Raw genomic sequence first — 72,089 nt, forward strand, 5'->3', positions numbered from 1 at the left:
AAAATGAGAATATTAAACTGTCTATAAAATATTTAAAAGTATAAGATGAAATAGAAAGTATTGTTTCATCTGGCACAGAGTAGATTCTTAATAAACTAGAGGCCCAATGCACTAAGATTTGTGCAAGAACGGGCCTCCCTTCCCCTGGATGCTCGTACTGCCTTGGCTTCAGCCCAGAGCCACCTTTCCGCCTTCCCATGCTGCCCAGAGGCCCAGAACATCTGGGATGGTGCAGAATGCCCTCTGCTACTCAGCACTTGCACATGCAAATTAACACACCATATTTGTTGTGTTAATTTGCATATTCACTCCTGATTGGCTGATGAGTGTCACAAATGTATGGCCAATTTGCTTATTTCTCTTTTATTAGTGTAGATGATGGGGGTTTTTTGTTTTTTGTTTTAAATTACAGAATTTTGGATATCATGGAAGCCGAGGTAAGTGCTCTAAACTGGTTGACTCAATTTTTCATCCCAAACTCTTTTAAGAATGGACTACAACACAGCTGGCATGGCTCAGTGGCTGAGCATTTGACCTATGAACCCGGAGGTCACACTTAAATTCCTAGTTAGGACTCGTGCCTGTGTTGTGTGCTCAGTTTCTAGTAGGGGATGTGTAGAAGTCAGTCCATCAATGATTCATCCATGATGTTTCTATCTCTCTTTCATTCTCCCTTCCTCTCTGAAATAAATAAAAATAAAATAAAATAATAAAATAACTGACCAGTACAATAATGACTTATATATGATGAAAAATAAAATTTCTAATTTACCTAAGTCATTGGTTTTTGTTTGTTTGTTTTGAGGTAGGGCTGTTCTGCTGCTTTAGTTAAGCTTTATGATTAGAAAACTTATGCTCAGGGACTAGAATTTATCATGTGGAACTAATTACAGGAGGGAATGGTGAGTTAAATATTAAGAAACAGATATTGCAGAATAGAAGCAATATCTTCTATTCTTGTAGCAGGATAGTAAAATATTTGATATTCGGTCACCTAATGTACCTTTAAAAATAAGCCACCTACCAAGAGGAATTGAAAAAAAACACAAACAAAAATATTTAGGTAGTTGTCTTCTCTAAGTTAATGCCTTCAGTACCACAGGCCCAGACATTCAAATTCTGTGTGTGTGTGTGTGTGTGTGTGTGTGTGTGTGTGTTTAATTTATTGTTCCAAAATTCTGTAATTTAAAAAAATAAACAAAAAACCCCCATCATCTACACTAATAAAAGATGAGGGAGAGAGAAGGACAGAGAGAAAGGGAAACATCAATTTATTGTTTCACTTACTTCATTTATTGGTTGCTTCTTATATGTGTCCTGACCAAGTATCAATTCTACAACCAGGGAATATGCTGACTATGCTTTAACCAACTGAGCTACCCAACCAAGGTCAGAAATTCAAATTCTTATTCTCTTTTTCTATATAGATATCCAATCAACTTGGCACCATCTATAATAATAAAGGCACAAAATGCTAAGTAGACTGAATGGCTGTACGACCTTCCAGATGATCTGGATGAAGTGTCGGCTGCGAGGGCCAAGCCCCTTGCAGGAATTTCGTGCATTGGGCCTAGTTTACTAATAAGATCACCCTTTCCCCATTATATTGTAGTGTCACCTTAAATCAATCAAGGGACTGCATAGATGTGTTGGCTCCGTGTTCTCTTTTCTGTTCCAGTGTCTTCTGTATGCACCTAAATGCTAATGCCAACATCTTAAATATTATATCTTTTTACCCTTATTGATTCCCTCTAGACTGCCCTGCCCCACCCCTCACCCCAGGTCCTTACCACCTCATTATCTGTGGCCATGGGCCATGCATATATGCATACAAGGTTCTTAGTTTATTACTTCCCACCTACCACCCTTGTATCATTATAAGTGTGTGTGTGTGTGTGTGTGTGTGTGTGTGTGTGTGTGTGTTTAAATTAGTGGTGTTTATTCTCCTTTAAGATTGTTACATTATTATTGGGCCTATCCATTTCCACATAAATATTAGATTCACATTGTTAATTTTTATAATTTATTTATTTATTTTGGAGGGGAAATATGTTTAAAATATGTTTTATTTATTTTTATAGAGAGAGAAAGGGAGAGTGGTGGTGAGTTAAAAACATCAAAGATGAGAGAGAATCATTGATTGGCTGTCCTCTACATGCCACAGAGTGGAGACTGAGCATGAAATCCAAGCACATGCCCTGACCAGGAATCGAACCATGATCTCCTCCTGGTTATAGGTTGATGCTCAACCACTGAGCTATTTGGGCTGGGCTCTGGAAAATTTTTGACTGAGATTGCATTGAATCTAGTTTACCTTGAAAGAACTGATATCATTGAAATATTGACTCTTCCAAACTGAAAATAATAAAATTTCCCAAGTATATTGAAACATTTTAAAATATCTCTCAACAATGTTTTCTGTGTATAGGTCTTGCTCATCTTCTATTACATTTATTCCTAAGTACATTTTTCAAAGTTCTTACAGTGATATTTAATTGCATAATTTTTCTAATTTCACTTTCTAATTGCTCCTACCAGATAGAAATATAGCTGCCTTCTCTTTATTGACCTTGTATTGAATTCATCTTCTAATTCTAATAATTTGTCTTTAGATGCTTTTGGATTTTTTTAGTATATAATAATAACTTTATTAAATGACCATATATTTCTTCTTTTACATGCTAATAATGTTACATCTTTCTGTTGCCTTATTGCTGTTTAGTACCTCTGGCAGTGTTGAAAAGTGGATTAATAGTGAAAATTTTTGCCCTAGCTGGTTTTGCTCACAGTTAGAGCATTAGCCCTGCTGACAGAGTTCAGTTCCAGGTCAAAGGCACATACCTTTATCCCTGGCCCTGGTGGGGCAGGTGAAGAAGGCACCCAATGGATGTATCTCTCTCACATAAATGTTTTTCTCTCTCCCCCCATCCTTCTCCCTTCCACTCTCTAAAAATCAATGGAAAAGTATCCTTGGGTGAGGATTTAAAAAAATAGTGGACATTTTTAATCACTTATGATCTTGAGAGGAAATTTTAGTAGAGAAAAAATAATTTTCCCTGTACTCCTCTAGTTTCTCAGTTGAGGCCCCTCTTTAATAAAAAACAGATGTTAATGAAAAAAACATTGAAACCTATAAAGAATTTTTTAAAGAGTTTATTTGAGCCTTACTGTCGACAATTGCCAGGAAGCAGAACCTCAACAGATTGAGATAATGCTCCAAAGAATGGTGGATTATATTTCTCTATTTATACACTGAAATCAAAGGAGGGACATAGGTGGGTTACATGAAATTCATTGGTGATGGAGTAAGGAGGCGGGAGAAAGCAAAGTGGTGGGAAACTCCTGGGATTGGATAAAAAGTAAAATGATGGACGTGTACTCAGGTGAGTGCAGGAACAATTAACATGATAAAGAAGGAATTTGAGGCATCTGTTCTGGTGCCCACCACATTTGGTTGTTCCCCAGGGGCTCCAGAAAAAGGGAAGTTACAAGTTACCCAGACATCTCACAGATATGTTATCTTAGAGGCAAAAAGGCAAATGGGCTCAGTAAAAAGATCAAAGTTGATCTTTGTCTGGGAAAATATCTGGGACATGACTACCTACTATAACCTGTTAGATATTTAATTTTCAAACCATCTTTTGTGGTTATCTTAGTTCTCTGGGTTTGCAAGACTGCCACACAGGCCTTCCCTGAGTTTGTCAGGTTAGCATGTGTCTTTTTTCTTTCACACAGATTAACAGAAGAAAAACAAATAGAAGTTTACTGAAACATTATAAAGGTAAACAAATAGAAGTTTACTGAAACATTATAAAGGTGACAAATAGTCCAGAGCAGTGATTTTTAAATATCTCTCTCTCTCTCTCTCTCTCTCTCTCTCTCTCTCTCTCTCTCTCTCTCTCTCTCTCTCTCCCTTTTTCTTTTTTTTTTTTTTATCTTTGACAGACTTTCCATACCTATAACTCTCTTACCTCTCACTTTAAAAGCTTTTTCTTAAAAATCTCTATCTACAACCCTCAGCCTGCATGTCCTATATTCACATATTTCTTCTCCCCGTATTTTTGGTTTTTGCTTTTTGGAAAGTGACTAAATCTTTTTTGCTAGGGCTGGACAATTTGATCTGGATAACTCTCAATGGATATTAAAATCACAAATAACAGTTGGTACTAATTCAACTCTGATGCATATAAAATATTATACATGTTAACATTTAATTGCTCACCTTCACAAAATTTGAAATCCATGTTTGGTTTTAAAGGGGAGCACAATATGCCACTTCAAAATATTCCTCTTTGACATAAGAATTATCTCAAGCTGATTATTTATAAGAAAAAGCAGACACAGAAATAGCTCTGAAAGCCAAGTGGAAGTTGACATTTTATAAGAGAAATTTACACATATAAGGAAATTCTCCATTTTTAAAGGTGTCTCCTAATTTGTACCAGAAAGAAAATTATTAAATCTCTAGAAACTCTTATCAATGGAGAAGGTAAAGACTTCCTTTTGCATAAAAATTTCATCTTGTTTGCTGTGCCCTGATTACCTGCCATGATTATTCCTTCTCCCACTTCCCCTCCATCTCCAACCCCTATCTTCTGTCTTTAGCTGAAGATGGCATTTAGAGTAGTGGGCTGGGTCATTTTAAAGAGTAATTCAGTTTTCCTGGGTCTTTTCCAGGTATATAGGATATTTTTAGCATTTAATAACTTAGCTATCGCATAGTTTAGATACGATGTTGGTGACTTGAAACAAAGTGTTGGTTGATCCCACTTTTTAAAGGTAACTTCAGTCAGCAAGTGTACTTGTTATTGCTTTTGTTGTCTTAATAAATCCTGAAGATTAAGGTTCTCTCACTTGCTTTCAAACAGACTATTTGGTTCTTTCTTTTATCCTTTAGTTTTGTCCAATTTAATGGCTATTTTGCTGATTACTTCTCTGCAGTTTCTATTACCCCCACTGTTACTGGAGGGAGAGGGACTCATCTTGTCCAGTTACTCATGGAAGTGGGCCTCTTGGGGTACCACTAAAAGAAACATCGCCAGAGGCACCTATAATTAGAGGATGAGGAAAGCTTTATTTCCATGGAATTATACCCCTGGGTGTCCAAAGTCCCATTTCCCTTAGTCCAGTCATAGAAGAAGGGTAGCTAGGGCTTCGGTAGAGCTAAAATCAGAGCCAGTGTCCAGAGTTTCCAGTCTATGTTAGGGCATGGTCCAATCCAGCTCAGGCTACCTTAAATTGTGTGTCCATCTGCAGTCCATTACTCCATTGCATGAGGGGTCTACATAGCCGAGGGACATTGGAGCAAATGCAAGAATGCCAAGCATCACAAGAATCATGAGCCAAGCATACCCAGAGTGGGGAACAACAAGAGAGCCAAGAGTGAGCCCAGAGCACAGGAGAGCCCAGAATCACAAGCTAAGTAGCAGTGTACTAAGAGCAACAAGAGGAAGAATTTCTTTGTTTAGTAAATTATATATCCCCAAGTTTTCACTAGCTTGGAGTGGCCATGCCCATTGTGACCAATGATTTCTGTTCCTAGGCACAACTGGCAGACAAGTACCTTCCTGATATCACTGAACTTTACTAGGCATGCATCTGTCTTCCCTTTGTTGGAGTCCTGCACCCAATGTTTTGCAGGAAATAAGCTGGTGGTTCCCTGGAGAGTGCAAAGTTGCATCTTCCTGATTAAGCCTCCCAAATGACATGTCTATATTGTCTGGTCTCTCCCCTTTGCTCCTTTCCTATTATCAATAACTAGTTAATTACAACCGTATCACCATGTTCTTTTTTACTTAATTATTTGAGTGATTGAACCATTTTCTCTTAAATTCATTTGAAAAGTTCTGTCAATTAGTCTCTCACACTTTTAATGATGTTTACTATAGCAATCAGTAAGGTTTATTTCAAATTTTAGCTTCTCTCTCTCAATCTTTCTTTCTCTCCTGCTAAAAATCTGTGAGAATGAGAACTGAAACAATAATGTGATAAAAATTTTAATTATCTCTTTTGTTGCTACTGATAGGGAAAATGTTTTTCCATCTCATAATATAACTTCTTTCTGATATTATTTTAAGTTGGATATTTTTAAGACAGGAAAGACTTAGAAAAATTCAATGATTTTCCTCCAACCTACCTAAAAGAAAAAAAAAAAAAAATTAAGACTTGTTCCAGGAAGGGAAATACCATCACATATAACCATATTTAAAATGATTTAGTGTGTGATACACAAAAAGAAACCTAGCAAGGAACATTAGATCAAGGTTCTTTCTGTCTCATTGTTAAAGATGGCCCAGCAAACAATTATCTACAAAACATTTGTTTCTCCATCTCTAAGTGAACTCTTCTCCCCTTTGAAGTTCAAACCACTATGTTCAATCACCCCACATTTCTCTTACGCTCAAGGTGGCATATAAGCATCAATTGCCAGACTTGTCCTTGGGCCCCCTATTCTTATGGAACCTGTGTATGTATATACTTAACAAAATGTGGTTATTTTCTCTTGTTAATCTGTTTCCCGTCAATTTGATTTTTAGACCAGCCAATAAAACTGAAAAGGAAAAGTGGGATAATTTTTATTTTTGCTATCATTGTTAACTTTGCTGAACCAAATAACTGAAAATCAACCACAAAAGACATAACTGAGTGAATATATAAAAATATGGATGATGGAGTGAGGTAAAAAAAAAAAAAAAAAAAAAGTATACAAAGTAGAGGCTAGCCATAGCTGGTTTGGCTCAGTGGATAAAGCGTCGGCCTGCAAACTGAAAGGTCCCAGGTTAGATTCTGGTCAAGGACACAAGCCCAGGTTGTGGGCTCGATCCCCAGAAGATAGCCAATCAATGATTCTCTTTTATCGTTGATGTTTCTATCTCTTTCTCTCTCTTCCTTCCTCTATGAAATCAATAAAAATATATTTTTTTAAAAAACACACAAATGTATTATTTTTTTAAAAAGAGGCTAACTTAGAGTGTTCTAAAGCCAAATGGTTGTGTTTTGTTTTTGGGTTTTTTTTGCATCATTTCTAATTTATTTGGCATGTATAACTTATGAGACTCAAACTTGTTATTTTTTCATGAGTGCATAATGCTGAGATTCTTTTTATCAGCTAAAATATATGAAGACCTTTATGAGACAAAACTTATTATGATAATGTATCTGGAAACTCTCATGCTGTTTCTGATTTAGTTTTTTAAAAAGCAACAAGCTATAGGATATGATGTTAGGGAGAATAAGCCTCTGTTTAGCCTATAGATACTATATTTCTACAACTTTGAAAATTGTAGATATTGTACATAGAAATATCATGCCTTATCATTGAAATTCCTGTTGGGGTTATTGAAGTAAGAATATCCAAATCTGTAGAGCATTTTATATTATTTTGTTAGGTGGGCATACTTTGTAAGAACTTTGTGGGCCCCAGCTGTCTCTGTCACTTGTTCTCCTTCTCCTTTGAGACTTTTAAAAATATAAAAACGATGTTTAGCTTGTGAGTCATACAAAAACAGGCTGTGGGAAAGACAGGCCTGTGGGCCCTGGTCAGTCAATCCTATATTAAGCCACTGAAACTTGGAGGTTTTGTAACTGCAGTGAGCACTGGAGCAGAGGTTGGTTGCAAATTTCATCCTCAGTCCTAATCTGGTCTGTATAAATGAAATTTTAGCCACACACAGGCACACCCTCACTTCTATATCCTATGTTTTTGCCCCAGGAAGGCATTACTGAGCAGTTATAACAGAGCCATCCTGCCAGCTTAGACGAAAATACTTACTGTCTGTGCCTTCCTAGGAAAATCTTGCTAACCCCCTTTCTATAACTCTGATAATAGTTTTCCTGTTTCTGCAAGTGCTTCTTCATTAAATGGTGGTCATAACTCTCAAGGCAGCTAATTTTCTAGCTTGATAGAAGTTTCTCCCTCACATTAAGCCAAAATTGCTTTCTATCCATTGATCCTAGTTTTCCCTTGTAACCTCACAGCATACGGTATTTCCCTTCTACAGAGCAGCCTCTCCAACGTTGGGAACTTCTGAGAAAAAAATGAGTTACAGCGAGATATATCATTGGTTACTACAAAAAGGTGCAGTTTTGCTTTCTTTTCCTTATAACAATTCCCCAGAGTCCATGTTAGAACCTAAAAGTGAAATACTGAGTTCAAATTGACCTCTATAAAGTGATTCTTCATGTATAAAAATCAGATTTAAAGGAATAAAATAATGTTCTGTTTTATGTTTCTCTCTGGGTGATATTGGAAACATTCCCTTGTGTTTGATGACATGCAGGATAAGATTATATGATGATGTGTAATGATTACTTTCAGCAGGACTGTGGGGCCAGATGGATCTAAAGTCTGAATGTGACTTTATCAGATAAACTGTCTAACTCTGGGCAAGTGTCTTGGGTCCACTCTGCCCCACATTTCTGGTTTGTAAAATGGGGAAATTATTGCTCAGAAATAAGTCTATCTTGAGGATTAAAAGATGTAATACATGTGTAATGCTCTTTGTTATCCTGAACATATAAGATCATTGAGAGAATGCTATTGATTATGGTGTCAAAGCACACTTTCATTTATTTTGTATGCACTCGAAATAATATCATATTGTCAAAGAGCATGGTGCATGGACTTTTTTTTTAAACCCTCTCTCAAGGGTATGTTTTTATTGATTTTAGAGAGAGACAAGGTGGGGGGAGAGAAACTTTGGTGTGAGAGAAAAGTATTGATTAGTTGCTTCCCATACAAGGAATCAAACCCAAAACCTAGGTATGTGCTCTAACTGAGAATTAAAACCACAACTTCTTGGTATATTGGACAGTGCTTCAACAACTGAGCCAGCCAACCAGGGCTAAATTTTGAAAATCTGTGTTGAATTCAGTTAACAATTAACTTACTAGTATATTAAAAAGGTCCTAACTTTCTTGTGCAATTCTTAGTGATTCTTCACAAGTTCTACAATATATCATAATTGTATATTTCCTTGAACATATTTAAAACATTATTTTAATGTGATTATTGTAAATCTTAAGTTGTCTTGAAGACACTGTATAGTTCTTAAACAGACCATCTCCCATTTGCTGCCTTCATTATTTATTAGGTTAAAAGGACAATCAGATTCCTACAATGAATGAGATCTTAATCTAATGACACTTCACCCACGGCAAGAATAGCTTCAACAACATTTATTCAGAGTGTCTGCTCTGTGCCTCATTCTTTCTTGGCATATTCATTCTAGTGGGGGAGAAAAATAATCAGTTAAAAATAAATAAGTGTAATGTAGTAATGAGATCGGGGTTAGTTTTCCAAAAACAATCGATGGAGTTCCCCTTAGCTCGAAGGCTCAGCTCAAACGCTACCTCCTCAGGGACAAAGACGAAAGGGAAGAGCACTTCAGGCTGAGAGAACTACAAATAATAATGAGATCATGTGGGGGAAAGTGGCATCAAGTGGCAAGGCACTACTTGGCTTTGTTTAAAATAACATATTCTAACTGGCCTGGTCAATAGAAAATCCTCCCTCTAAGGAAATGTCTTTTTTTACTGCCTCCACTTGTTTCTACTTTAGTTCTTTGAAACTGTACAATAATACAATGCCAGTCCTTTGAATATTTGTCCTCTTTAGTACTAAACTTCCTCAGTTCCTTTCAACACTGTAAGGTAGTATAATAGGAAGTGTCCTGGCTTTGTTGTAAAACACCAGCTCTAATATAATTTACTTAGCTGTGTGGTCTCCGGGCACCTTTTCCAGCTCTAAAATATATTAACTATGAGCTCTCAGGAGAATTACATAATCCTTCTTAGCTCCACTTCTCTCTCTTGTGAAATAAGGAAAATTACACCGGGTTTCCAGGGATATTGTGAGGGTTAAGTAAGAAAACTATAAAGTGTAAATACAGCACCGGGGCCACGGCATGTGTAAAATGAAAGGTGGCTGTAATGGCAGCCATTATATTCCATCACCCCGGCTTTATAGCAGCTCTCCCTGTTGCCAATGTTCCTTTGAGAGTATTGCTCCCAGAATTCAATGCAGAGTCCCAGGTGGGTGCGCTGAGACATCAGTTAAGTACTGCTGTGATTTTTGTCCTTGGCACTTTACTTTTATAAGTGAAGCCTATGATGATGTAAGCCTATGATACTTATATTGACCTTGCTGTAGACAAAATGTCTGTCTTTTTTACGTATGTTTGTCTTTTTTCTCCTTTTCTGAATTCAGTTTCTGAAACTTAGGTGGAAGGCAATGTGCCGCAGTGGATAAATACTGTCTTTGTGTCCAGATGTGACTTTGAATGCAGGCTGTACCTGTCTGAACTGGAACGTGTTGTTAAAAAATTCCTAGCACCTTTCTCATTTGTTGGGTTAGATATTAATAACTACTCGAAGGTTTTTGTAAAGATTAAATGAGATAATATATTTTTTAATTATTAAATTTGTCAGGGTGACATTTGTTAATAAAATCATATAGGCTTCAAGTATACAAATCTATTATACATCATCTGTATATTACATTGTGTAATTACCACCCAGTCAAATCTCCTTCTGTCATCATATATTTAAAGTGTTAGCATAAGGCCTAAGATATAATAATAAATCAATAAATGGTAACTATCATTAATATTCTAATAAACTATATTTTGTTAGTTTAATCATCACTCCAGATTTTTAAATTCTTATTCTGTCATATATATATATTAGTTAGGCATAACTTTTATGAATGTTGTATTACATTTATGACCACATGATTGATGCAATTCTGAAAAGGACAAGACTAACTGGGGTCTCTAGTAAAATTCATACAATATCTCTCCATATGCAAGCTAATCCACTATCAGATAGTGCTAAGCAATACTATTAGATTTTGATGTGATTCATGTCAATAGTTAGAATTTCAGTAATGATTCTATTGACAAGTATGGGGCTTCTGGATCAGGTAAATAAGATGAGCAATACATTCCAGTTGCACTTGATGAGGTAATTACAGCTTTTATAAATATGTAAAACAATCAGTTAAAGTGAAGAAATCAAATGAGGCTAATATAAATAATATAAATGTCATTAAGCAATAGAGATTCCTCAATTTTACCCCACTCCACTAGCTTTTCAAAATTCTACTTTTAGGTGAAAAATAGAAAAATAAATGTTGAGAAAACATAGTGTATATTCTTTGTCTTAAAATGGGAAAAAATATTCTCACATTGATTCTTTTCTACATAATTTTCTTCTTTGTGGAGATTTTTAGGAGACAGTAAATGTAAATTTATGTTAAAATTAATTTTACAAAAGACTTTGATCAATAATAATATGCATTCTTATTTTAATTTTAAAATATAGTGTGTCATCAGATTAGTAATTATGTTTTAAAAGGAAAATTTCTTTGAAGAATGTGTTTATTTAAAAATCTACATGGTTATATAAAAAATATCTTTATTTTCTTCTTTAAAACTTAAAAAAATAAACAGTACTGAAAACTTAAATTTAAACTAAAGTTAAAATTAGGTATGTTTAATGTGATTAAATGAATAACTCATAATGATTTCTAAAGATGTTAACAGCCTTAGTGGGCATGCAAATTCATTGTATAGCTTATTAATATTGATATTGGTATTTTTATCTAATTAGACAATGTATAAATATGTGGCTTGGAGAGAGATAACTCTTCTTTCTCTTGAAGAAAAGGCTAAAGTACTCATCAAAACTAATTTTGGTTGAGTTTATATTTCATTGAATGATTTTTAACAAAATGTATTAGATAATGAAATCACACAACGTATTTAAAAGGCCAACAAGAATGCATATAATCTTTATTGATTTTATATTATATTGGCTTCATTTTAAAGTAATTTACTTATCGGAGCTAAGTAGATTTCAATTTTGACTTCAATTCATTGAGTGCCTTGAAATATTTACAATGAACTGTTGGAACACTGTGGGCTATGGGTAAAATATGGCTTACGGTAATACTTGGTAGTTGTAGTAAATAGACTCCCATGAATTTGTAAAATTAAGAGCTGAGTCTAGTTCACTTTTGTAACTCTGCTTACACAAAGATTTGAGCATGTGTAAGTATACCATAAAGGTTTTTTTGAACAACTATAAGAATGAATGAATGAATGCTAGAAAATACATTCAGAAAAATATTGGCAGTAATAAAGGTAGCCTTAATTTTTCTGGTTTGACAGTCTAAAAATACACATATATTTATAAATGCATACACATTTTTAAGATTGAGAGTCTGTTTTGAGAGATTCCAATCAAAGCTGGTGAGGTAGGAGTTTCCTGAACCTCCAGTGGACACACCAAATCTATAGCTACACATGAAGCAATGCCTCTTAAAGAAATTTAGAATCTAGCTGAGTGCCACCTACACTTAAATGCATGAGAAAATACCTGCACATTGTCTGGCCGGTGTGGCTCAGTGGTTGAGCATCAACCCATGAACCAGGAGGTCACAGCTCAATTCCTGGTAGGTACATATGCCCAGGTTTTTGGCTTTATCCCCAGTAGGAGGCATGCAGGAGGCAGAGGAAATAACCCACAACTCTCCACTTCTCCCTGAGGCACAAAGGACTTAAACCCAACATCTCACAACCCAACCTTTAAGACCTCTACCTGAGAGATGAGCCCCAAAATTCATACTGCTGGAACCTAAGAGGGCTTGCATCCACAAGACCCACAGGACTGGCAAACAAAGAAACAGTTCTTAACAGTGAGGGGCTGAGGCTCTTCTCTCAGGGTCATTCAACAAAGAGGGAGCAGACAGAAACACCCTCTCAGTCTCTCCCTGAAGATGCCTATTTGCATAGTTTAAAAGCTGCTACCTGAGGCTTCTAACTTAGCACACATTTAGCTGCCAAACATCATCCTTCCAGGGACCAAAGAAGGCAATAGCGCCATCTCCACGTTCACCAATGCCTCTCTGGAAGGAACTAGTCTGGTGCCCCAGCTTTTGCAGCAGCTGCCTAGGGCATGCACCCATTGATCACCAGGCTTTGGTGTCCAATTGGGACTGCATTTGTAGGTCCAACAACATTATAACAACAAAGACAAAGACAAAAACAAGCATGCAAAAAAATCAATTCTTAACCAGGTATCCCCCCAGAGCAAAGCACAGAGGAACCGTCAGAAAAAGCCCATTGCCTAGTCTTCACCTGAAAGTGGCCTAACGAATCCTTTAAAGGCTGCTATCTCAGGGTCCAGCTTCTGATCAGCCTTCATGCAGGTGCTGACTGAGATCCTCCCCCTTGGAACACTGTTTGGTGTTGGCACAGCTTCAGCTGGGAACATTAACAATAAAATAGGCTGCTTGGACAACCACAAAGATTTGAGAGAAAAAACAAGAGCTAGGGTAGAGTGGGATGATAAGGTTCTTTTCCTACACAAGGCTACTTTATCAAGACTTGGAGAGGTAATGGTTTTATCTAATGTGCAGAAGCCAATACAAAATAATAATAATAATAATTAAGGATGGCCTTAGCTGGTGTGGCTCGGTTGGTTCAGTGTTCCAGGCACTGAAAGGTTGCTGGTTGGATATCCCTGAGGGCACATGCCCGGGGTTACATGCCCCATCCCCTATTTCCCAATAGGAGGCGTGTAGGAGGCAGCTGATCAGTGCTTCACTCTTACACACATTGATACTTCTCCTTTTCCTTCTCTCTTCCTCTTTTTCTAAAAATCAATAAAAAATATTTTTTTAAAATGTCAAAGAAAGAAAAGTGGAAAGATATGTGGAATCAAAAACAAGCAAATGAACTCAGAGAAACCAAAACTCGATTGATCTTGCCAACGGTGGAAGTTGAGAGTTGAGAAAAATAGATTAAAGTGATCAAATTGTACAAATTTTCAGTTATCAGGTAATTTAGTTCTGAGGATGTAATGTACAGCACAATGACTATAGTTAACAATATTGTATTGCATACTATTTGAAAGTTGATAAGAAAGTAAATCTTAAAAGTTCTCATCAGAAGTATATTATGTAGCTATTTGAGATGATGGATGTTAACTAAACTTATTGTGGCAACCATTTCACAGCATATTACATATACCAAATGATTATATTCTACACTTTAGTCCAATGTCAGTATCATTATCCTATACAATACAATAAGAGAGGAATATGCTAATTATCCATTACACTGTGAGGCATAACAACCGACCTAGTAATGCCTGGATCTACAGGAGGGTGGGGTAGCAAACTACAAGCAGGTGAAGGAGAGCTACAGGAGGGGGTGGGGCAGAAAGCTATGGGCAGGGGGAGCTACAGGAGAAGGGTAATGACCTACTGGCCCATGGATTTGTGTGCAAGGCTACTAATCCTATCTAATAAAAGAGTAATATGCAAATTGACCATCACACCAAGACACAAGATGGCTGCCTCTTGTGGTCAAAGATGGCTGCCCCCATGTGGACACAAGATGGCCACCACAAGATAGCCTGTGGGAAGTTAAGGGTGACCAGACTGGAAGAGGAGGGCATTTGGGGGGCAACCCAGGCATGCAGGGAAGGTCAGTGGGGACAGGCTAGCAGGGGAGAATAGTTGGGTGGGGGAGACCAGGCCTGCAGTGGAGGGAAATTTGTGGGGGGAACCAGGCCTGCAGAGGAAGACAGTTGGGGGGGAACCCAGGCCTTTAGGGGAGGGCAGTTGTGGGCGATCAGGTCAGCAGGGAAGGTAATTGGGGGGAGACTCAGTCTACAGGGGAGGGCAGTTGTGGCATCCAGGCCTACAGGGAAGGGCAGTTGGGGGGGGACCAGGCCTTTAGGGGAGGGTAGTTTTGGCTGATCAGACCATCAGGGAGGGAAGTTGAGGGGAGTGGGGAACCCATTCTACAGGGGAGGGAAGCTGGGATCCAGCAGTCCTGGAATGTGGGAGGGATGTATGACCACATGTTTAGGCAAGATGGGACCTAAACATGTGGTCATACATCCCTCAAGATGTCCCAGATTGGAGAGGATACAAGCTGGGCTGAGGGACACCACCCATGCACAAATTCAGTGCATCATGCCTTTAATATCTCAATAAAATGGGAAAATCAGCTTTGTTTTTGATTTTCATCGACACTACAAATATTCTCAAAAAGAAATAATTGAGGGAAAGGGAAAAATGAGAGGGAATATAAAAAACGTTAGTTAATATGAAATCAAAATAATTTATACCATGACATCTTGTAAAGATTTTATTTCTCTATGCCTCCCTACGGTCAACACAATGATAAACACTGCTACCTGATTCACAGTGACTTTAGAACAAATTATCTGTTCAAGAGAAGCTAAAATTTTCCTGAAACTTAGACTGGAGAGAAATTTTTCTCTGAAAGAAGATTCTCTGACCTGAATCATGCCCATTGTAGATAGAATAAGACATTTTCATAGAGTCATTTCTCACCTTGAACATGACGTAGTATAATTTCTAAATTACACTATGACAAGTATAATTTCCTGAAATTTTGGTCTAGATACATTTGAATTATACCCTTAACTTTGATAAGTTAAATTATCGAAAGTGCTGTTTTTCACATGGTGTTCTGCAGATCCCTAGAGATCCTTGAAGTATCCTAGAGATTTCCTTCAGAGACATGAGGCATGGGGCTGATTGAAGTGGAAGCAATACAGGCAAGAACTGCGTGGGTTTTGTGTAAAATTAAAGAAATGCTTTCACTCCAGTAAAAAATATTTGGATGATCATTGATCTACAGAAATGTTAGACAGCCTAACTTTTAAAGCATCATTTCTAAATGTTTGGAGAAATCATATTTTTAATATAAAATAAGGAGCAAAAAGTTTAAAGTTGTTGAATATGATAAGGTCAGAAAGGTTATAGCACCATTCCAGAACAATCATATGTTTTGTCAATCAGTTTTATAGTAAACAAAGTTATTGTCCTCTTAGAAAAACCAATGCTTTTAACTGAAACAAACATAGTCCAAATTGATGGGGTGACATTTTTCATAACTAAAGTCATATGCTGAGAGGGAAAAGAAATAGATTAAAAAGAACCTATAAATTTTTTAAAAGGGAAACCGGTGACCAATCATTTATTAATATTTTATAAGCAAAAGCTATTCTGTGAACTGAGAAATTGAGAGAGCAAAGGTATGCTTTTGAAGTATTTGTTAATGCAACTTTCTTTTGAACTGAAGCTGCAGATAAAAATGTCAATGTGAAAGAGAACAGAAAAAAATAGTTGACCAGAAAGCAGCTTGATAACAAAGGTTTATGAAATATAAATATGTGTTTGTATTTGTATGTATCGTATATATGTGCATAGACATGTGAATAAGACATTTTGTTTTTAAAGTAGTACATATTAATTTCCAAATTTAAAAACGTAAATAAGGTAATAAGAGTAATCTATGGAGCCCTGGCTGGTGTTGCTCAGCAGTTAGAGCATCAACCTGCACACTGGAGGGTCTTGGATTCAATTTCCAGTCAAGGACACATACCTAGGTTTGGATTTGCTCCTTAGCCCTGACGGGAGCCTGTGTCTCTCCCACATTGATGTTTTTCTTTCTCCCCCTCGCTCGTTGTCACTCTCTCTAAAAATCAGTGGAAAAAATATCCTAAATAGAGAATTAAAAAAAAAAAGGCAAGAGACAGGCAGGTGTGGCTCAGTGGTTGAGCAGCTACCTATGAACCAAGAAGTCATGGTTCAATTCCCAGTCAGGGCACATACCTGGGTTGTGGGCTTGATCTGTAGTGGGGACAGTGCAGGAGGCAGCGGACCAATGATTCTCTCTCCCTCTCCTTTCTTCTCTGAAACCAATAAAAAAAATTTTAAAGGAAGAATAATCTATGGATTTCACCAAGATAGATATTTATTTTTACTTGCATTGTTACAATCCTGATTTTCCTATGTATATATGTGTTTCATAAAGTTGAGATTATATTTTTGATATTTTTAAAACAATTTTATAAAGATTTTCTTTTGTAGTAAATATTATGTACATAATTTTAATGGCTGTGTGGAATACTATTCCATGACTATGACATAATTCACTGAATTATTCTCATTTTGTGGAATTAAGCTTCTTCCAATTTCTTTCTTTCTTTATTTATTTTTAATGAATAGTTTATTGATTTTTAGCAAGAGAGGAAAGGAGAAGAGAGAAACATCGATGTGAGAACATAACATTTATCAGCTGTTTCTGCACACCCTCCACAGGGAATCAAGCCCACGTTCGAGGCATGTGACCTGACCAGGAATTGAACCAATGACCTTTCAGTGCACAGGATGGCACCCAACCAACTGAGCCACACTGGCCAACATAAGCTTTTTCCATTTTTAAATGTTTAAATTTTACTTTTATTATTTGTAGTCATTTTTATGTTCTCTGTTGTTTCTTATAATTTCTTTCTAAAGATAAAAATAATAGAATAAAAATCAAAAACATTTGTAAGTCAATTGTATATATCTGCCAGAATGTTTCTCAATATCTAGAAGGGTTCAGGAATCTGGAGAGGGCTGCAAGTAAATTAATAAAGAGACTAGACATGAAATATAAATTTGGAAGGCATTCTGGAGAGCCAGAGGAGACCTAGCTTCAGTAATTAAGTTCTCATAGTCTCTGGACCCCAGCTTTTTATTAACACATATTTCCCTAAAGCAAAGCAGATATACATATCAAAGGTAAGGTTTGGTATACAGTAGGGCATTATCAGGTTAGGGGAACTGCCTTTGGCTGTTCCAGTAGCAGGCAATAATATATGGAGATGTTTAGGTTTGGGGAAATGCTTTCAGCTATTCCAGCAGGCAAAAATATGTATTTTCAGCCCTGCTGAACCCTCAAGGACCATCAACCTTTTGATGAACTTCTTGCATTTATGACCTGCTGGAATTATCCCCCAGCATATATAATTCGTCTAATTTCTAGGAAGCTGTGGGCATTTATAACACATCTACTGTGTTTCAGGATTCTGATCTCAATGCATGCTCACCAGCAGTGAGTGTTTTCTATGCTAGTCTGAAAACTTTACAAAAGGGTTTTTTTAAGTTTCATCTGTATGTTTACAAGTAAGATCGAACACATTTTTAATTATATCATTCAGTTTTCTCTGCTGTGAATTACATACTAATTTACCCAATCATCTATTCAAGACTTAATGTTTTACCTCATTAGGAATTCATGATTGTTTTAAATAGTAATTTTAAAATGAAAGCAAAGGAATTTTAAAATGAATTGAGAAAATATGTTAAAGGTGCCACTTTGAATTAGGTTTAAAAGAATTATAGTAATGAAGTTTATTCATTTTAGACATTATGATTTTTCTATCTTCCACATTTTTATAATCTAACTCTTGGATAAAAAATATTTTGAGGGTTTTTTTCTATCATCTTTCAATTTTAATAACAAAGGTCTAAAATATAGAGAACAATAGCCCTAACCATTTTGGCTCAGTGGTAAGCCTATATACAGAAGGGTTCTGGGTTTAATTCTGATCAAGGCACTTGCCTTGGTTGCAGCTTGATTCCTGGCCTTGGTCAGGGCATGTGGAGAAAGCAACCAATTGATGTGTCTCTCTCACATCAATGTTTCTCTCTGTCTCTCACCCTCCTTTTCACTCTCTCTGAAAATCTATAGAAAAATGTTCTCAGGTGAAGATTAACAACAACAACAACAACAACAATAAAATAAAATATAGAGAACAATAAATATATTTAACATGATTATAATTTTTGTGGAATGTACTGAACTCTACATAATATTTATGTTCAAATTTTAAAATCTACTAGTTTTAACTTCCCGCACTTATCCCTTCTTACTTCAGGAAATACTTGGAAAATGATGCACCATGAATTATGTCTTTCCCCAGGTGAGGTGTGCTTTATTCTATTACAATAATTGGCTTCATAGAATAAAATAGAAGTATAATTAAGGTCATGCTTATATCCAGAAAGTCTATAGCTACAGCATAAAACATGGAGGCAGTTACCCAATAATTTGGCATGAATATCCAAATAGTATTCTTCTTCAAGATAGACTCAGTATTAAGAAACATGTTGTATCTTTCCAACATTTCATGTCCATGAGGAGCATCTGGAGATAAGATTAAAAAAAAAAAAGTATCTACAATTTAATAAATAATCAAAATTTTATATCATTGAATATAAAAAAATCAAAATAATTAAAAAATTATGGAATGCATAGTATAATTCAGTGGCTAAGAACAGAGTGCAAAATCAATAATCTACTTAGGGTCATTGCTTTTACCTCCTTCCCCCTGCAGAAATTATGCATGCACATGAGTTTATTTTCTACAATTGAGGTCATAGTCAAAACCCAAGACATATGTTTCGGAGTTTCAAGTCCTTTGGAAGAGGGCATCCATATTGTCATTTATAAATTCAGTTCATTTTGCCAAGATGATCCCTTGACTATCTTTACTAGAAATTTGTAAGTTATTTTGTTTTATATGTGAAATATATACTATGTTGGTATGTCCTGGGTTTGATTTCTATACTTTCAGGAACATGGAAGTGGAAGAAATTACTTTTGCCTTTTATTTCTTACTAGAGGCCTGGTGCATGAAATTCTTGCACAGGGTGTGTGTTTGTTTCCCTCACCCCAGCCTGCACCCTCTCCAATCTGGGACCCCTCTCTCAATCCAGGACTGCTGGCCTCCAACTGCTTGCCTGACTGCCTGCCTGATTGCCCCTACCTGCTTCTGCCTGCCAGCCTGATCACTCCTTAACCACTCCCCTGCCAGCCTGATAGACACCTAACTGCTCTCCCCTGCCAGCCTGTTCACCCCCAACTGCACTCCCTTGCAGGCTTGGTCACCCCTAATTGCCTTCCCCTGTAGGCCTGCACCCCCTCCCCCCCCCAAAAAAAAACAAAAACTGTCCTCCCTGCAGGCCTGGTCACCCCCAACTGCCTTCCCCTGCAGGCCTGGTCCATACCATCTGCCTTCCCGCGCTGGCCTAGTCACCCACTACTGCTCTCCCCTGCCAGCCTTCTTGTGGTGGCCATCTTGTGTCCATGTGGCAGCAGCCACCTTTGACCACATGAGGGTGGCCATCTTGTGTGTTGGACTGACAGTAAATTTGCATATCACTCTTTTATTAGATATAATTTTTGTATGTTTTTATTAAGATAATCTCATAAATGTTATGCACTCCCTGAGAATGCATATGTTATGCAGAGTCCTGTAGGATGTTCATTGAACCTAGCAGATGATCACAGAGCAGTATTAACAATGGGCTGGTGTGGATTAATAAAGCTCTAGTCATGAGAGGCCTTACCTGCCAGTAGCATTTCTAGAGCTGGGGATAGATGGTTCTACCAATTCTCTATCATCTCTTAAAGTACTAATAAAACATGGTAGTTTGAAGAAAAAATAAGGTCATATTACTTTACACCAGGTAATTTCTGAGGATTCCCAAAGTATATTTTATGGCAGTTTTCTCTGTAGAGCTATATCTACCTATAGCATTGCTTTGAAATGTAAACTTCAGATTGATATTATGTCTAACCCACCTTAATTTGTTTCAAGTGAAACTGAACCTTTGAACAAATAGCTTACCAAAGAAAAAGATTAATTATAGTAGCAATTAAAAAAAAACAACAACCTGCTACCTTCTAAATCAGTGAATCACTTGTCTTGATTATTTTAATGAGGCTCTCTGCATTTACATAACTTTTTCCTTCCAGCAGTTGGTCCAATTACCTTGTTTTCTTGTTTTATGACTCTGCTAATAGGTACATCATTTATAATCCATGAAATCAGCTCCCCTATTCAATTTTATTTGTTTTTGTCTCCATCTCCCTTTTTCTTAAATGCCATTTGGAAATCAGGTTTGTTTAAAGGAACTGTTGCTTTCCTAACAGTTGTGACACCTTGAAATTCTCCATCAATAAAAGCTGAGTACTCTGTGTTAGTCCTGCAGTTTTTAAAATTGATTTAATTGTTTTAGAAATTAATAGCAACACTAAAGTGGAGGCTATAGTCTTGCATTTGTAATGTTGTATTTACCTGAAAGAAGAAGAAGAAGAAAAAAAAGCTTAAGAAGTAATGTCCTGATAAAAAAAAATATACTATGTTGGTAAAAGAAAAGATATTCTAATTTCCAAGATCAAACTAGCTCTGTGTGGGGTAGATAGACCAGCTCCCCACAACAAGACCAATCACACCCTGGGCTGCAGAGACTGAGAAGATAATTTAATAAATGAATAGAGCAAACTAGTGCAATGAGGGATCTGAGAGTGGAATTTTCTAGGATGAGTTCATTCACTGTCTCTAGGACAAGAGCTGGCTCTGAGAAGGAGATCATGATCGCTATAAATGTATTCCTAGGAGGGGTTGTGCATATGTGCCGGGGATAAAATTCCATTATTAACAACACAAAGTTTCAGGCTCAGTGGTACTTTTTTCCCTAAAGTCCTACATTTGAAGAATTAACTTTCCATTAGATTATTATCCATTGCAGATACTAAATAAATGTATTATTCAGCAAATGCATTTAATTTGCATCCTAATATTCTCCAAAGTAAAAATTATTGGTTTTCTTTCTCATTTTTAATACTTGGTTTGGCATATGCACCCCAAGGAAAATATATTACTGGAGCCGTGTAATACAAATGTTTTCCTTCTTCAAATTCTACTTTACTGAAGAAAGAGAGAGGGAAAAGGCCTGAATAAAACATAGATAAATAATATTTTCACAAAGGAATGCCCCAATTAAACTGATGGCAGGGTTCAATGAAACACAGACTTGTACAAGAAACTAGTGCTTCAAAAATTCTTGTCTTCTCTCACGTGGATATAAAGTACAGCATAGGGAATATAGTCAATCATATTGTAATGACTTTATAGTGTTAGGTGGCTATTAGGATTATCAGGGAGATGATTTTATAATTTATATAAATGTCTAACCACTATGCTGTAGACCTGAAACTAATACAAAATAATATTGAGGGTCAACTATAATTGAGAAGAAAAAAAAAAAAGCCAGTCTTCTCAATAGCTTTTTTACAATCCATTTATGACAGATACACAATCAGAAGGAAAATAGAGAATAAGGACTAAATCAAGTTTAATCATTAAATATGTAGAATTAAAATAATCATATGTTAATAGAATATGCTATTAAAAAGTTTTTGTTATAAGTTCTATGGAAGCACCATCTTTGTCTAGCCCCTGAGGCTAAAAAATATTGTTCAACATATTATTCAAACATATTGTTCATTTTTTTCTAAGTAGAAAGAAGAAAAACTTCCATTGTGTGAGACACAGCACGAAGATGGCTGACTGTGTCAGTTCTCACCAGACCTTGGATTTCCCAGGATCCAGAACTGTGAGAAATAAATGTTTATAGTTTAAGGTGTGTGTGTGTGTGTGTGTGTGTGTGTGTGGTGTGATTTTTTTGTTTTGATGATTGCTTGTAATTCTGCATTAATTTATAAAATTAAGCAACTCTAAGCATTAAATTCAATTTTATTTGGGTCTTTCTTTCCCCAACACTTGAGTAAATTGTGCCACGAGATAGCAGAGGACAGCCAGGGCTTTGTCTATAGGTAGAAGCTCTAATGACAAGGAGATCTGGCTATTGGCTGCCATGTATGCTTACGTCTATATTGCTGCACTACTGCATCTTTTATTACTTTCTCACAGATTTTATGTTTCAACTGTTTCCAGCATTTTTATTCTCATGGATTTATGGAAGAATGAAAATAGGTAAAGGGCAGTCTGGGGCTGTATGAGTGTATCCCATGTTTGTGGGAATTGCATTATGCTATAATAAAATATAAATGTGTCTGATAAGGATATATTTAACAGAACAAAGGATCTTGCATGAACCCAGCTTCAGTTTTGAGAAAGTGTTTAGAGTTGCTTTAAGGTATCTTTGTTTTCCTTACACACAACATGGTGTTGATTTCAAATCTGAGACTTACTTGCTGGCTGGCCTTGGGCAATAACCTAAGATCTCTGAGGCTTAATCTTTCCATAGGTAAAATAGAAAATAATACCCATCTTGCAAAATTGCCTTGAGAGTTATAGAAAATCTACACTTAGCACAATACACAATACCAAAGAATTGCTTTACAAATGACACTTTTCATTATTATTTGTGATGTTATAAAGTGAAAACCTTTAACATGTTAGTCATCTACCATCTGGGCCACCTTATCCACCCGAACTTTACTTATTAGCAGGCAGGCTCTGACTTACACCATAAATGTAAGATTATTTTATTTCTCACCTATAAAATGAGAATGTTCTCATTTTTACCATTCTATATGGTGGTTGCAGAGAGTAATGAAATAAAATAATAATCAATAAGAACACTTCCTAAAAATATATCCCCTGCTAGAATGGACCCATAGAAGATCAAGTGCCTTATCTGTCTTGTTTACCTCTCTATCGCCACCATCTAACAGTGCCTGGCACATAATGGGAATTCAGTGAGTGATAATATGATGGCGGAAGGAATAGTGCCTCTCACACAATACACAGTCATTGTCTGTATTATCATTCTTCACCTGTGCCTTCCTCCAGGTCTCTGTGCTTTCCTCACCATCATCGGCACACTCAGTTCCCCGCTTTCTGCTCTTACCTATGAGGAGCCTTTTGATTGAAAAGTTTTATTTTTTTCTTTCTCCCCATCCAAAATAACCAGACTTCTTAAAGTAGCCAGCCTTATAATCCCATAGTCTCTCTGTTGTGTTTTGACCTTGGCTTGTGTTCACTTTTGACTTTGTGTATTTTATCAGCTCACCTTGCCTTGTGACACCAGAAGTATGTGTGCTGGGAGGCGGAGGGAATGGACTCACTTTGCACCAATCATAATGTATTCACTGGTTCTCTTTTTAGTTTTCTGTTGCTGCTGTAACAAATTAACACAAATTTAGAGGCTGAACACACAATGGAGTTTTAATCTTACAGTCCTGGATTTTAGAATTCCTGGAAGGCATCAGTGAGATCAGTGAGCTAAAATAGAAGTGTCCATAGGCTATGTTTCTTTTTGGAGGTATTAGGGGGGAAAATATCAATTTTCCTGCCTTTCTAGGGGCTGCTGGCATTCCTCAGCGTGTGGTCCCTTCCAACTTCAAACCGAAGAACAGCTGGTTTCTCACATCACATCACTGCAATACTGACTACCTTTCTCTTTCATGTTTTAGGAGATTTGTGGTTACTTTGAGCTCACAGAATGTTCCAGGGTAGTCTCTGTAATATAAATTCAGCTGGCCATATTATCTGCTACCATAATTTTAATGTCTTTTTCATGTAACCTAATCTATTCACAGGTCCTGAGAATTAGGACATGGGAATTTTTGATAACCCATCATTCTGCCCAATCAGCTAGGAAACCTGGGTGAAGGCTCAGCTGGGGCACTCGTTTGTTCATCAGGTGGAGATAATTTGGGATTCTGAATCCTAGCACTTACATAATTCACTCAAACATCTCACAGTTGAGATCTGATTCATATCATTAGCCAAGGCCTCACCTAGCAGCACATTTCTTGCAGTGGTTTTCCTACTTAATTTCTCTCAGTCTATGTTTGTACTTAATACCTTTCAGATTACCACTACCTTGTCCTAAAGCTCTCTCCCTAGAGCTAGACAGAGTTCTGCCTTTACTCTAGGAAGTGTGCTTGGGACTCCAATTTGTGTGACTGTTTCCAGGTTCTTAGTCATCTGGTTCCCTTGTACCTATCAGGACCCTATTAATGCCATGTGCTCAGGTTTTCTGAAGTCAACCATCTGCTTTGACAAACATCTTCTTTATCACTGTGTCCTGAATCTATCATCAGGCCATCACAGGAATTTTGCACTATGGTACTTACAACATTCTGATTGGTAAGTTGAGACTTAGGTAATTCATCACTGCCCAGGTGAGCCACCACTCATTTCTTTTGTTGTTGTTGGAGAGTAAGGGGCATCATTCAATCTCTCACTTATGCAGAATTTTTTTTCTTTTTGTCCAGGTGTACATCTACCTTCTCTAGCTTAAAATATATTCCTTTGGTTCTGCCTCACAAACAAGTTTCTACATACTCTCGCTTTCCCCAAGAGTAGAAAGGAGTGCTGGTAAAGCAAGAGAGGAGCCTGGTCTATAATATTCAATGAAGCATTCACTTACTGTCAGAGTTGTACCAGTGCGGGGTGCACCCCTGCATGACCCTGAGAGTGAATGTCTCCTAAAATTTTGTTTCCTTGGCTTTTCTCTGGACCCACACTAGCCCAGGCCTTTGCTGCTTCAGACTTAATGGAAACTATTAATATTATTAAATTTCTACTCATCGTTTGTGATCACAAGAGAAGAGAAAGAAAAGCTACACTGTGTCTCACAAAATAAGGAGTGATCCCTTATTCTCCAAATGAGAACGTGATCTGTTAACCCTGACGTTCTCTCATTGTGATTCATGAGTTCTAGTTTTTTGCCCCCTGGCCCATCATCCTCAACTTCTCCTACCATGAGCTGTTACCATCAACTTTTCCCTCCACAAGCCCTCCATCTTGACTTTTCCATCATGTGTTATCAACACAAACTTCTCCTACCATGATCTCTTGCCCCCATCTTCTTTCACCATGAGCTCTAACTTTTTCTACTAGAATCATTCCTGCATTTTCTTTAGAGAAGTTCCATACAAACATGGAAATTATATTGTATTAACTCATTTTTTAAGGCTGAATTTGAGATTTCAAGGGTAAGAAAAAACATTCACCAATTGTAATTCCCCCAGCAATTGGAGAGAAAGGAAGCAGTTCTTTGCATATCTTCCTCCATCTAGATGACTTCTTCAATCTATATATATAAAAGGCTAATATGCAAAGTGTCCCCTCAGGAGTTCGACCAGAAGACCAGGAGTTCAATTGCTCATTCTGACATGCTCTAACCACCAGGGGGCAACATAGAATGAAGGGAGGCCAGCTGCCAATAGCTGAGGAAGGGAAGCCCCCAGCCGGCAGCTGGAAGACCCCAATCAGCCCTGATTGCCAGCCAAGCCTAGGAATCCCATCCATGCACAAATTTTGTGCACCAGGCCTCTAGTTCTGTAATAATAAGTCTCCCCCCTAAAAGTCTCTGCTGTATTAGATTTCTAGTTTAATCTAGTTTTCTGACCCTTTTCATTCTTCTGACATTAATTTAATGACACTCATTGGACATTTGTGCTTATAAAATTATTTACATAGGACAGAAACCAAAATGCTGCCTACCTATGAGATTTCCTCCAGGGTCATAATATTCTAAATTTTACATTAGTTTTTCCCCCACTGGGATAAAATTTAATACTTTACTTAGGTCAAGTGGTAGGATAAGGAGAATAGCCCTTTTTCAAACATTTTCCGGACCATTTTAAAGATTTTTATCATCATGGAAAAATTTAATTATTGGCTATTTTCATCTCATCTAAATTCCTCAAATTTGTTTTCTCTCATTTGGATTCTTAAGTTTCTATTTTTTTAGCTTTAAAAATTAAATGTCATATGTTAATCACATATTAACCTATAAAAATGGTGAGATTAATTCTTAGTCCATCCAATACTCTTTTTATTGCTCGCATAGTTTGAGTGTTGATCTTTGTACTCATGAACTTGCTTGACCTGGTTTCTTAAACTCTTATTTTTCTGGTATTGTCAGTTTTTAAATAACATCAACGAAACAAAATCTTCCTAAGAAACCTAGAAAAAAAAGGCATGCAGCATGGTCTTCAAAATTAATTCCTTAGGCATTGTTTCAGCTTCAAAAAAACAAAAAACAACAACAACAACAAAAAAGAAAACAGGAAAAAGAAAAAGAAGCAGCAATTCTCTTGCTTAAAAAAGATATCTTGCATATTCAGAGGACATGCTTCTAAAAATGCTCCTGAATGAAGAAAATAAACTGTACTTGACAGTTAACCACTTTAAAGGTTTTCTCTTTGTGATGCTATTGCAAGTGTTTTGGGAGGAAGACTCAATTAAATGTTAGTTTATATTTAATACTTTGCATCTGTCAGAGTTCAGTCAGAGAAGCATGGCTACTAAGCATGAAGGGAATAAGTGACTCAGAAGAGGAATGAGATATTGCATAGATGGGAGAAGAAGCTGGAAAGTGAAGCAGAATGGAGAAGGAAGGAAGGGTCACTAGCCCAGTCTCCTGGAAAACAGTGCAGGTGAATAAATCAACTTTCTTTCAGTAAATAAGGAGTCATGTCTATCCAGCTGCTGAAGCGGAACGACAAATGCTGAGCTCACGCTGAGGTCTTTGAACTTGTTGCTTCTATATGGTCTCCTTCTGAGGCTCCTCAGCCTAACATCTAATATGAGCCTGGGGTCCCTGCTGGCCAGCAGGAGGGAGAGACACAGATAGGAAAGGACCCACTGGGTGCCTCTGCATTGCATCTGACCACAGACCCTACAAGAATAATGACTCCTTTTCCTCTTCCGTGGATGAAAACTTCAGTATTCACCATGGCCCAGCGTTTAACGTATTGTCGGAGGCTGTCGTACAACACAGCCCCTGACAAAACTAGGCTGTCCTGAAGCCCTGGGAATAGAATTGTTCCCAAGAAGGCTGTGAAAGCACCAAAATGTGATGTGTGCCCAGGCTGACTTCATGGAGTTCATGCTGAGACCCAAGTTTCTAGTGAGGTTGTCTAAAATGAAAACATGTCAGCAGGGCCTATGGCAAGCCCATCTGTGCTAAATGTGTCTATGCCAGGATCAAGAGTGTTTTCCTTATTGAGGAACAGAAAATGGTTGTGAAAGTATTAAAGGCACAAGCACACAGAAAGCCAAATAAAATTTTTAAATGCCTGTTTTTTAGTAATAAAAAGCCAAAAAAAGAATAATGATTGCTACTTCACTACCACCTTCCAAATCTTACCCAAATTCATCTGTTGGCCAACTTTAACCTAGAAGCACAAGGGAAAGTGGGTCCTCACTAGGACTGGTTAAAATAGGGCTCCCAGTATGTTCCTCCCTACCACTACCCAAGGCTTGTTGACTAAAGAGTTGATCCTGAGGGGCTGTAACCGCAAGCAGACCTGTGGGCTGACTAGAATGGCAAAGAGAAGTGGAGCTTGGGAATGGTTTTAGAGACAAAAGTACATTGTCCGGGCTAATTTGGCTCCATAGGTAGGAGCATCGGCCCACACCCAAAGGTTGCTGCCTTAATTCCTGGTCAGGGCCACTGCTGGAGTGTGTGGGGATGCAACCAATCACTCTTCCTTCGTCTCTCTCTCTCAAAAATAATAAATAAATAAATCAAAAATAAAAAATAAATAAATAAATAGGAAAAAAGTAAATTGAATCCAAATATTTTAAGACTATGAGAACTCTGTGATAAAACTTAGATTTTGCCACTTTCTGTGTGACATTGCATTAATCTGTTTTTGTTTTTTTTATGAAATGGACTTTACATTGTAACTAGCTGTCTTAGCATGGATTCCCTGGGAGCAGATCCCGAGGTGAGCTTTTGTGCAAAAACTGATGTATTAGAAAGTATTCTCAGGAAAGGGATGGAAATAGATGCAAATGAGTTATCAATTCAGTCCCATAGGGGACTCTGATGAAAATGGAGGTTTCATCTCTGGGTTGACTCAATCAGGGGACGAGGCAAGTGGAGAATTTGTACTCTGTGCTGTCAGTCATGAGGTAAGGCCAGCTTGGGGGACTGTCCCAAGAACTCACCTGTTCATATGCACAGGCAAAGCAGTCTAGCAGCACGAGGGAAGCTCTATCACAAAGCAAGGCAGGTATTAGCCGCGGATAATAAATCGCAGGGAAGCCACTGTGTAAGAAAATGGTAAGAGAACCAGAGGGAATATGCTTTGAGCACTTGACAAGTATAACAATACTTTGGAAGGATTTTGTGCAGCTCCCCCCCCCCTTTTTTATTGAATTTATTGGAGTGATGCTGTTAAAATTATAAGAATTCAGGGGCACAATTCCACAACATCTGTACACTATATGGTGCTTGTTCATCACCCCAAGTCAAGTTTCCTTCCATCACAATCTGTGAAGCCTTAATAAAAAATATATTTAAAATGCCTAGAAAGTTAACTGACACAAAGTAGACATCCAACAAAGTGTAAACAGCAGTAGCAGCAGGAGTAGAGGCACTGCTGAGTGGAGAGCATTTAGAATAAACCATCTCATGTAAGACAAATGCAGCAACAAGACTGGCTTCAGTAAGAATGGGGAGTGGTTTAGTAAAGCTATCCATACTTCAGGGAAAACATAACACTCTTGGGCAAAATTGATGCTCACCTTATAAGCTATTTAAAAAATTGCAAAGCTATTGTAATTTAGACAGTTTAGTGTTATCATGGGGACTGATAAATAGTTAAATGCAACACAAAACAAAAACAGGCCAGAGGCCCTAACCGGTTTGGCTTGCCGACTGAAGGGTACCAGGTTTGATTCTGGTCAAGGGCATGTACCTTGGCTGTGGCACATTCCCAGTAGGGGGCATGTAGAAGGCAGCTGATCCATATTTCTAGCTCTCTATGTTTCTCCCTTTTTCTCTGTAAAAAAATCAATAAAATATATTAAACACACACACACACAACAAAAAACAAACAAACAAAACACCAGACCAGAGAATGTGTAGTGTTAGATCACATGATAAACAAGGCACTTTAACCTAATGAAGGAAGGATGCTATTTAATAGATGGTGTTGAGATTACTGGCAATCCCTCTGCAAGCGGAAATTAAATTTTGAATTTTATCTCATGCAATGTATGGAAATAAATCCCAAATGCAATCACAATAAAGGTATGTAAACATGAAAGCAAATCTTGTGATAAGTTCTTCCAGAGTTTAACCTAAAAACAGATGCCATCATCAAAATTTATGGCAGATTTGACAGCTAATTTTTTTAGACAAAGGACAAAATAACATATTGAGATATATGTATAATAGCAAAAGGAGGATGAATATCCAATAGGCATAATACATTCTCAGTATTGAAAATGAGAAAATGAGGGGAAAAAAATAATAGATGAGAAACAGATTTATAACATATATAAAAATTAATACACATATGCAATGCTCAAATTCTGTAGTAGTAATGAAAAAATTATGAGACATGATATTTTCACCCATCAGATGAGCAAAATAAGAAGAAAGCTTGCTAAGATGTGTTAGGTAGATAATAGATACTCTCACACATTCTTAGTGAGATTGAAAATTGGTTTGGGATTTGAGGAGACAATTTGTTATTGTTTATAAAAATGTAGAGATGTATAATCAGCAGTTCCACATGTAGGTATATACCCTAGAAGCATACACACAGCTGTACAAAGAAGTGTATATAGAGATATTTTATTGCAGCATTATGTTTAGCAATGAGATTTGAAAATAATCTAAATATCCATTTTTTTTAACTTGGCAAATCCATATGAAGGAATAAAATGCATTAGTTATTGTAACAAACAAATTTCTTCATGCTCCTATGAAAAAATGCTCTCCAAAACATACTACTAAGTATAAATAGCAACTTTTTAAAATGGTAACTACAAAATTATTCATTTATTAAGACATAATACATTTGTTGACATACATAGAAACATATCTTCTGCTCAGCGCACTCAGCAAACTGTTATTGTTTAGAGAAAAAAAAAACAACAACATCAATAACCTAGGATCTCAGTAATTTTGCTGATTTGTGACTTGTGGTAGAATTTGATAAATAATGGATATTGGTTCAAATCTGGAAGCCAAATAATGTTTGGCCACCACAGGTTTTGTTTAAGTTGAGTAACTATTAAATGAAACTTTATGAGAGTCACATAAGAAATCAGAATTGCAATATCTCTATTAAAAATCAGATTTGGCAACAGTAGGCAGGGATTCTGCCTGGCCGGTCATATCTTCAAGCCCATCAAAATACCTGTTGACCCTTCTACTTACTTTATCTACCTGGAAATTGTAGGTTTTGGGGTTTTGTTTCTTAGGCTATTTTCACAATCATTATATTTAATATCTAAAATTCTCAACACCCTTCTTTGGATTATGATGTGCCACTAGAACAACATGATGAAGTAAGCTTGTCCGAATGCTCCCAAAAGGGTGTATTCTCTTTTAAGTATAATAATGGCCACAGTGCCCATCACAATGCACAAGGCACATCATGGAACATCAGTGTTACTCCCAGACTTCGTGATCCCCAAGGACCACCAGGGAGCCGAGTCCAATGCAATAAACAAAAGAGTGTGCAGTTTATTGGATTGACTGTCATGGTATTGCAGTGCTTATATTCAAGTAACTCTTATTTTACTTAACACCACAAGAACATAACTTTTATTATAGTACATTGTTATACTTGTTCTATTTTTAGTTATTGTTATCTTTTATTGTGCCTAATTAATAAATTAAACTTTATTCTAGGTATGTCTGTACAGGAAAAAACATCATATATATAAAATTTGGTAATACCGGTGGTTTCTTGGGACACATCCTCCTAGGAGAAGAGGAGGCTACAGTAAATGAAATCGGTGTATGTGGAAGAGAATAAAGGCAATGAGTTATGGCTGAATACTCTACAACAGCTGAAGTTTTAAGAAAAAGTTAGATGTGATTAATCTTCCTTAGCTCTTGGCGTGGCAGCAGAAGTATCTTCAGGCTAGCTTCTTAGAAAATTGTGAGTTGCTTGGCTTTTGATGTAGATCAGAACCAAGTTGGCAGAACCATAAAAGTGAAAGCTACTACTTAGGGAATCGGGTTAAGTCTAAATGATTAGGGGCAAAATCCAAGTCCATCAATTGTGTTTTCAAAGATAAAATAAAGAGTTTGTCTTTTCTTATTCTGGGAAATCTTTAGGTTTAACTTGAGAAGTAAATGCATTCTAAAATGCATTCTAAATAAAGCAGTGGACTAACATTCTTCAGTGTCAATGGACTCTTCAGATAAGTTGAACATCCTGACAATAGACTATTTCCCCTGAATTAGAACTAATTGATAACCCTTTTGTCTCTTAATGTGACTTAAACATTTCCTATATGCAAGGGATATAATCGGCATAGGGAATGAATATACAGAAAATCAGGATCCATTCACTAAAATTTCAACTCTTCTCTGACTTCATTTTTAAATTCAGAGTTAGCAACTTAATGCATTTAATTTATATTTAACTTTTTCATTTGGTCTGTCACTTGATCTTTCTCTGTGGAGCTAAATGGCCCCAGTGTACACACAGGAAGTCTTATAAGAAAGTGAAGTCTTACTTTTTAATTAGAGAAAATGTGCTAAATGGATGTAAAGTAATTTGAATACAGCAGAGACCTCTTAAATCTCTATCAATAAATCTGGAATTGCAGCAGGTCTATCTCTGCACCATAGATTTAGTTAAGGTTGAGCTTGAAATATGACAGTGAAATTAATTTGTTACTAATGCAATCAAGTGTTTCAGTAATTCATGAGAAAGTAATCCCTCAATGTACATGACTCACTTAATAATTTAAGATGTTTCAGGCTTGAAAATAGAACCAATGAGCTCTTCATAGATTAAAAAATAAAGGCATACAGGACCTGTTCCAAGTATTGCATTCCTTATATTCACTTTAATAATCATGCTATTTATTTCTTGAAATAAAAATTGGGGGGCTAATGGTCTGTTTCTTTGTGATGTTTCTATAGACTCTACACAAAATTTATTAGGTCCTATGTATTAATAATCAGTTTGGTTTTGACTATATATTAAATATTTGAGTAAAATACTCAATCACTGTACTAGTTGAATAGTCATCATATATAACAGGTTTATTACGGGTGGATATTTATTTTGAAGAGCAATGATAGATATAGAAGATCAGGGTTTTAGAAATAGCCATTTGATGTTGTCTATTTTATAGGCAACATTTTTTCTAGAGACATTTATTTTAAAATGCTGGCCAGTCTATATTGCCTGTGCTACAAAAGAGATTAAATAATTTGACAAAATTAAAAGAGTAAAAGTCCCCCCCATTTGATATTCACTCTACACGCTCTTTGCTAAACTATTAGTTGTTAAAGTGAAAAGAAAAAAAAAAAGTCCAATTCTGTAGAGAATTTTTTGAGTTCACTTGAGACAAACTGGTGACATATACCAGGGAGCAAGATCTCAAATGCTCAGAATAACAGTTCACAGCTTCTTTTGTGTATTTAAGATTAAGAAGGGGGAGGGCCATATAAAAGATTACCTGTATGAAGGGGCATAGAAAATATTACCTGTGGATGGAGAAAGCAAGGAGGGGATTAGCTCTCTTGGTGATGATTACAATTTATTTCACAGGTATGTTAACCTAGATGGACAGAAACAATGGACAGGGCTTGCTTAAGGCAAAGATAAGCCTTTTACTAAAGACCTTCTAAGCCTGGGGCATGACTACCCACAGGGACCTGCCCAGTTAGGAATTTATGGTCACATCACCCTATGAGGTTACTTTCCAGAGAACACCTTTCTTTTTCTTTCATCCATACAGTAAAATTCATATTTTTATCTTATTTTTATACTTCTCATTCACTACTGTTTTTTTCTCCTCACCTTAATCCAATGTTTTAAAGAGTTCTATCCAATACTATAAAAATTATTTCATTATTATTGTTTTTGATATTAGTACTCAAAATTTATTGTTTGTAGGGGAGCAAAATGTGCCATTCCAAAATGGGTCTCTTTGCTATGGGGATTAATTTAGGCTGATTACTTCCAAGAAATAAAAGGCTCTTGAAGAGCTGTTTACTTTCCCTTAACTGCCTAAAAGAATTTAGATAGAGGGCTGTTCCAGGAAGAGAGCTATCACAGAGTTGTAAGTAGGTAACTGTGGTACAAAGACTATGAGCTGGGTGTGGGAGGCCGGGGAAGTTAGCAAAGCCTGCTATTCCAAGGCCCTCTCTGTGCCTCACTGTCTCTGCAGGGCATAACAAACGTTTGTTTATTAAACATATGTTTTCCCATTTCCATGTGCATTGCCTTCCTCCCCTTGAAGTCCCAGACCTCTACCCCATTCTCCTTAGCTCAGGATGTCATGTCAGCTTCAAGTTAGTGGCTGCCCTTTGGGCATCACATTATTATTAAATGTATGTGGGGGCCCTGACCAGAGTACACCGGAGGTTAAAAGCCCAGTCCCCATACGCATGTGTGAGGGCAATGACAGCAGTGGCATCACAGGTACTGCGCAGGCGCACCCTTGAATAACCTACTTCTGCTAACGTAGCACAGCGGCCTCTTTTGTTTGAATGAATATATGAGGTGCCACTGACCAGCTGGTTATTGGCTGCTTTGTTTGCCATAAAGCATGACCCACTTACCTATGGTTGCTGGTGTCTTTTTCCAATTCCCAGCATCCAAAGAGGTCAAGTCCCTGGCAAAGGAATTTGGACCCAACAGTGTACAAAATTAAACTTAATTTTCTCCTGGTCATCTGTCTCATGTCAGTGTGTTTCTTATGCCAGCCACAAGAACCTAGCAGGGTGAGCAGAAGAGAGATGTTTCTTCCCTGGCATGTATTAGCCAGGGTCTCTTTGTTTATTTCAGCTCCTTAAGCATCCTAAGTTCCTGTTCTTATTTCTATAGCCACCTTTCTCCTAGACCAGAATATTAGCAAAACCTGATCCAGAAATGCCCTGTCTGTGCCAATCCTGTTCAATTTTCTTCTTCGAAAGGTCTTCTCAGCAGTCAGTTACCTCATGGAGCTTTTTCACAGTTTCAAAGGGTGTCCTCATTTTAAAACAGAAATAGATAAATAAAACAGAAATTATAAATAAATAAATACTAAATAAATCTCTATTTTACTTTTTTATCCTATCCTAGAGCTTTTCCCACTTTCTTTTCTCCCACTTCCTTAATCTGCCACCAAGGTATTTGGCCTTGCTTACATTTTCTCCTTTGATTCTAAATGTATAAAAAGAACGACAAATATGCCATTCTCCATAGTATTTTCTCAGTCCACAGAGATCTTGCTTCAGGGCATGCCCTCAGATTTTGACTTAGCTAAACTATTACCAACTTTTTCTGTAGGTTTGAATGTTCTCTCATGATAACTGGGTTATAGGAGGTACATAAAAGGCATCTAGTTACCCAGGAGAACCTTGGCATGTGGAATTTTAGTGACATTAGTGTTCTTCCTATCAACAACAACAACAAAAAAGTTTGGGCTGCAATGAAAGATCAAAAGCACTTATCTGAGCAAAAAGAGTTGCCATCTGGGGGATGCAGATTCAAGTGGCAACTCAAACTATGTTCTGCCAAGAGAAAATAGAGGCGATCTTTTATAGAAAAAGTTTCGATGAGGTCCATGCGTGCAAAGGAGGAATTTAAATCTGATGAGTTTGGATTGGTTGATCTAGATGCAGCTGAGGGGTACAAATCTGTGCAATTCTTACTGATCTATTGAGTAAGCGGCCATATGGTGATGATGGAATAAGGAACTTCCCTGCAGCAGTTGACTCAGAGAAAACAGGCAGGGAAGAGGGCAGGAGGTTGAAAGTTCAATCTGGTGTTTCCTGTTAGCAAATGGCTGCTAAACTCTACTTTTGAACTTAGGCCCAGTTAACTACAGGGAGTTCATCTTGACAGAAAATTCCTTCTTGGGATTCACACACATTTTCTTAATATAGTCTGGGCTCAAGATCAAAAATAGCTTTCACATAACATCCACAGGAATTCGAAGCAGCCCTGTGAATGCTCTTTCTGTAACCCTGGAACATTCTCTTGTTTCTGGTGGTGTTGTCTGTGGCATTACCTTGTCTTACCTAGAGTGCTTGCTTAGGATGCTTGTTACCAGGACCCCATTAATCAATCATCCATGCCCAGGCTTTTCCTTCCCGTTCGTTTCTTCCCTAAAGGCAGATACTTTTTCTTTCTCCAAAGCACCAAGAACCCTTATCTTGTCTCTGTAACTTGTTTTCTGAGCCCAGGGGTTCAGGTAGGTCAAGACTTTTCCCCCTCACATTTTATTGGAGTAATGAGAAATTGATGATGTCAGTTTAACTGAGACATTTCAATAATATGCTGTATCCTAAAAAAATGACAATATTATCTGACAGAGTGAAATGCTTAGTCTTTTTGGTTTGTTTGTTTTTTTTGGACTCACTGCACCAGAGCAGAGACCACAACACAAAACCCCTCACTGTTATTAATATCATGTTAATAGTTAATTGTTAACTATCCTATACCCATAGATACAAAAGATGTATGTGTCTATTTATTTTATTTTTTATCCAATCCCAGAGATTTCCCTATTTTGTTTTCTTCTTCCTCACTAATCTATCACCAATGGATTGCATGTAACCTTTTACACCACCTCCTTTGATTATACATTAAAAAAAGGTGCAATATTGCCATTCTCTGGAGCATGTTCTCAAACCTGTGAGATTTTGCTTCCCAACAATTATTCTCAGTTTGGCTCAAAAAATTCATTAAAAAATCTCTACAGGTTTAAATACTTCATATGTTGACAATATAAAAATATTATAATTGTTATCATTAGTATTAGAGTAATATAGTAGGAGTAATTTGTTCTCTGCCTAATCCAAAAATCAGGTTAGGTTGGTTCATTCATTAGTCTTACTGTCATAGCTATCTAAATAATTACAACACCAAGTTTTAAAAAAAAAATGGTCTGTATGTCTTCTTTACACGTTAGAGTTTGATTAAGCTAAAAAATGATTCATCATGGGTAGAATGCTGTACAGTAATACAAGTTAATTTAAAAACTAATCTCATATACATTTTAATTAAAGAAAAGAATGATACTACAGAATTATGTGGCATTTTCTCAATTTTTCTTGGAAGTCACTTTGATGTGGGGCGTGATTAGATTATTTTCAGAGGGCAAACCAACAAATTTTCATTGAGCTAAGTTTTCAGCCTGGAATTTTATAAGATTATGCATTGTAAAAGCTGGAAGACTCTTAGAAATACATCAGTATAAATTGTTTCTTGGACTAATTGGGGAAACTTAACATTTCTAAGAAAGTCAAAACACAAATTAGCATATTTAAGTTGCTGAAATATCTTATCATGAGGAAGTATATTAAACGTTATTTCTTCAAAGCTTTCTACATTTAACTGCAACTCCATACTTCCCTTATAAATTTATTTTTACAAAACACATATTGAAAAACGCATTAATCTTGGGTAACAACTTCTTTTAGGGAGAGGAAACTGAGCACTTGTGAAATTATGAGAATTATAGAAGAGAACAATATGGGGGTGCCGTGTGTGTGTGTGTGTGTGTGTGTGTGTGTGTGTGTGTGTAACAGAGTGAAATGCTGGGCTCTGACTCCAAGCCTGCTTTGTTTAATAGCTTCTGCTTTGTCTTGCATATTGCCACACTAATACCAGAAAGTCCTTCTCCTGAGGAGATATGGGATGTATGTATTGTTTACCAAAGATTTGCCGGATCCTCCTGATCAAACTCAAATCAACTAGGACATCTTCCTCAGACCCTGCTGTTGCTCAGTGGTCACTCATGTCTGCAGTGGTCACTCACCTTTGCCCCTCCCTCTTCCCCTTTCCTTGACATAAAAGAAGCCTGACCTCTAAACTTTCTCAAGATGGATTTGAGGAACCTTGGTCGGTGTCTTTTTGATGGATTAAACTTTAATTACTCTAAACTCTGATACTTTGAGTTCTGGCCTTTTAAAGATTTTGAACTGGTAACATATTTAGTTTTTAAATACACTTATAAAGCAACTCCTTCTGTTTCTTATTCACCCAAATAGTTATGAGAATGTGAATCATATAATGATTATTAAGCGATTTTTTTCCCTGAAAATTTCTTAGTTGAACAGAATGTAACTTTGAGCTCTAGTAACACTCCATAATGAGCATAGCATGAGCTATAAAAGTGGAAAAACTTTTCCTTTACACTTTGAACTTTAGTGGGGGTGGGGGTGACCCTGTGAATTAACTGAGAATAGCTAGATTTTAAAAAAGCATACATATTTTTATTTTAAAATTTTATGTGCATGGGGTCATCATGAAGACATGAATATTCAAAGAAGTAATAAAGATTTGAGAGGTTCTGTCATTTTTGTTTAAATATATTTTTATTGATTTCAGAGAGGAAGGGAGAGGGAGAGAGATGAAATATCAATGATGAAAGAGAATCATTGATAGGCTGACTCCTGCATGCCTGCTACAAGGGTTGGAGCCCATAATCAGAGCATGTGCCCTGATCAGGAATTGAACTGTGATCTCCTGGTTCATAGGTTGATGCTCAACCACTGAGCCACACCAACTGGTCTGGTCTGAGAGCTTCAATCATTTTATTAGGAGAAAGGAGAGAGAAGGGACACATGTGAAAACAAATTACTTCCTAGAAGGGCAGAGAAAGGGCATTTATAAACATATAAATGAGCTTTTTTGAAATGAAAAATGGGCCCTTTAGAAAAATAGGATCCTGACAATCTTTGTTTGGGTGTAGTACTGAGCTCTTATCTTAAAGAAAAGAATTTCTGGGAAGCAGATTTTATAACAACTGAGTTTTTTTGTTTGTTTGTTTGTTTTGAGGGGGGTGGTGGGGGAGCTTCTGCTTTTATGCAGGTAAGGAATTTCAGGGACTCAAATGTCTTCTGATCAAAATACTTCTATGCCAAAGTGGAATATTTTGATATGGCATATCTCTATTCTGCTTCGGAAGTCTTAATAAATTTGTAATATAATTGATATATTTGTGACAGCATGGACTGATTTTGAAGACAGTATGCTAAGTAAATTAAGTCAGACAAAGAAATGATGAATAACCTCTTTCTTATTTTAAACACACAAACACACACAAGTTCATAGATACAGAAAACTACTGGGTGCAAGATATGAGGGATGGGAAGTGGAACAAATGGGTAAAGGAAATCAAAGGTACAAACTTCCAGTTATAAAATAAATAACATTTGGGGATTTAATTGTGGCCTATAGCTAATAAAACTTTTATACATTTTAAAGTTGCTAGGAGAATAGATTTTGAAAGTCCTCATTACAAGAACATTTTTTTGGTAGTTTTTTAATGTTAATAAATATTTGTTAATGGCTTGGTTAATTATGAAACACTCTGGTAGACATTGCTAAACACACTTTTAGAGTTTTAGTTCTAAGAACACTAAAGAATCTATTTTTAAAATATGTTTTTATTGATTTTTAGTGAAAGAGGAAGTGAGAGGAATAGAAAGAGAGAAATGTTGATGAGAGAGAAACATCAATGATTGGCTGCCTTCTGCTTACTCCCTTCTGGGTATTAAGCCCGCAACCTGGGCATTTGCCCTGACAGGGAATCGAGTCATGATCTCTTGGTTCCTAGGTCAATGCTCAGCCACTGAGTCACATCAGGCAGGCTAAAGAACTGTTATTTTATTAATTAATTAAGTTATTTTTATTTTATTTTTATTGTTTAAGCTATTACAAATAGTAGTACATATGTCTTTTTTTCCTCCCATTTAATTCCCCTGAGGCTACCCACCCCTCTCCAGGATTTGCCCTCCCCTTCTCTCTCCATGCTCCCCCCACCTCCCAGTGTCTTGTGTATGTTGGTTGTGCTTATATGAATGCATACACATCCTTCTGTTGATCTCTTAACCACCCCCCAACCATCCCCTACCTTCCCTCTGCAGTTTGACAATCTGTTCGATGCTTCTTTGCCTCTGTCTATTTTTGAAGAACTGTTATTTTAACTCACCAAATTCTCCTCTTTCCTGAGGGGGGAAAAATTCATTAAATCAATGCAGTTAGTTGTAAATCACATTTTGTGTCTTTGACCTGGGTTTTAAGTAGTCTATTTTGCAGGTGGACAGCAGGTGCTTCTGTCCTTTGTAGATGTGTAAGTACATGCTGTTTGTCTTTACATTTATTACTTAAGTTGGTGTCAAAAGAATATTGTTCCATTCTGGTCCATGCTTGGGGCTTACTCTTGTAAATTAATCTTGTCATAGTAAAGGTTGTTTAAAAGCCAACTGAGTGAATTTTCAAAACCTCTTTCATCTGACCATATGTATAGAAAACTGGACCCCATGTAGCCATCAGTATAGTATATTAACTACAGAATATGTTCGTGAGGTAGTTTTGTTTGTAACTATTCTGTATTAACTACAGAATGTGTTCGTGAGGTAGTTTTGTTTGTAACTATTCTGTATTAACTACAGAATGTGTTCGTGAGGTAGTTTTGTTTGTAACTATTTTGTTTGTAACTATTCTAACAATACATACATCCTATAGCATGCATAATCAGGGCATGCTATTCTGAGTCTCTAGATCTAAGATCTTATCTTGTCAAAAATCTATAGAAGACCAAATGTTCCAGTAAATTTTATCTATTTTTTTAAAACCAGAGGTGTGCTTGCTTTTGATTAACCAAACATATAGTCCTCAGTGGGAGCTGAAGAGAATCACAGTACACTATATGAGAGAAATCTTCATTACTTTCTGACTCACTGTGTGCTAGGGGGAAAACCTACATAGAGTGATAATACAGCCGAAACCGGTTTGACTCAGGAGACAGAGCATCAGCCTGTGGACTGGGGGGTGAAGGTGTGGGGTATCCCAGGTTCAATTCCAATCAAGGGCATGTGCCTTGGTTGTGGGCACATCCCTAGTAGGGGGTGTGCAAAAGGCAGCTGATCAATGATTCTCTCTCATCGGTTTCTAACTCTCTATTCCTTTCTCTTCCTCTCTGTAAAAAATCAATAAAAATATATTTTTTAAAATAAGAATGATAATACATAGGCCTTGTGATCTGGCTTAATGGAGTTTATATTAGACCAGCAAAATGGCCATTGGTGTAATTGAAGCCAAGGGACAGATTGTTCTGTTCTCATATAGTTTTGTGTGGTCATATAGTTTTGATCAGTTGCTAAATTTGTATAGAAGACAAGGAATACATCTGTCAGCATATTACTTTGAATAGAAAGAATACTTAATAACTGTTTTTAATGATAGTGATGAGAATTATATTGCAATGAAAATACACTTTAAGAAAATATTATGTGTGAATGTGTCTGCTTTCTTCTTACCAAAAGGAAAGTTTCCACCAGTTCTTTAGACAAATCACATGGACTACTTCCATCTACATCACAAAACACTATGGCCAGGTCGGGCAGCAGTATTTCTTTAGTTTTCCACTCTCAATAAAATATGCCTGCTCACCTGAAATCTATATGTTCGTGCTGACCGATACATTTAATTAAAAAAGAAAGAAAGAAAATATGCCTATTGTTGGTCCTGATTGCCTCCTGCCCAATTAAAAATAAAAGGGCTAGTGAGAACAGAGGTTTTCACCATATGATTGAACCTCTACATACTGTAGAGATAAAAGCTCATGCTGAGTACAGCTTCCCTAGTATAAATTTCACCTGACTTGGTCTCCCAGCTTTTCTCATCTATTGTCTCCCCAAGCCTTTGATCTTGTTGGCCTATCTTCTTGCACTTGTACTTCTACTGCTGTCTTCCAGAATCACTACCCTGACTGATGTGAAGCCTGCTGTCAAAAGTAAGCTTCTCTAAAAATTAGAAATAAAATATTTAAAAATAAAAAGAGTAAGATTCTCTTCCCATGTCAGTCATTGGACCTAGAAATAATTGGTGACTTGCCTCAGAGTTCAAGGGCCAAACGGGTCGGCATGTGAGGATATTCTAACTCGAACTTAATTATGTATATCTAGGAGTGACAGCAAGATTGTTTAAGGAACAAGAAGACACATGTTAAAAATGCCTGAGTCAAGAGTCTTCTTTATATTTCCTTGAAATCATTCCCTCCCCCCCATAATGGTTTACTTGATTTCTGATCAATGATCTTTACTTCAGTTAAAGTTTACCACAGAAGGTTTCTAACTAGATAGGTGACTGCTTGGTTCCAATTAATTTTAATAAGCACTAAGAAATTAGACCTTATCAGAGCAGCTTGATGTAATATAGTATTTCCAAGTGAATTTCTTTATCCCATCTATATTAGAATAACTTGAGGTCCTCGGTTTGGGATGAGGCTTAGAAATTTTCTTTTTATGAAGTATCAGCTACTTTGCCCACTAATGTCTGTGACCAATCTGTATAAAAAGCCTAATAAGTACTATAAAGAAATATAGATCTGAATTAAACACTGGTGTGCAATGCAGAACAAGTCACCTCAAGACTCACCTCTGTAGTGTGCAGGTTATTTTTAACTAAAGGCAATTTTAGCTTCAGGCTCAAGGTAAACTTCTGTCACTTCCACCCCAACTACCAGAAGAATTTGGAGCCTTGCCCATAATAAGCTATTAGCAGAGATAACTTCCATTGAATTATCTATAGGGCGAACTTCTATTTACCAAGTTTTTGTTCTTACATCCTGCAAAGACTTTCTAAAGCCCCCCCCCCCCCAGGTACATTACCTCATCCTTAATTCTTACATACCCACTAGATGCCTAGTGCATAAAAATTGTGCATGGGGCTGAAACCAGTTTGCCCCAGTGGTAGAGCATCGGTCTGCAGACTGCAGGGTCTCGGGTTTGATTCCAGTCAAGGGCATGTACCTTGGTTGTGGGCACATCCCCGGTGGGAGGTGTGCAAGAGGCAGCTGGTCAATGTTTCTCTCTCATCGACCTTTCTAGCTCTCTATCTCTCTCCCTTCCTCTCTGTAAAAAATCAATAAAATATATATTTTAAAAAAAAATTGTGCATGGGTAGGGTCCTTAGGCATGGCTGGTGATTAGGGCCAATCAGAGCATGCTGGCTGACAGTCAAGGCCTTCCTTCATTTCATGTCGCCCCCTGTTGGTCAGGGCAAGTCACCTTGAGCAATTGAATTCCCGTTCTACTGGTCAAACTTCCAAGGGGACACTTTGCATATTAGCCTTTTCTATATATACTAGAGGCCCGATGCACAAAATTCTTGCAAGAGTAGGCCTTCCTTCCCCACCCAACCCCCCTGCCGCCAGCACCGGCTTCCCTCTGGCGCCCAGGACCTGGGCTTCCCTCCAGTCTCTGGCAGGCACCTGGGACCAAGTTTCCCTTGTAGCCCCAGTTTAGTCCAGAAGGACGGAAGGATGTCTGGGCTAGTTAGGATATTATGCTTTTATTATTATAGATAGATGTTCCCTTCCTATCCTTAGCGCAGGATGTCTTATATACTTATCTTCTCTTCCTGTCTCTGAACCTTTCATGCACAGTTCCCAAACATATGAATGTATTATATTTGGTTATTTCCTGCTACTAATCTGTCTCATGAGACCAGTTTGTTTCTCCCCTACTACTTGCAGAATTTTGGAGATTTTGTAGCTTAACTGAATCTTTGATTTTATTGGTAAAATATGATTCTCTCTCATTGATGTTTCTATCTCTCTCTCTTCTTCTCCCTTCCTCTCTGAAATTAATAAATAAATATATTAAAAGAAACTATCATAATTCATAAGTTTGTGAGACAAAATCTATAGTAATACTATAAACAAAAAAGTATATCTGTGTGGAAGTTGATAAATCTGAACTGTCAATAATAATACTAATCTACACTAATAAAAGAGAAATATGCAAATTGACCATACCTTCATGACATCCACCAGCAAATCAGGAGTGAGTATAGAAATTAATTCAACAAAGATGGTGGGTTAATTTGCATACACTGGCACCAAGCGACTGGGGCCAGGATGCTAGCATTGTCACCATGGTAACATCCCAGGTGTTCTGGGCCGCCCCAGCCCCTCTGGGCCTCTGGACAGTGTGGGAAGGTACAAAGGCGGCTCTGGGCTGGAGTGAAGGCACTGCCTGCAGCAGGGGAAGGAAGGCCCATTCTTACACAAATCTTCATGCATCAGGCCTCCAGTAATAATAATAAAAATAATAAAATTCAATCAAGCAGTCTCTAGAAAAAACTGAACTCCTCTTATATTCTCTTTAGAAAAAATATTGTAAAATAATTATTTTATCCAAAGGCAACCAAGTACTTGTAATTTAAAAAATGCAGAAAATTTTTAAAATATGTGGACACAAATAAATATTATTTTGTCTTGGTTTCATACTTTCAGTAAATTAATTCTTTTTAAACTTGCTTTGTAATATTTATTTATTTCTCTAAATAACAGTCATATTTGTATTTAATTTTTATTTATAATTTTTGTCCTATAATAAGGTCCCATAATTTTTTAAGCTTCAGGGTGCAGAAAATATGCATGCACAAATATGCAATGTGCATAGTGATAAAAATATATTTGTAACCTGGCTCAGTGTGGCTCAGTAATTGAGTGTCAACCTACAACCAGGAGGTCATGGTTTGATTCCAGGGTACAAGTCCAAGCTATGGGCTCAGTCCACAGTGTGGGGCAAACGGGAGGCAGCCGGATATGATTCTTTCTCATCATTGATGTTTTATCTCTCTCCCACTCCCATTCTCTCTGAAATCAATAAAAAATATAGTTTAATAAAGAAAAATGTATTTGTTAGTAAACAAAAAAAAAACCTCCAATTCAGAATAATGATTTATATTCTACAGTAGGAACATCTAACTAGGCTATCTGAAGATGTGAGAATTGAAAACACTGTATTTTATTTCAGTTAGAAAATTAATAGAGTGATCATTTTAAGATAAAAATAGATGAAAACTGACTTGCCTTTGATAAAATAACTATTGGGTAAAATAGCAAAGATGACACAATAGTAACTCTGGGATTCATTAGATAGGTCAGTAGTTCATATACACAAATGGACTCACAAGATAAAAATATGACACTAGAAAAGGTGGGGATAGGAATGGACTAAAAGGGGACCCAGAAGGTCAAAAACATATTCTGATCTCTCATTTAAGATTTCCAATATTATTAAAATTACATCAGCAGTGAAAACCAGAATTTCACAATAAGCTTCACCAAGGTTTTTATTTTTCCCCAATGATTTCACTTTCTTAAGAATTTTTCACATTCTTCTAAATAGTTAAACATCTATTTTTTTTTTCAAAATTGACTTAAAAGTCATCAGATCTTATGGAAAAAATGCAAGTTCTTAAAAATAGCTGCAGTTAGAAGCCAAGCAAATGTTATTGAAAGGTAGCATCAAAAAGTGAACTTGCCTTAGAGATATAATTTCAGTCATTGTGAAACCATTAGATACAATTAACCTTAGGCTTATTGTGACCCTTCTGAGGAGTTATTTTTGAGGTAAGTACTGAATCTGGAAGCAAATGAAAAGGGTAACAAGTTTCAGCCATTAAGAAATTTATTTTAAGACAATAATACAAATTATGTCACATTATTAAAAGTGAATAAAGCAAAGTTAAAAGTATTTATTTCTCATTTATGGTTTTCATTCAGTTCTAAAGGATATATGTTTGCAGAGATAAACTCTTAGCAGTTAACAATACTTTGATAATTGCTAAGCTGAATTGTAAGTTTGTCTTACTAACTTTTGAGAACTTTTAAAAGAGATTTATTCCATCAAACCTCAGAGGGAAGGTAGGGGAGGGTTGGGGTAAGGGGGCGAGATCAACCAAAGGACTTGTATGCATGCATATAAGCCTAACCAATGGCCACAGACACCAGGGTGGTGAGTGCATGAGGGGAGAAGAGGGTTAGGAGGGTAATGGGAGGATAAGGACAAATATGTAATACCTTAATCAATAAATAAATTTAAAAAAATAAAATAAAAGAGATTTACTTTGAGTTTACTTAATTGCAGTATAACTCTTTCTGAATATTATTGGCAATTATAGCTTTCTGCCATTTGTAAGAAGTAGTCATAGCTTTTTAGTAGAAATAAATAAAAGAAAGTTTATAGCAACATGCAGTATTTCCCCCAAAATAGTTCAGAATTGGGTGGCAAAGCTTTAAAGTTTCTAGACATGCAAACTTTATGTACAAAAAAATTTTAGCACCCTATGTGGGGACAGATTAATTACATCTTATAAAATATTTTCTAGACCTAAATTGTAAAGATAAAAATAATATGTTGGGAAGACTTAAATATATTCAGATGACTATGTTAATAGATAGTAAGCATTTCAATAACAAATAATTAGACTTCTAATTCCACTAAAATTCTGGTGATTATTATTATAAAAAATAATAAAAGTCATAATTATCATGCCAGCCATCTCTAGGATTGGGCCTCTAGTCTATTGTTTAATAACTGAAGCTGAGTTTTGTTTACTCATTTAGTTAAGATTTATAGAATACCTGTAAGTATGCAAACTGATATTCTTAGAAACTATGATGATGGTGTGAAATATAATTTATGTTAACTAATTTAAGGGGTTTTTAGTTTACTTAAGAATATATGAGGAAATAAATTTAAATTTTATATACACAATTGGGAAATAACAGACATGAGAGATGTAAAATAAACAATAATACAGGTGTCCTCCGATTTCTGAAAGTTCACATTAAGCCACGTTAACAAAAGACCTACATTAGTACAATAATAATTTTTGGATATTTTTCCGTTAGTAAAAACAACTACTAAAGGGATGTTACAAACTTTCAGAAAGAAACAACCTTTGCTTTACATCATTTCAGCTTACCAAATACTTCATAGGAGATTTCTACTTTAGGATAATGGGGGACATTAGCAGTCAGAATTAGTAAGTTTCAGGGGAAAAAAAGCCTATAATCGGAAAATTGATTTTTACCCTGGACATCATATAAAGGAAATTTCCTTTGTAAACTCAACAAAGGTCTTCAACAAAAAGTCTTAATAGGTAAGGAAATTAGAAAGGATTTCCCAGCACTCCTCAATCTCCATAACTTCCAATAACACCTTCTCAGTGTCAATCCAACATCCAGTTTTTGTCAATTGGCAAATTCTATGATTTTTTTTACATGATTAATTAATTAATTTACTGCTAAGGCAATAGAAAAGTCTTTAGCTTCTTTTGGAGGTGGTTTGACTTGAATGGTTTTCCCAACAACCTCATAGACTCTTTCCTCAGCTGCAATGCCACACATTAGAACTCTAATGTTCTGGGTTCTCCTGAGCCTCAGAGATAATCAGGTAGTTTCGCCATCCCTGTGTGCTACATGCACAGAGTGCACACTCTTCTCCCTTAGCCCTTCAGAGAAATGAAAGTCATGCTAGAAATTTTATTCCTCATTCTTAACTCAAGATTGGTTAGCAGTTTTCCAAAAATAATGTCAAAATGTATGCCATTTGGCTAAAATAATGAAGCAACAAGATACTTCATAATGCATTTTTATGTAATATATTAAATATTTTATATTTATGAAAATGGAATTGCACCATATATGATTTTTTAAACTACCTTTTCACTCAATAACATATTTTTGTGAAATAACTACTCATTCTTTTTAGGAGCATCATATATTTTACTGTTTCAAAATGGCAATATTCATTAACAATTCTGCCTTTTATTCAGCAAGCATATACTACTATATGCCTGACTTTATTCTAAGCACATTATGAATATTAACATATTTGATTGTCATCACTACTATATGATGTAGGATTATAACAAACAAAATTTTATTAGCATCTCTAGACTTGTATCTTTGTACAACCTTCTGGAAAGATTCTCAGGTGGGGAATTTTCAGATCAGATAGAAAGTTTAACAATGATAGCTACCATTGAGCTGCACTCTGAAAATATCTTATCAATTAACTAGAAGCCTGGTGCACGGAATTTGTGCATAGGGTGTCCCTTAGCCCAGCTTGCACCCTCTCCAATCTGGGACACCTCGGGGGATGTCCGACTGCCCTCTCACAATCCAGGACTGCTGGCTCCCAACTGCTTGCCTGCCTGCCTTCCTGATTGCCCCTAACCGCTTCTGCCTGCCAGCCTGATCACCCCTAACCACTCCCTTGCCAGCCTGATTGATGCCTAACTGCTCCTCTGCCAGCCTGTTTGCCCCTACATTCACTCCCCTGCAGGCCAGGTCCCCCTAACTGTTCTCTCCTGCAGGCCTGGGTCTTCCCCAACTGCCCTCCCCTGAAGGCTCAGTCACTCCCAAATTCCCTCCTCTGCCAGCCTGGTCACCCCTAACTGCCCTCCCCTGCAGGCTTGATCGCTTCCAACTGCCCTCCCTTTCAGGCCTGGTCCCTCCCAACTGCCCTCTCCTGCTTGCCTGATCACCCACAACTACGCTCACTTGAAGGGCTGGTCCCTCTCAACTGTCCTCTCCTGCTGGCCATCTTGTGGTGGCCATCTTGTGTCCACCTGTGGGCAGGATCTTTGACCACATGGGGCAGCCATCTTGTGTGTTGGAGTGGTGGTCAATCTGCATATTACTCTTTCATTAGATAGGATAGGGGCTTGGTGTACAGGTGGGGGCTGGCTGGTTTGCCCTGAAGAGTGTCCCAGATCAAGTTAAGGGTTCCCTTGGGGTGTGGGGTTGCCTGGGCGAGGGGCCTGTGGTGGTTTGCAGGCTGGCCACACCCCCCGGCAATCCAAGTGAAGACCCTAATATCTGGGGTTTATTTATCTTCTATAATTGAAACTTTGTAGCCTAGAGCAGAGCCAAGCCTCCTGCTCGCTCTGTGGCTACCACTATTTCTGTTGGAATTTATTTATCTTCTATAATTGAAACTTTGTAGCTTTAAGTGGAGGCCTGGGCTAGCCAGTCCTGCAGAACCTTGGCTTCCTCCATCGCCAGGGGCAACCCTAGCCTCCTGCTCTATACAGTTTCGTGGCTGCCACTATTTCTGTTGGAATTTATTTATCTTCTATAATTAAAACTTTATACCCTTGAGTGGAGACCTGGGCCCACCAGGGTATGTGGAAAGCTTGGCTTCCTCCATTGCTAGGAAATCCCAAGCCTCTGCCTTTTCTCTGTGGCCGCAGCCATCTTGGTTGGGGTTAATTTGCATACTCACTCTGATTGGCTGGTGGGTATAGAGAATGGTAGTTAATTTGCATATTACTTTTATTAAATAGGATTCTACTGAGTAATTAAAAGTAGATGTTTACACATTCCTGCTAACACATGCATTCCTTCTCTTTAAAAAAAAATATTTTTTAATATGTATTTATTGATTTCAGTGAGGAAAGGGTGGGCAAGAGAGAGAAACCTCAATGATGGGAGAGAATAATTGATCAGCCGTTTCCTGCATGCCGCCTACCAGGGATCAAACCCACAACTCAGGCATGACCTTGAATCGAACTGTGACCTCCTGGTTCATAGGTCCACACTCAACCACTGAGCAACTGCATTTCTTCTCTTTGAAGTCACTAATGAATCAGCAAGTACACCCAGTCAGCTCTGTGAGTCACTCTGTAAATATGAGAAGTTAAAGATAGCTAAATATCAACATAATATCAATGTTGGAAGCTGCTCCATACAAAAAGGTCTGGATCATTACCCACATTTTACCGAGGCCCTTCTTAGCAAAAAGACAAAATTTAATTCTGTTGAGGAGAAATTAAAGTACAAGCCAATAGATTATGTAATAAACTTTAAAAGTGGGAACTGCCATATTGTTTTCCACAGGAGCTTCAGCAGCCTATCTAATAAAGAGGGAATACACTAATTGACTGTCACGCCCTCACAAAGATGGTGGCACCCACAGCCAACAAGGAAGGAATATGCTAATTGCCATGCCCTCAAAGATGGCGGCACCCAGTCCCCTCAGCCCCCCAGCCACCCAGAACTGGCCTGAGGCACAGGCAAGCCTTTGATGGCAGCTTTCCAGCCTCCCAGCAGATGCCCGAGCACAGCCAAGCCTCGGATGCCAGCTTCTCAGCCACCCAGGCTGACGCAAGGGACGACCAAATTATTGAACAAGCAGGCTGCATGGGGTGACCAGGCCAGCAGGGGTGTTAGTGAGGGATGACCAAATGACTGAACAAGCAGACTACATGGGTTAACCAGGCCAATTGAGGGGGGTGGGGGGGTGCTGGGCTTGAGGGGTGATCAGGCTGGGAGGAGGAGCAGTTGGGGGAGACCAGGCCAGCAATAGGGCTGTTGAGGATGATCAGGCCTGCAGGAAGGGGGCAGTTGGGGGCGACCTGGCCAGTATCAGGGAGTAGTTAGGGGCAATCAGTCCAGCATGCAGAAGCAATCAGGGGCAACCAGGCAGGCAGGCAGGTAAGCAATTAGGAGCCAGCAGTGAGAGGGACGTCCCACTACCAATCTAGATTGGCAGTCGGACATCCCCTGAGGGGTCCCAGATTGGAGAGAGTGCAGGATGGGCTGAGGGGACAGCCTCCCCCAACCCCCAATGCATAAATTTCATGTACCAGGCCTTTAGTTTCACATAACCACCAATAGTGCATGGGGTTCAAATTTTTACACACCCTTTCTAAGACTTATCATTTATTTTCTTCCTTTTTTATTTCCCTCCCCTTTCCTCCACCCCCCCTTTTTTTTTCACCTTTTGTTCTTTCTTTTTTATAATAGCCATTCTAATGGTTGTGAAGATATCTCATTGTGGTTTTTCTATTATAACCCAAATGATCTGTAATGTTGAGTTTTCATGTGCTTAATGTTTTGCATATCCCATATAATAAAAGCCTAGGTGACGTCATGCATAATGTCATCACAAGATGGCTGCAACAAGATGGCCACGCTCATGTTGTCACAAGACGTCCACCACACGATGGCCACCACAAGATGGCTGGCAGAAGAGTGCAGTTGGGGGCAAACAGTCTAGCAGGGGAGGACACTTGGGGGTGATCAAGCTGGCAGGGGAGGGTAGTTGGGGATGATCAGGCCAGCAGGGGAGCAGTTAGGTATCAATCAAGCCTTCAGGGTAGCAGTTAGGGGGTGATCAGGCAGGCAGGTAAGTGGTTAGAAGCCAGCAGTCCCAGATTGTGAGGGGGATGTCTGAATTCCTGTGAGATTGGGCTTAAACTGGAAGTCGGACATCCCTCGAGGTGTCCCAGATTAGAGAGGGTGCAGGCGGGCTGAGGGACAACCCCCCTTCCATGCACAAATTTCATGCACCAAGCCCCTAGTTTTTAGAGAAATGTCTATACTGTCCTTTAGCAATACTTTTAAATTGGATTGTTGTTTTTAAATTGTAGGAGTTCTTTACATTATTCTGGATGTTAATCTCATGAGATACATTATTTGAAATTATTTTCTCTCATTCAATGGGTTACTTTTTCACTTTTTTGATAATGTTTTTTGATGCACAAAATATTTTTAATTTAGATGAGGTCCATGATTTTTACTTTTGTTGTTATTGTTGCCTGTTATTTGTATCATATCTAAGAAATTATTGTCAAATCCATTGTCATAAAGCAAGCCTCCTGTGTTTTCTTTTAAGTGGTTTAACTCTTTGTTTACCTCTTTGATCCTTTGAGTTAAGTTTGGTATTTTGTGTAAGGTCATGGCCCATTTTCAAACTTATGCATGTGAATAGCTATAGTTTTCAACAACATTTATGGAAAAGACTGTCCTTTTTGCATTGTATTGGTACCCTTGTAAAAAATCATTTGACCATGTATGTAAAGGTTTATTTCTGGGATCTCAATTCTATTCCTTCAGTATATACCTCTGCTACATTTTTATGCCTCTACTACATTGTTTTTATTACTATATCATTGCAGTAAATTTTAAAATCAGAAAGTGTGAGTCCTCAAACTTTATTCTTTTTTCCAAGATTGTTTTGTCTATTTGGGGTTTTCTGAATGTCCATGTGAATTTTAGCTTGGATTTTTATATTTCTGCAAAAAGAAAATGCCAAGGGAATTTTGATAAAGATTGTATTGAATTTGTAGACTGCTTGGGGTAGTATGGTAATTCTAAGAAAATCATCCAATCCATAAACACAGGTTGACTTGTCTGGCTTTGGTATTAGGGCAATGCTGACCTCATGAGATATGTTAGGAAGTATTCCTTTCTCTTTAATTTGGAAGAATTTGAGAAGAATTGGTGCTAAATATTCTAAGAATAATACAATTTGCCAACAAAGTCATCTAGTCCATGACTTTTCTTTGTTGTTGTTGGGAAACTTTTTGATTACTGATTCAACCTCCTTAATTACTGATTCACTAGTTATAAATCTATTTATAAATTTATAACTATTTACTAGTTATAAATCTATTCTGATTTTCTATTTCTTTATAATTCAGTCTTACTAGGTATTGTGTTTCTAAAAATTTGTCCATGTAATATAGGTTAAATAATTTGGGGCTTACAAATGTTTATAGAATTATCTTATAATCTATTTTTTTTTTTTTGGTAAATTTGTTAATATTGTCACCACTTTAATTTTCTGACTTTAGTTTTTTGAGTTGTCTCTTTTTTTAATCAATCTAACTGAAGTTTGCTGATCTTTTCAATGTATCAACTTTTAGTTTCATTGATTTTCCCTGTTCTTTTTAACTATTTATTTTTTTAACTATAATCTTTATTATTTATTTTCTTCTACTACTTTTATGCTTAGTTTTCTCTTCTTCTTTTTTTTGTTTTATTCATTAAGATATAAAGTTAGGTTATTCTTTTGAGACCTTTCCTCTTTTTTAATGTTTTATAGCTATAAAAGTTCCTGCATAATTTTGCTGCATTCAATACATTTTGATAGATTGTTCTTTTATTTTCATTTGTCTCAAGATACTTCCTAATTTTCTTTGTAATTTCTTCTTTGACTCATTGGTTGTTCAAGAGTGTGCTCTTTAATTAACACATAATATTGAATTTTCTAATTTCTCTTCTGTAATCAATTTCCAGTTTCAACCACTGTGATCAGCAAATATATTTTATATTATTTCAGCTTTTTATACATTTACTATAACTTGTTTGGGCCTTATATACAATCTTTCCTAGAGTATGTTTCAGGTGCACTTAAAAGAAAAACGTGTATTCTGTTCCTCTAGGGAAAATTATTCTGTAAATGATCAAATGTGTTCATAGAAATGTCTTTAGAATAATTCTAGTCACATTTTTATCTATCAACAAATAATTAAATATTATTGCTATTATACAAATTCTGCATAGATCAATGTTATAAAAATATTTGTTTAATTGATCTTCTGAGAAGTTTTAAAATACTGGTAAAGCTCAATTATTGTTTTGACTTTTATGTATGCATACATTAATAAATCATGTACATATTGCTTAATATTTATATGCTACTTTATTAATATTCTATTACTGCGGAATCTCATAAAACAAAATTTATAATTAATTTTAATTGAAAATATTAGCTAAAATGTTTAATTATGCCTTCTCTTTGTCTATTTTTTCCAATGAGCACTTTGATACACTGATGACAAAAATAAAAATAATCATGTATACTATTAATTGAGGCTATTTATGTATTATTCTACTACTTGATTTACAAGTATTTTACTCACAGATATTATGTGAAGTATGCAAAATTACCATCTTTCCATTATATTTTAAGAAACTACAATTAATGCATAATTTTATCAGACTCATACCGCCATCAGTGAAAGATACTCTTGTAGCCATATGATTTAGCAAAGTTAAAATATTTTTGCTAGAACACTGATCAAACACATTTTGCAAAAGAAAGATTAATGACTAAGAGAATTTTTATTTTATAATTTTCTTCCTAGCCAATTTTGCTTCATTTATTTAACCTATAAATCAGAGTATAATTCAATCTGTACAATATCATTACAAATGAGTTTGTCAAAAATATGCAAATGATATACAAGAAACTTTTCTTCATCATATCATTATAATATTTACTCTGCATATGCCTATATTTTTCTTAAAAAGAGAAAACTCACTCTTTTCATATAGATGAAACTTCACTTTATCAAATTGTAAGAGTTGAGGATCCAGGATGGCTGCTCAGGTAGACACCTAGCTGCAGGAGCACACAACAATTTCAATGGAATACAACTAAAATGTAGAGTGGACATTGCCCAGAGCTACAGGTAGTCGACTGACTGAAAATTCTACAACAAGAAGGAAAGAGAAAACCAGAAGGAAAATCAGAGGAGCTGAAAAAAGCCTAAGGTACAGAGACATGCTGCGCACTCATGCACGCCTGCGCGCAGAGAGGGCGCAGCCGGAGAGGAGGAGAAGGCTGGGTGCCTGCCTGGCGTTCCCTAGCAGGAAGGAAATAAAACCCCCGGCCTGGGCTGAACCCCCGAACCGGCAGCGCTGAGCCCCAGTTATGGGCCAGACCCTGGGGACCCAGGCCCAGGCAGGGGGAGACTGGGCTGTGAGGAGGAATCCCAGGGGAGCAGTGAAAAGCAGGGCCCCCAGAGTCTCGCACGTTGTGCGCAGAGGACGGAATGTTGACTCTGATGCTGGATTACCCTAGCGGGAAGAAACAAAGCCTCTGGCGGTGCTAACCCCCAGTCCGGACTGCTCTGAACCCCAGTTCTAGGCCAATCCCTGGGGACCCAGGTTTAAGCAGAGGGAGACAGGGCTGTGAGGTGGAGTCCTGGGAGAGCAGCTAAAGGCCGAGCCCCCGGAGTGGCGCACATTGCTCACAAGGGAAGAAATGTTGACTCTGATGCGGGATTGCCCTGGAGAGAAGGAAACAGGAGCCCCGGCCATGTTGGGCCCCAGTCTCGGCTGCTCTGAACCCCAGTCCTAGGCCAGACCCTGGGGACCCAGGTTCAGGCAGTGGGAGATGGGGCTGTGAGGCAGAATCCCAGGAGAGCAGTGAAAAGCGGAGCCCCCGAAGTCGCACACATTGCGCGCAGATGCACACATTGGGAGCAGAGGACAGAATGTTGACTCTGATGCTGTAATGCCCTGGCAGGAAGAAACAAAACCTCCAGCGGTGCTGAGCCCCACTCCTGACTGCCCTGAACTCCAGTTCTAGGCCAGTCCCTGGGGACCCAGGCCCAAGCAGAGGGAGACGGGGGTGTGAGGTGGAGTCCTGGGGGAGCTGCAAAAAGCGGAGCCCCCGGAGTCTCGCACATTGCGCGCAGAGGACAGTCTGTTGACTCTGATGCTAGACTCCCCCAGCAGGAAGGAGAAAAAAAGCTCCAGACTGGGAGGAACGTGACGAGGAGCAGGAGTCCTTGCCGGACACCGGCCAGCCAGGCACCAGCAAGGAGCTGGGTGACGGGGCCCCCAGGGCGGGGTGCCCCTGAGCCTTCGACCGCTGAGTGCAGGCCATGGAGCCAAGGCCGGGGGTTGCTTCCTGGGCGGCGGTGCTGACCCTGGCAACAGGCTGAAGCAGTGCAGGGGCCCGTGGAGAACAAAGGGGTGCCACAGGCCTACCTGCTGGGCTTCCAGGACAAGGAAGAAGAAACCGAAGAAGTTCTCAATGTGAAGAAATCAAGTGAGAGCAAAAGATAGTAAAATTACTTAGGAGGGAATACAAAGAAGATCTTGAAAAATCAAAGACAAAGTCAGAACTCAACTCAGCAGCCAACATTGCAACATAAATGCGTTAAAAAAAAATAAAAAGACAGAATGTTGGAACGGTGGCAGCCAGGCCTAGAGTGGCCAGGCACAAGGCAGTGTCAGCTGGGCCTGGAGCAGCAACAGCCAGGCCCCAGAGCAGCAGCAGCCAGATCCAGAGCAGCAACAGCCAGGGCTTGAGCAGCCAGACCTGGGGCAGTGGCATCCAGGCCTGAGGCGGAGGTGGCCAAGCCCAGGGTGGCCAGTCCAGGAACACCCAGACCCAGAGTGGCCGGGCCCGGAGAAGCCAGGCCCAGAGAAGCCAGGTCGGGAGCAGCCAGGCCCAGAACAGCAGTGGGCAAGCCCAGAGCATCCAGGCCGAGAGCTGCCAGGCTCAGAGTAGCCGGGTCGGGTGCGGCTAGGCCCGGAGCAGCTGCTGCCAGGCTGGGAGCAGCCAGGCCCGGAGCAGCCGGGTCGGGTGCAGCCAGGCCTGGAGCAGCAACAGCCAAGCCTGGAGCAACCAGGTCGGGAGCAGCAGTGGCCAGACCCGGAACAGCTGTTTGTGGAACGGACCAGAGCAACAGAGGCCAGGCCCGGAGCAGCCAGGCCTGGAACAGCTCGCTCCTCGCCTGCCCCCTCCCCAAGGCTGCCTCTCAGACATGGCTGGAAACTTGCGGGAACTTGAGGGTCTGCTGAATCAAGTGATGAAGGCTTAGATCTGGATGTGTTGAGTTAGTATAGTGCTGGGGTGTTGATCTGTGAGTGCCTTGTGTGGGCCTGGATGAGGTTGGTTGACCTATCTGGAAATGTCTTTTGTGTGAGGTGAATCTTTGGGCATGTGGAGGTATTATTGATATGAGAAAATGCTAAGTAACTGATTTACTATCTGAAAAGGGATTTACTATCGGGGAAAGGGAGGGAGGAAGAGACTGAACATAAACTGTGCACCTATGGATGAGGACAATGGGTTATGGGGAGGGGGTGGAGGATGGGGTGGGAACCTGGTGGAGGGGGGAAGAAATGAGGAACCTTTGTAATAATATGAACAATAAAGATTGATTTAAAAAAAATTGTAAGAGTTTTCTAAAATTTATTCTTTGTCAAAATATCCTACCACTTTTTAAAAATGACAATAGACATGCCTGCCCCCCACTTTGTGAAACTGACAAACAGATCTATGCTGAATAAGGTACCTTATCTTCATTGTTCCAGTGAAGTAGAAGTCACAGGCAATGTTAGGACGCCAATGACAAATCTCAGGACAGGTATAGAAATAGCAATGATGATCATACTTTCCTGAAGGGTAAAAAAAGCACCTGGGAAAAGTCTACTTCAGTCTTTCAGTATAAAATCCATTTTTGCAGAAATGCAGACTTAAAGTGTCCTTCACTTTACCTTTAGTGTAAAGAAGCAAGTGAGCAAAACCCCAGCTAATGTCAGGAGATTGTATTCCTTTTTTGAAAACAAGTGCCTGCCTATTCCTAAGGTAAGTGCTCATTTACTCCGGTGCCTGACTGATATCTCTAGCATAGTATAAATATTGCATTTTATAGAGGTAAAAAGCACACACAAGTGATATTTTTTAAAAATCATCCGTTGAAATAAAAATCACTTTGAATATGCTTCATTAAAGATGGCAGAAAATGCATATTACAAAAAGGTTGATACCAACTGTTTTAAGGAAAAACTTAAATGAACTGTGTGACGTGTTAAACTTCAGTTTCTTTCAAAATTCACATGTCTAGAACTAACTACTTTTTTTTTTTTTTCTCAGAAATACTATCTTTGTAAGAATTGGGAAACATTTTCTGGAAAGGGCCGGAAGGAAAATATTGTAAGATGTGTGGGCTATCTGGTCTCTGTTGCAACTAATCAATTCTGCGGTTCTAGCATGAAAGCTGCTGCAGAAAACACATAAATGGGGGAGCATGGTTTTGTTCCAATACAACTTTGTTCACCACAGAGGAAGTGCTGGATCTGTTGCACAGGCTGGCGTTTGCCCACACCGTTTATGAGAGCGTCACTAAAGCTTTGGTACAGCTTGGGGATCAAAATGTGCAAGTTCAGTGACACTGAGAAGAGTCTGGAGAATTGTCATTAAGGTGTGCGTTTCCATAGCACTGTGTATTATTCCTTCCACTGTCCTTTATTCATTGCAATACCAGCTATCTGAAAGAATTTCTAAAATGCCCATTATGTATTGTATCCTTACTCTAAGTCAGTGTTGCTTAAATTACAATCAGACATTCATTCAGGAGCCCTGCCTTCACTAAGGCCAGCCACTGGTCCCCTGGGTCACCCCAGAGGCTTTAGAGAAAACGGTGTGACCTCCTTTTGAGAAATGTCATGGGGAGAATGATGCATCCATTGCTGTCAGCGAACACTAAAGATCGGTGGACAGCTTTTTTCGCAGCTCTCTAAATTTGATTAAAAACCAATGGGCTCCTGTCTAATAAACATACCCTTTCAATTCCCGCATTTAATTTAGAGATCTCAGCAGGAAAATGCCCATCAGCGTGCTGCTGCTCAGGCCGGGGAGTGTGACGAACTCATGATGGATCCCACGGCCCCCCTGACTAATGTCTCCAACATGACTTGTTAATCTCTGCAATGATCAAGTGGCTATTAGAGATAAAGCCGCGCTAACCTTTTTAAGAATTAGAAGAGCGTGACTACAAGGGAAGCAGCGTGGCCTCCTGGAGAGGCATCCTCACAGGTGAGAGATCGGCCCATCCGGCAGGGGTATTAAGTATGCATTATTTATACAGTGTGTCTGGGGTCTGCATGAAATATGGAAACCCCGGCCAGGAAGTGCCTTTCTCAGCAGGACTATTTCAGTTAAAGTGCACAATGGAAGGGCTGAGTTTCCAAAGCTGATTAAAAATGAAGACAATAGGAGTGACAGGATTTCTTTTCCTCTCTGGGCTTGAGTCTATGTAGAAACAGAACTAACGAAGAATGCAGGTGAACATAAACGGGCTATGACACTGGAGTTTGTTGTAGAAAAGTAACACATAATTATTTACATTATTAGCTTCTTTCTCTGCACCTTCTTTTAGATTTACTGTTATTTAGTGCACATTCTTCTGCCTTAAAGGAAAAGAGCTGTTTCTTCACAAACTCAGGTACTTCTACTTTCTACCTTGACATGAATCTTCCTGGAAATATTAAAGCACTAACCTTAGTACCCAATTGAATGGACTAAGGGCAAAGATAAAATATTTATTAATATTTTAAAAAAATTGCTTCAGTGCTTCAGCTACCATCTTAGTATCTCCTACTTTAAATTAATCTGCACAGTGTTATCTAACCAGACAAACATCCTCACATTTCTCTGCTATCCACTAATTCTTTTTGTAATTCCATGACTTTGAAAATGCTGTCTTCAGTGCCTACCGTACATTTTCCCTTCCATGCCTGAGAATTCAGGGACTTTCAGGGCAGTTGTGTGTGGTTTACGGTGTACACCTGTGCGTGGGTATATAACAAATTAACTCAGTGTTATGTCCTCTCTGAAGCTTTCTCCAGCTTTGAGTTGGCAGATGCCTTTCCTGTGTTTCTATAGCTCTTTGTATATATCCCATTCTAATTCTAAATGCAACGTTTCAAATTATAATGCCTTTCTCTTTGCTGTGGAATGAGAAAATTATAAATCTAATTACAGTATCATAAATTCCACCTTAGAAAATAAGGCTTCCGTTGGCAAGCTCTTAGTAAAGAATCTGAAGGGAGACAATTTGCAGTGAATTAAAGATGAGCACAGATTCCTTGTTTACAGAATGCTTCTCCCATTTAGAGGGGCTGGACTTCCCCTTAGAACGTGGCTGGTTTTTGTGACTTGACTCACTAACAGAATCCAGTGGATGTGGTTTCTGGGGCTTCCGATGCTAGACCTCCGCAAACCTTTTAGAGCTCCTGCCTGGCCTTCCTGGATTGCTGGCTTCTCAAGACGCCCCCTTTGGAATACTCACCCTTAAAACTCAGTCATCATGTTGTGAGGAAGCCTAGGCATTTTGGGGAGAAACCTACATGGGGAAGAATCAAAGCCTTCAACTGACAGTCTGAAGCCGTTTCCAATCAACAGCAGCTCCAATTTTCCCTCCAGGAGGGGAGCAGCAGTCTTGGAAATGGGTCATCCAGCCTCAGAGAAGTTGCCCCAGTTATGGCCACCTGGACCAGAGATAGCACTGCCCAAGCAGTGGGCTACTGAGAACAACTAGTGATTGTTGTTGTGGTTGATTAAGTGATTGATTAGGCCTCTAATTTTGGGATATTTTGTAATTTAGCAACAGACAAGTAGAACAATGATGGCACTGATGTTTAAAGAAAGTCTCCATAAATAATATTATAAATATATTAAAGAAAAGTTAGTAAATATTTACATTACCCTTATATTAAACATCTTTGATTTTCCTGTAAATGGACCTTAATACACCAAACCAAAATGAAGCACAGAAAAAACATAAATACATTGCATCATGAAATTATAAAACTTAGAGAGGTCCCTGAGATTATCTACCACTTAATGGAGAAAGAAAAAATGAAGTTCACATAATTAGGTGATTTACTCTAGGTCACACAGTGACAGAAACAATCAAGATAGTTCCCTGATTCTAGATCTGGATTATTAGAATGCAAATGCAAATTTTTAAAAAGAATAAAAATATATATATATAACATGCAGTCAGATTTCTATTTTTCCAAAACTTTCAAGTAGAAATAATATATCAATGAAAGGACCTTTAAACATGCAGGCTCTCCTGTATCAGCTTTAGCCTATTACTATTGCAGTACTATGTTCAGTGACAGATGGCTGGGTCACTCAGTTACTAGGGGATATAAATATTTCAAACTGATTACATATGGGCCTTTAAATAAGAAGATAAGATATTTTTATAACCTAGCATCCCTTGTATTATACAACTCCCCTTAAATGTCCATAGCTAAATGTATTCATCGAGGACATCTAGGCCCATTTATATTGCAGAAGATCTCACAAAATAAAAATAAAGCCACAATAAATCACTTTAATGGGTGATATTTTCAAGAGTGTCTCTAGAATAAGACATCATTTATTGGCACATTATAGTGCCTACAAGTATTCTATTGCTATACCATGGAACTTGAAAGAAAAGCAGTTGAAAAAGTTGAATGCAATGATGATGTGAGAACTGAGGGGAAATGATTCAAGATTAGAACCCCTTTCCCCACCACAGGAGCAACAACATAGTCTCTTAGACTTTGAGGTAGCCTGTTAGTAAGTAGCTGTGTGTTGATGTGTGAGGGGTTCTGATAATGTAGAAAAGCTTCTTAAGAGGTTTAAATTTGAAGGCTAAGAATCACATCAAAAACAGGTGTTTAGAAACACTTTGACTCTCAAGTCTCAAAGACTATTTTCCAATTCCAGCGGCCCACCTGTTGTTTTTGCGCCATACACAGGATCTCATCTCCTTCCTTATGCTCCCTCCTCTGGATCACATAAACCATCTACTCTCAGATGGCTCACCTCTTTGGTAGTGTTCCTCCTCAAAGTGCTGGCTTCTCTTTGGTATAGAACCACCATCAGGTAGCTATGAAAGACAAAAAGAGGCATCATCTTAGATCAAATTCTTATTTCAGTCCTAAAACAAACCTTCCTAACGATGAAATAAAGAGCTGGCTTGAAGTAGGAAATAAGGAAGACATATGCACAAATACTTTAAACTATTTATATTGTTACCTTACTGGAGTTGGATATAAGTTAAGGGAAATTGTAGGCTCAAGAGTGTTTGCCATATATCTGGGTTGTGAGTCTGGTTGAGTGGCTTGCTTCTACTAAGAGAAGGCGGAGTAGTTATGAACCATATTTGGGGGGAAAATGATCAATTTAATTTTGTATATGTTAAATTTGAGATGATAGACAGCTAAAGGGAGATACCAAGATGGCAGCTCTGTAATTGTGTCTGGAGATCTGGAACGAAATCTGGACTAGAGATAAATACATGACAGGTTTGTATAATGGTGATGGAGATGCCAATGGAAGCTTTGGGGAGTAGGTGTAATTATGTAGAGAGATGGTATATGGTGAAGAATGATTTAAAGGCTGTGTAAAAAAGGGTAACATGACAAAAATGATGAGTGCAGTCGGGCCAATGTGGATGAGTGGTTGAGCATCAACCTATGAACCAGGTTGCAGACTTGATCTCCAGTAGGGGGTGTGCAGGAGGCAACCGATCATTGATTCTCTCATTATTGATGTTTCTATCTTTCCCTTCCTCTCTAAAATAAATTAAGAATTTACTAAAAAGATGATAAGAGTGCAGAGAGTTAGAAGAAAAATGAAAAGACTATGCTACCAAAGAAACTAAGGAGACAATGTTTAAAGAAGAAAATGGACACTGGCATCAATTATTCCTCATAAGTCAAGTAAGGAGAGAACTCTCACCCATTTTAACCCACTAAGCCAGCGTTTTTCAACCGCTGTTCCGCAGCACACTAGTGTGCCGCGAGATGTTGCCTGGTGTGCCGTAGGTGCAGACAAGACAAGAATTTCATAATTTTTCACTATTTTGTTTACTTAATATTTCATAATAAAGTAATTATAAAATACTTTCTTTGTGTTTATTTGATTCCTATTCAAGAGAATTACTTTATATATAGTCAACATAGGCACAGAGTTAAATTTTTTAACATTTTCTAATGGTGGTGTGCCTTGTGATTTTTTTCATGAAACAAGTGTGCCTTTGCCCAAAAAAGGTTGAAAAACACTGCACTAAGCTACTTTTTAGGGATTCATTTGTTAGTTTCCTAAACATGCCATGATCTCTTTCTTCTCTGAGTTTCACACTGCTGGCTGCTCAGTATGCAGGAAGTGAACTTTCTCTCCTTATCACTGAACTAGTCATTTTTCAGCTTTCAAAGTTTTGACTTAAAAGTTACTTTTTCATCTTTCCCCAAGGTAGGCATGGGATTCAATTTATATCTCATGTTATACTTTGTTTTGTATTATTATTACTTAAAAAAACAAAACAAAACTTATTCCTTCCCATTAAACTATAACCTCCATGAAGATTGGGATCATGCTTATTTTGTGTACTACTATATGTCCAGGATATAACAAATGGTTTTTAAATGTATGGCTGAATTAATAAATAAATAGAAGAAAAGTTGTTTTGTGATTGTTGCTTTTTTAATTAAAAAATCATTCATCTTGCCGAAACCGGTTTGGTTCAGTGGATAGAGTGTCAGCCTGCGGACTGAAAGGTCCCAGGTTCAATTCCTGTCAAGGGCACATACCTTGTTTGTAGGCACATCCCCAGTAGGAGGTGTGCAGGAGGCAGCTGATTGATGATTCTCTCTCATCAATGTTTCTAACTATCCCTCTCTCTTCCTCTCTGTAAAAAAAAAAAAAAAAAAAAAATCAATAAAATATATTTTGAAAAATTATTCATCTTGCCTTCCCCCTCTTCACCCCCAGGCTTCTCTGATTCCTCTCTGAATGCTCCTCATTTTCCTTTGAGGCACCTGTAAGTCTGCCTTTAAATGCTGATCTTCCCGGGGTTCAGTTCTTATCCACCTTCTCTTGTTGAACAATTTCCATACTCACATTTATGCTTTAGTTACTACACTCTGATCAATATTATGTATTCATCCTTGACCTCATTTCCTTCTTATAATGTTACCTAAATATCCTTCTGTTTATTAAATATTTTAATTGGATATGTCACATGCCCCTGGATTCAATATAACCAATAATATAAGAATAAACTCTCTCTAATATAATACATTTCTCTGCCTGTATGCACAAACCTCAGACATTAGCATCAGCATGCTTCTGGTCACCTAAGGAAAATACCTGGGACTCATCATAGACTGCTGTAGGTTTTTGCCTACCATATTTGAATCAACTACAAGTTCAAAATTATTTTGAAAGATTTTGTTTTATGTCTCAATTTTTTTAGATCCAGTGCCTACTATTCATCAAAAAGTTTTTGGAAAGAGTTTCCTTTCCTAATATCTTAACCCCCTGGTTCATCTGCCCTCCAGTTTTATTTGGTATATTGTTGAGTTACCTTCTAAACATCTTCTTTCAAACTTTCCTGTTTCAAACTCTTTAGTGAGATTCCTTTCATAACTCTCTTTAGCAGAGCAGAAGCCCTCCCTGTCATGGTTCCCGCCTCCTTGTGACATTCCTATCTTAGTGCACCCTCCCACCATCATGACAAAATTGTAATTCCTGGATGTGCATGTTGTTTTTATACCATTGACTATGTCACCTACTTCCTCTCCCTAAACAGTTCTTGCTGTGACTCTTTCAAAACCAAACAAAAACCTGAAAGAGTGATCAGGTTTTAATTTTTGTGTGTGAAGCATGCCACTCTCATATCCAGACAATTTCTGAAATAACACTACCTTCTAATTAGATTTGTTGCTACATTTTATCACTGAATTCTCATGGTTTCCTTACCTTTGTATTTTGCTTCTCTACCATATTGTGATCTCTTTTGCATTCGTGGTACTACAGCTAACTTCATATTTTTAAGGCCTACCACAATATCTATAAACAATGTTTTACAAATTTAAATTAATCAGCTTCTCAAAACATAATTGTTAAGAGTTTTAAAACTGATTCTCATCCTGTTAGAATTCTGTTCTTTCTAAAATTAGTCTTATTTTTTAAAGCAACCAAGCTACTGTATTACCAAACTCAAAATTAATCAGTGTTCAATTTATGTCATAAGATATTGATATATAAGTAGGAAGTATTTGTGTTGTTGGTGGTAGTGTTACTAACTGAATTGATTATCTTGTTAGGAAAATATTAGAGGCATCATATTTGTGCTAAACTAAGTAAAAAATTAGGAGTGCATGACTTTCATTATATGTGAAATATTGGAAATAAGAAGATAATGCTAAACTATCAACTAGAAATTACTTTAGTACTGTAGTACATCATCTTCTCATGCATGAACTCTATAAAGTCACTTATGAAAAATACTCTATAAACCTCTGTGGCAATGGGGAAAGGAATTAAAACTCATGTAAAATTAAATTCTAGAAGATTAGTATTGACTGTTATGTTTGATGATAACAATAAACATAATGCAAATTTAACTTACTTCTTTAAAATACTAGTTGATAACTAACAAGGTACCATTTTAGCACAGGTAACTACTTGTGTTTGAATATCTCAAAAGGTAACCTGAATTACAGTAATAAAGAGATGCTTAGCTCATTGATGTTTTATATAATGTCTAAAGTAAAATTATAATTTTATTCTAAAAAAATTATTAGAGTTCCTAGAATATTCAGTGACTACATAAAGAATCTATTATTCATTTCAGGCTACTTTTCAATGATACAGTTTTTAGTTTACCTACACACCTATCTTTAATTTTATCTTTAATTAATTACTATTTCCTATTGGGGTATTAAGAATATGTAAATAAGTCTTCAATTACACAATAAGGTCTCATAAGCAGGAGATGTTTTTGAAGATATGTTCACAAATATTGCTCAGTAAGGAGTGGGATGCCCACTCAGTTAAATAAAGAGCCTTCCTTTATTTACTAGTTGAAATCAGGTTCACCTGCAATTATCATGACAATTGTGAATCTGGTGTGTTAATAAGTTGAGCATCTTTCTGTGCACCAAAGGGTTGCCGCTTCAATTCCCAGTCAGGGCACATACCTGGGTTGCAGGTTCAATCTCTAATTGGGGAACATACAGAAGGTAACTGATCCATGTCTTTCTCTCTCTCCTTTCCTATATAAAGCATGTCCTTATGTGAAGATTAAAAAAACAAAATTAACACTTTAGTGGAATTCTTCTGTATTTGTATCCAAAACATCATTCCCACATGTACTAATACATCAGCATCACCTTAGAACTTGTCAGTAATGCAAATTTGTGGGTTTACCTCCAGAACTTCAAACTCAGAAATTTTGGGTGGGGCTCAGCAATCTGTGTTGTCTTTGTTTGTTTGTTTTTGTTAATCGTCACCTCAGGATAGTTTACTGTTAATTTTTTGAGAGTGGAAGGAAGGGGAGGTACATCCATGTGAGATGGACTCAATATTGATTGCCTCCCACAGGAGCCACAACCAAGATTGGAGATTGAGCCTGCAACCGAGTTATGTGCCTTTTAACTGGAATCAAATCCAGGACCCTTTAGTCTGAGGGCTGATGCTCTATCCACTGAACCAAACCAGCTTAGGTAGCAATCTGGGTTTTAGTAAGCCTCTTTGATGATTGTGATGCAGACTAAAATTGAAGCAGCTCTACCTTCAAGTAGATGGGTTCATGGAATTTTGGAGTCTAAAGGAAACTTAAGAATTATCTCATTTTCTAGATGATGCAAATAGTAATTAAAAAAAAAGAAAGAAAGAAAAGAAAGAGAAAAGCTGTAGACAGCTCCATAGCTAATTAAATTTTTAAACTCCTGGTCCTATGCAAGCTTTTAATCCTCAGGAGTTAAGCATAGATGTATTCTTAGAATTGGAGCATGCACACACAAACACACATTCACACACACTCATGGCTGCATGCATAAAGTAATTCTAGCATTTACTTCTTTGAGTAGTTTTTAAAATTTTTATTAACCTCTCAAATGAATTAGACTTTGTTACTTTATAAGGAATAGGCAATTATTTCATATTTTAAGAAGTAGATTTAATAAAGCTTAATATTCTGAGCCATAGATATGCCATAAATCTAGAAACAGCTTGGTCAATATCAATCAAATTCATTAAGTGGTTTATATGAGGAGAAACGGTTAAGACAGAGACAGCAGCAAGTCTCTTTCATCATAAATCATTCTCAAAATATATTTTAAAACAAAAATTTGCATTCTAACCCATGTATATTTGATTAAACTTATATATTTAAAGCAAAAACATTAAAATTTTGATTCTTTTTTTAAAGGCTTCAGTGCAGTTGCAATCGTTTATTTTATATAATAACTTTTTCCTAGTGCAGTCGTATATAAAAGTACTTTCTTAATTTGTGTATCTGTGTGAGTAGACATGCTATTCTTCAGAAATTAAAATGTTCACAGTGCAAAAGCTTTGTTTTCCTAAAGAAAAGGTAGGAGAAATGAATGGAGACAGATCCCCTATAAAGAGTTGAAATTGCGCCAAAAGGAAATTGCATTTTCCAAAAAAGGTCTCATTGTTGGGGAAAACACAAGACATGGGCTAAATAAATCAAAGTCCCATTTCAATGAGCCCATCTGAACAAAACCGCAGCGCTGGATTCATTACTTTGGAAGATAGATGAAATCCACGGGGTTTTCCAAGGAGTTCAAGTTTGATTTTCAGTCTTATTCTGATTATTAATATGTTTGGACAAAGAGGGACTTTAAATATCTGCTTGAGAATAGTCAGAAATATATATGTTATTGAAGGGGAACTTACTGAGGTGCTATATGACTCCAGCAGCAATAGTGGCTGGGGAATGTTGGACTCAACTCTCTGCAGCCTCAGATTTAGCAGACTACCCAGAAATGGGAAAGCCACCCAAACACAGATGCCATGCTCCCAGAAAGAAGGTTAATGAGTGTGCAGAGTTTGATCAATGCTGATGTTATCTGTTCACTTAGAAATGCATTGTCCTATCTGGTGGTCTATGTGACTGCGCACCATAAGCTTTCAGTGTTAACCCCTGTAGACAAGAGACCTTGCCCTGGGAGGGGTATGCCGCCACTGGGAGCAGCTGCTTTACCAGTGTACGTTGGTTTCTCCTATTAAAGCTTCTAGGATTTTGAATAAGGCCATGTGTCAGCTCTTAGAATCAATCCTAAATTTAAGGCATTGAGGGCTTTCCCCCAACTGTCATACTTAAACCTATGGCCACCTCTTCACACACACCCCCAAAACACACACACACACACACACACACACACACACAAAACAAAACAAAACAAACAAACAAACAAAAAACAACAAAAAACAACAAAACAACAAATTTCAGTAAACAACAGCATGAGCAAACTATACTGTGTTTTTGCATAACTTGCCATTCCATATCAAATCATACACATACAGGCTTCGAATAGAATGAGCCAGATAGTTTCCTAGAATTAGGTTAAATAACTCTGGAACTGCCAGTAGTAAATTAATACAAACTTCTGTAGGGCCTACTCTGCTTTTAATTAGGTTAGCAGCTGTAAATCTGACTGAGAATGTTTCTCGTTGAGCCCAGTTAGGCTCTGTCATAATATCCTAGGATCCTAACCTGGTTTTTATTTAAAGAGAAAGGAGTAAAGGGAAGAGTAGATAACATAGGCATGCCATTTATACAGCTTTTCCAGAAAGCTTGAGTTTAACACTCTCCAAGTCTGATCCCCACTGATTGAAGGGGGAAGGGACTGGACACCACATGCCCATTAAGGTCTGAGTAGCATGGGAAGGCACCTACCTGCCTGTTAATCACACCTGGGAGCAAGTAAATGGCCAGATTGGGCGTGGCTATTGCGATGATGCAAAACTTGAATATTTAAATTTCTGAACCCCCATAATGGACTAATGGACTTTTAATTATGCCAAATAATTAAAATGCTGAACTGGACTGGCTGCAACATGGAATAGACACACGCTGGCTCTCTTTTTGACTCTGCTGAACTCCCAGCTGCTCCTTTTTCAGGCCTTGGTTTGCAAACCCAAGTAATGTAACTCCATGCAGATAAAGCCTTTTACCACATCTCATTCTCCCATGGGGGCTTCTGAAAAGTCTTATTTCAGCAACACCCCAAGAGCCACCCCACTCCCTGGATGAGGCAGGAATCTGATTATCCGCTAACACTATGACTGGGCTTCCCTTTAGTAAATCATGATGGGAAAACTGTCTAAAAAGTTTTCAGAAAATTGGAACCACTGTTTTCTAAACTAGTAGTGCACAGCACTGAAACTAAAAATAATTTGAATTCAAGTATTGAAGTTAGAAGTCAATGATGTTCCATTTCAAGATCAAACCCTTAGGATAATAATATATTGGTCAGATGTGGGATTAGATCTTGTCATTCTTAAGACTGATGGGATCTATAATATTATAGTTTCTCATGTAGTGTAACACACCTAACTGAGTCTATCTCAAAGGCAGACTTTGTCTATTATAGTATCTCACAGGGCCGCAGATGTTTTAATAATAAAATAGTATGCATTAACTGTTTACAATGAAAATTTTAGAATTTATATCATGTATTAGATAGAAAACATCTATAAAGAAAAATTCTGTATATTTCCTTCTCTTTAGAAAGAATGTAGTAATTTAAACTTTCTGCATGTATATGGTCCCATAAAATTTATAGAGAAAGAAATTAAATGTATAAAATGATTTATAGGTGGATCTAAAAAGCTTGCAAGTTTGGGATTTCATACATCTTCATGAAAACCATTATAAATCTCTATAACTTATATTGCTTATTTTACCTCAACAGAAGCAGCATAAACAGAGCAAGCAATTATCTGTAATAAACTTTTTCTTTAATATTGCGACAATCCCATTTTTTAACACATTTGTCATAATACATCTTGTGCTCAGAAACTGCTCGTATCTTTTGCAGACACTGTAGTTACTGTGGGTAAGTCAATGTGGCCATAATGTTGACAGCAAATTATTAGTAGGAATGAAATCTTAGCTATACCTTTTTAGAGCTAACCTTTTGCATGAACCAACTCTTAGTTTTAGCATGTATAAAAAAGTCAAGAGTAATATAGAACATATTTTTTTATGTTTATGATTTTAAGAACATTTGTTAAATAAGTTCCAGATTCTATAGAGCATTGTATACAATCTGAGATATTAAATGAGTTGAATAATATCAAAATATGAACTACTGATAAAAGTGTTTAGCCTGTGTTGCTAAGAATTAATAATGATCTATTATTTTAAGTTTGAAATTTAAAAGCATTAAATTATTAAAATGACACTAATTTTAATGATGAAATTCCATTGGCCAGTCTGCAATGAAAGTTAGAAAGTAGAAGGTTAATCTAACCACATTCATCTTTTTTTTTTTAAGGAATATAGGCATACTTGCAATTTGCTTCTGAACCACCAGAATAAAGTGAACCTTATCTTTTTGCTGATGAAAGATCTTGCCTTCACAGTATCTGTGAAGTGCAGTAAAGTGATGCTCAGTAAAATGAAGTATGCATGTGCTTTAGTAAATTTTAAGGACATTTAAAGATGTGTGTAAGGAGATGATGTTTAGTAATGGAGACTAGGTTTTTCAATATTCTGGAAAATTTAAAACTCCATATTTAAGTTGTATGTCATGATTTCCCAACATTCACTCAATTTAAAAACAAAACAAAACAAAAAACATGTGCCAGACTAACAATGACAAAAATTCTACTATATTTTCTAGTCTCTGAGCTAGTCTCAGCCTCCTTGGGGCAAACAAGTGACATTTTTCTGGTATTGTGCACTGTCATTATATTCTAATGAAATTTCCTTTAGATTAATACCCATTAGTGTATTCAACTCCTACTGAGTTGACCCTGAATCTAAAGGCTCTTTAACAACAATAAGCACTTGTTTTATGTATGACGTGATTCTTGGTGTTATAGTTGAGAACAAAGAGAAGCTTTAATATCTGGTATTCAGGTTTAATGCATAGATGTGAGCCATAGATCAATATATATGTTTTACGATTATAAATTATACACTAAATATACTAGTACATGCAATGTCTTTTCCCCTTTTTCTTTAAGTGGTTGCCTGTATTTTATGGATAGAGTATTATCTTTGGTTAATGAAAAAACAAAATATTCTGTAATCACACAATAATGTTTATGAAGTGCCTGCTTTATGTACTAGCAGCAGTTTATCTATATTTAATAAACCATTTTCACTTCCAGAATTCACATAATGATATAGAAGAACGGTCAAGAGTATTGGAGTAAATGACTTATGTTACTATTTAAGACTGCTGTGTGACTTTGGATAAATATATTAATCTCTGAGCCTTGGTTATCTAAGCTAATAGGTGAAGTCATATCTCTCTTTCCTAATATGAATCAGTAGAGATGACTATTATCTGTCCAATGTTCAAAACTATTAAAATATCCATTATTATCTTAAATAAATCATTTAACAAAAACTATAGAGAAAATAAAAATTGAAATGGATGTGTCCATTGACTTTAAAAAGATAATCTCACTGGAGAAGAATCTGCTTATTTTACCTCAACAGAAGTTGAGGTAAATCTTCCTGTCAATTGTTTTTAAAATATATATATATTTTTATTGATTTCAGAGAGCAAGGGACAGGTTGAGAGGAATAAAAACATCAATGATGAGAGAGAATCATTGATCGGCTGCCTCCTGCATGCCCCAACTGGGGATCGTGCCTGCAACCTGGGCCTCTACTCTTAACTGGAATAAAACCCAGGACACTTCAGTTCCCAGGCTGATGCTATATCCACTGAGTCAGACCAGCTAGGACCTGTCAATTGTTTTGTGGTGTTTTTTTTGTTTGTTTGTTTGTTTGTTCATTTGTTTTTTAAGTATAATTAGCTTTCTAATCTGTCCTATGCCATCATTTTGGGTAACTTTTTAAAATCTATCCATAATTCTTAAAATTATGCCCTCAATATTGTCTAAATAATTTTGTGGACTCTTCACATTCTCTAAATTATTATCTAAATGTATTTACTATAACTAGCCATTTTTTACATTGAAGAGAAGAAAATTAACTGAGTTGAATGCACTAGATGATCTTCTCCCTTTTCCCCTTATCTCTTTTTGTGACAAAATTAATTAAGTTCTTATTACACTGCTTTTATAGGATCATTTTAATCTACTTTATGCAGAACTTGTCCTCAGATGTATGAAACTGATTTGAAGAGCTACAGTATACAGACTGCTATGGCTCATTTAGATTCAGCAAGATGTCAACTCAAAACCCCAACAATTCATACATCATTGCAGACAATGTTACTGACTCCATATGGAGTTTAATAGGCCTTCACTCTTAGCCTGCAAATCACTGACATCTATCTTCTCGTGTTTATAACTTTAAAAAAAAAGGAAAAATTAAATTAAAAAAGGTGTTTGGAATCATTTTTCTTTCACCAAAGTGTATCACAGAATAGAAATTGTGCATGACAGGTTTAGTTCAACAAAAATTAATATTGATATGTGATAAATCACTGCAGACTGGAACCTTCAATAGAAAGCAGTGAAGGATTTACTATCTGCTCTTGGCTTTGTATAATTACAGGACGAACCCATCCGCAGGTATATCTGGTAGTTGTCAAAGTCAGCAGCTACATGACCTGAGAATGTCTGGAGATGATGGATTGTGACTGTTTTTCAATTCAGGTGTTTGGTGTTAGTTAGGGAGTAACAGAAAAGTTTTGAAAATATACTGAGTTCTTCAGGCTAGAATTTCTTGGGTGATTCAAATCAATATTAGCAAATTGTTCACCCTAGATGCCTCTCTACTAAGTGAGGAGAAATTACTGGTAAAATCATGTGTAGATTTTAGCTACTCTCGCCTAAAGCAAGCAGCCTGGTTTGGGTTCCCAAAGTTGACATTTACCAGCTACAAAACCATGGGTAAGTAATCTCTCTGAACCGAAATGTCTTCAATTCTAAAAGGGGAGAATAATAATAATAATAATAATAATAATAATAATAATAAAATATATAGCTCAATAGGATATTTAGACTTAACAATAAAACTTACCCAAAAAAAGTGTCATTCAATAATACTGGATAGCCAACACTGGTTTGGCTCAGTGGATAGAGCGTCAGCCTGCAGACTGAAAGGTTTCAGGTTCGATTCTGGTCAAGGGCATGTACCTTGGATACAGGCACATCCCTAGGAGAGGGTGTGAAGGAGGCAAATGATCAATGTTTCTCTCTCATCAATGTTTCTGACTCTCTCTATTCCTCTCCCTTCCTCTCTGTTAAAAAAATAAATAAAATATATTAAAAAAATATAATAATTATATTGGCTATATGGCAATGTATTATCATTGTTCTTACTGCCAAATGGAGAATATAATTAGAACTAGTCCTAACAAGTTCTTCATCA

The 72,089-nt window shown here is 37.3% G+C and overlaps 1 pseudogene; it reads left to right on the plus strand.

Annotated features, from left to right (window-relative positions):
• The first annotated feature begins 27,378 nt into the window (after positions 1-27,378).
• On the plus strand, positions 27,379-57,670 carry LOC118709732 (annotated as a pseudogene).
• Positions 57,671-72,089: the final 14,419 nt, after the last annotated feature.

This window comes from Pipistrellus kuhlii, unplaced genomic scaffold (genome assembly GCF_014108245.1).
Source record: "Pipistrellus kuhlii isolate mPipKuh1 unplaced genomic scaffold, mPipKuh1.p scaffold_m20_p_7, whole genome shotgun sequence".
NCBI lineage: Eukaryota > Metazoa > Chordata > Mammalia > Chiroptera > Vespertilionidae > Pipistrellus > Pipistrellus kuhlii.